General features: G+C 45.4%; 1 protein-coding gene across 1 annotated transcript; it reads left to right on the top strand.

Annotated features, from left to right (window-relative positions):
- Nucleotides 1-28033: 28033 nt before the first annotated feature.
- abhd17c (abhydrolase domain containing 17C, depalmitoylase) lies at nt 28034-71182 on the top strand. Its single transcript, XM_045689457.2, has 3 exons — nt 28034-28908; nt 56686-56865; nt 67178-71182. The coding sequence occupies exons 1-3, from the start codon at nt 28424-28426 to the stop codon at nt 67395-67397; spliced, it is 885 nt and encodes a 294-aa protein (XP_045545413.1). The 5' UTR covers nt 28034-28423; the 3' UTR covers nt 67398-71182.
- The last annotated feature ends 907 nt before the right edge of the window (nt 71183-72089 follow it).

Below are 72089 nucleotides of genomic sequence, written 5' to 3'. Positions count from 1 at the left end.
GTTGCATCTTTCTTGGCCACGTTCCAGGCTGACTACATTGCAGACGCATGCCAGATCTCACAACGACTGGATAGGTATTTAACATATCAGCTAACCACATCATGTGATATAGCAATCTGATTCCCAACTGCGCATTCTGACGTGGCACACAACCATTGTTGATGCAATGCATGTAGTTGGCCTGGAACGTGATCAATACAAACTGAAATCCATGGGCATGACCGTGGTCACATTCCAGGCTGATTATTGTAGTCATGTTGCACGCAGCAACCAATGGTTGTGTGCCACGTCGTCAACTGTGCAGTCAAGCATCAGATTGCTATAGCATACCATGTGTTTAGCTGATACAGTATTGTAACGACCCGGTATTGTGTTCTGTGTTTGTGGGTGTGTTATGGTTCTCATGGCTACTAGCAGGGGTTAAATATGTCAGGACAGAGGGAAAGGTTGGGGGGGTATGATGGGTAATCCCGCGGGATTTGGAAATGCATAAATAGGGATTACTGTCTCATCTTCTTTCTTTCTGTTCGGGGCCTTGATCTGTTCCTATGGGAGTGACCCTTAACTCGACATGGTATAATTGTGTACATTCGGCATTTAGCGGCGTGGGCTGTGGCCTGAACAATAGCCCAGTTTAGGAATAAACCTGTGTTCTGACCTGCACACCTAGAGTCCGTCTCTTTTCCCTTTATGACCCAGCCGGGTCATTACATTGGCGTCAGAAGTGCTTTCGAACTACGGGATCGAGACTGGGCGAGTTAGCTGTTCAGTATAGGCCGGGTTGGCTTTAGCGTGACTCGCATCTACAGTCATGATGCTTGGGGCGAGGCGGAAAATTAAGGAAGAGTCGGACAATGTGTCCGTTGTGGGCTCGGGGGTACCCGGTCGGGAGGGTCGGGCGGCGACTGCCGTAGAAGAGCTGGAGGGCCACATGGCGGGAGTTAAATTGTCAGTCAGCAAGATGGCAGAACTGGCGGGTTTTCCTTCACACCGCTTGAGAGCAGACGTCACGGCGACGGGGACATCGACGTCACCGGGTGCGGAAATGGCGGGGCCTGCTTAAGTAAACAGAGATGGCAGCGGCCTATTGCCATTAGCCACGGTAGCGGCTAAACTACCAAAGTTCAATGGACAAGGTAAATGGGAAGTTTTTTTCACTCAATTCGAGTTGTTGGCTAGAGCCGGGAGGTGGTCTGACGAGACGAAAGCGTTACAGCTTGCCCTGAGCCTGGCAGAGGAGGCGTCGGAATGCCTGCTAACGCTAGCCCCGGACGAGAGGGGCGACTACGGTGCGCTAGTGGAGGCATTGGGGGGCCGTTTCGGCAGCGACGCGCAGCCCAACATGCTGCGGATTGAACTGAGTAACAAAAAGAGACTTCAGGGGGAATCATTAAAGGCGTTGGCAAGTGGTATTCTGAGCCTGACCAGGCGGGCTTATGCAACTATGCCGATTGGGGTGCAAGACGAGCTGGCACGGGACAGTTTTATTAGAGCGCTCTCTTCCACCAAACTGGGTAAGCATGTTCAGATGGCGGACCCACCATCTCTGCAGGCTGCAGTGGAGATAGCCAGGAAGAGGGAGCTGATCTGGGGTGAGGGAGTGAGAGTGGAAGTCGCCAGTCAACCAGAGGTGAGAGCAGCGGTGGCTGGGGTGCCAGGGGTCACGAAACCAGAGTGGGTCGACGAGTTGGGCGGGCTAGTCAAGACTGCTTCGCTTGTCATGGAGAGGGGCTCCAGGCAGCGTCGCAGTGTCAGCTCAACTCCTATTGTCTGCTGGGGTTGTGGCCAGCCTGGCCACATTCAGCGGGAGTGTGGCAGATTCCCCCGTCACCAGGGAAACGACGGCGGGTTCTCGCGCAGGGGGCAGCGCGGACCCACCCCCCCGCCCCCGAACCCACTGTAAGCAAAAGAGGTACCCAGCAGCGCAGACAAGAGGGTGGGGACCTGCTCCCCCAGGGTGTAGCTGCCGCCGTGTTTCCTAGTCCGCTAGTTGTGGTGGGACGTACCACCGTTGGGGACTTCTGCAATGTCATCGTCAAGGTAGAGGGGGTGGAATCTTTGGCCCTGGTCGACAAGGGCTCTACAGTAACCCTGGTGAGACCAGACATACTACCTGTCGGGGTGCGGGTGGAGCCGACCCTTGTCCAGCTACGGACTGTCACGGGGGAGCTAGCCCCCATGTTAGGGAAGTGTCAGCTATCTGTGACTGTGGGGGGGAGAACTGTGGGGTGTCCGGCGTGGGTAGCAGCGGTGCAGGACCCCTGTATACTGGGAATGGACTTTTTGAAAAACTGTGGGGCTCAGTTGGACTTAGCGTCGGGCACTTTGAGGCTGTCGGGGGGGCCCACAGTGGGAATGTCGCCTTCGGGAGGGCCAGCAGGGGGCAGGGCTGTCCCTCCGTCTTCCTCCAAGCTTGCAGAAACTCCACCTGTTATCACGGCTGCTCCCTTGGTCGTTGTGCCATTCCAGCAGCTGTCTCCGGCGGCGACGGCCTTCACTCCCCATCATGGTGCAAGCACAGGCAGCTCAGTAGCCCAAAACACACTGTCTCCTTCACCCCATCAGCCCGACGGGGGGAAGGAGGAAGCTATCGACGCCGTCGAGGCTGTGTGGCTGAAGAACTGTCAGGCTCTGTATGAGAGACAACAGAGACAGTTAAAGCAGCTGCTGTTGGACTTTAAAGATAGCTTCGCTTGGGGGGAAGATGAGGTAGGACAAACGCACCTAGTTCAGCACGAAATAGACACTGGGGACGCCCGACCCATTAAAATTCGGCCCCGTCGTATTCCCCTTGCCAGGAGGGAAGCAGCAGACACAGCTATTGTTGACATGTTGCGGGCTGATTTCATTGAGCCATCAGATAGCCCATGGTCCGCGCCGGTCGTCATGGTGCCTAAGAAAGGGGGTAAACTTAGGTTTTGTGTTGACTACAGGGGCCTAAATTCTGTCACCACTAAAGACTCTTATCCCTTACCGAGGATTGATGAGTCGCTAGACCACGTGAGAGGGTCCTCGTGGTTCTCCTCCCTTGATCTGCGCAGTGGCTACTGGCAGGTGCCCCTCTCGCCAGGGGCACGTGAAAAAACGGCCTTCTCCACAGATAGGGGCCATTGGCAGTTCAAGGTGCTGTGCTTCGGGCTCTGTAATGCTCCTGCCACCTTTGAGAGGCTCATGGACAGAGTGCTGGCGGGGGTTCCGAGAGACGAGTGTGTTGTGTACCTAGACGACATATTGGTGCACGGCACATCGTTTGAGGGGGCACTGGGGGCACTTAGGCGAGTGTTGGAGAGGATCTCGGGGGCGGGGCTGAAATTACATCAGGGAAAGTGCCATTTCATGCAAAGGGAGGTGGCGTTCCTGGGGCATCAGCTGGGTGGTGAGGGCATCAGCACGATGCCAGACAAAGTAGAGGCTGTGAGGGGGTGGCCAGTTCCAGGGGGAAAAAAAAGAGGTTACGAGCTTCCTGGGGCTGGCATCCTACTATCGTAGGTTTGTGAACGGGTTTGCGGGGGTAGCGGCTCCTTTGAACCACCTTCTCAAGGGGGACACTGTTTTTCAGTCGACCGAAGAGCACCAGCGGGCGTTTGAGGCCCTCAAACGTGCCCTGATGGAGGCCCCTGTCCTGGCCTCACCAGACCCGAACCGTCCGTTCATCCTGGACACCGACGCAAGCAATGAGGGTTTGGGGGCTGTGCTGGCTCCTGATGGGGAACACGTAGTAGCTTATTACAGCAGAACTTTTGATAAGGCTGAAAAACGCTACTGCGTGACAAGGAGAGAGCTTTTGGCTGTCGTGGCAACAGTACGCCATTTCAAGTACTACCTGGGGGGCCTGCCGTTTGTGGTCCGGACGGATCACTCCGCCCTGCAGTGGCTTCTCTCCTTCAAGGAGCCAGAGGGTCAGATTGCCCGCTGGCTGGAGGAGCTGCAACCCTACGACTTCCAGGTGGAGCACAGAGCCGGCCTTCGCCACAGCAATGCAGACGCCTTGTCCCACCGCCCGTGTGCTGAGGATGGCTGTGGGTACTGCACCAAATGGGTGGAGCGAGAGAGAGAGAACTGTGCAGGGAGGAGGGAGTCACCGCCACGGTGAGTCAGCTGAGTGTGACAGAGTGCCGGGAGCTTGAGGCTGTGGACGTTGGGGAGTGGAGGCGTCGCCAGGAGGAGGACGCAGAGCTGCGTCCTGTGCTGCGGTGGGTGGAAGAGAGAAGACGACCGCCGTGGGGGGAAGTAGCCCCTCTATCACCAGTCACCAAGGGACTGTGGGCTAAATTCACAGTCCTTAGAGTGGCTGAGGGAGTGCTCCAGAGGGGGTGGAAAAAGCCAGCAACTGGAGAAATTACGTGGCAGGTAGTGGTGCCCAAAAGGCTGCAGGGGAGCGTGTTACAGCAGCTTCATGGGGGAGTTGGCGCAGGGCATTTTGGGGTCTCCAAAACGTTAAAGCGCGTGCGTAAAGGCTTCTATTGGGCCAGGCACAGGAGGGATGTTGAGGACTTTTGTAGGCAGTGCGACGAGTGTGCTGCTAAAAAAGGACCTCCAGGTCAGTCACACGCCCTCCTACAACAATTCCCAGTAGGGGAGCCCATGGAGAGACTGGGGGTAGACATAGTGGGGCCGTTTCCAACCACAGACAGCGGTAACAGGTGGATTCTAACCGCTATGGACTACTTCACCAAGTGGCCGGAGGCTTACGCTCTCCCAGACCAGGAGGCAGAGACAGTAGCTGATGCGTTGGTGGGGGGAATAATCAGTCGGTTTGGGGTGCCACAGTCTATTCACAGCGACCAGGGGAGAAACTTCGAGTCACGGGTGTTCTCAGAGTTGTGTAGACGGTTAGGCGCGGAGAAGACGCACACTACTCCGCTTCACCCCCAGAGTGATGGGCTGGTGGAAAGATTTAACAGAACATTAGCACAGCAGCTGGCCATCGTTACCTCAAAACACCAGGAGAGATTGGGACACCCACTTACCGTTTATTCTTATGGCATGTAGGTCGGCTGTTCAAGAATCGACTGCGTGCTCCCCAGCGCTACTAATGTTAGGTTGTGAGTTGCGCATCCCAGCCGAACTGACGTTTGGCCACCCTCCTGATAATGACGATGGGGTTTTGCCGGCCCGAACTATGTGTGTCTTCTGCAGAACCGGTTAGAAGCGGCTCACACCTTCGCAAGAGAGCAACTCGAGAACGCAGGGGTGCGCCAAAAGCGCCACTACGACTCGCGCGCTAGGGGGATGCACTTTGGAGCGGGAGAATGTGTGTGGCTTCACAACCCCACGCGCAAGAAGGGGCGGTGCCCAAAGCTGGACAGTGCATGGGTGGGGCCGTGTCTGGTGATAGAGAGAGTGGGGGAGGTGACGTACCGGGTGGAGGTCCCCCCACGGAGCAGGAGGGAGGAGGTCCCCCCACTCCTGGGTGGAGGTCCCCCCACTCCCTACAGAGGGAGGAAAACGGTAGGAAATGGGAGTGAGGTCTCTGATGTGAGCCCACGGGAACAGTCTAACGAGGAGACTCTAGCGCAACCTGAGCCTGGGATGGGGGCTGCTTCTTCGGAGGGCGCTGGAAATGACATTGGGGCAGATGAGTGTTCTGGGGGTTCACCGGTGAGAGCCACGGGGAGGCCCAAGAGACTGATGCGACCTCCGGGTCGTTTTAAGGATTTTGTTGTGTAACCCTAGGGGCTAGGGTTTAGAAAGGGGGGGGCTATGTAACGACCCGGTATTGTGTTCTGTGTTTGTGGGTGTGTTATGGTTCTCATGGCTACTAGCAGGGGTTAAACATGTCAGGACAGAGGGAAAGGTTGGGGGGGTATGATGGGTAATCCCGCGGGATTTGGAAATGCATAAATAGGGATTACTGTCTCATCTTCTTTCTTTCTGTTCGGGGCCTTGATCTGTTCCTATGGGAGTGACCCTTAACTCGACATGGTATAATTGTGTACGTTCGGCATTTAGCGGCGTGGGCTGTGGCCTGAACAATAGCCCAGTTTAGGAATAAACCTGTGTTCTGACCTGCACACCTAGAGTCCGTCTCTTTTCCCTTTATGACCCAGCTGGGTCATTACAGTATGTTTAACACCTATCAAGGCGTTGTGAGATCTGGCAGCCGACTGCAATGTAGTCACCCTGGAACGTGGTCAATAGAGTAGGCCTATCAAAATGCAAAGATAATTGATGCAGATAAGGGATATACACAAAAAAAAACGCTCAAGTGCTGAGTAATGCTACCTGAGACCTGAAGACGTGTGTTAGCCCGTTGAGCTAACAGAGTCATCGTGGAGCTAACACAGCCATCGGGGAGCTAACACAGCCATCGGGGAGCTAACACAGCCATCGGGGAGCTAACACAGCCATCGGGGAGCTAACACAGTCATCGGGGAGCTAACACAGCCATCGGGGAGCTAACACAGCCATCGGGGAGCTAACACAGCCATCGGGGAGCTAACACATTCTTGTGTCTCTCAGGAGACCCGTGTTTCAACCCTAGTCTTTCACACTTCAATGACAATTTTCCATTGAAAGGGCTTTTTAGTCCAGGACGAAGCTTCATCTGTGTCCGGGAAACCAGACCAAAGTGTATTGTTAATTAGTGTGTGGAATGTGTGACCTCCAAAGCACAGCCGAAGCAACACGATTCCCCAAGTAAACAGGTTGATGGTGTTTTGGGGTTTGTTGCCGTTGTCCGTGCAGAAGAGCGTGATTCAAGCCTGTCAGCACACAGACTGACAGAAGAACAGAAAGACAGACGCAAAGCCCAGCCCTGGCAAACACGGCAGATTTCACGGCGGATTCCAAATCTCATCTCAGTGGTGATTGCAGGGCCTGGAGCAGAGAGCTGTGTGAACGACATGCCTTTCTAAAGCACAGCATTAACAATACTTCAGCTTGTCTCTTTCAAATAAACACCAGGCTACCAGCTATGAGGTTATGACAATCAGGCATGATAGACTATGGTAGACGCCAGACAAACACCAGTGCATGTAGCTACAGAAAGACCACGCCCCTAGTTAGTTATCTCTCTCAGAATTGTTTCAGAGCTTAGCAGATGTCAGATAGGTATTTACAGGCTAATCTTAGTGCGTGTCATGTCAGGTAGGAATGCAGGCCAGGCAGCCATTTATAATTGACTACCTGTACATTCAAGACCTTGTAAATAGATTCTGGAGAGGTGTTACCAAGTGAGCATGCCAGCATGCGTGTGGTGTGTGTGAAACTGAGCTGACAGAGAGAAATCAGAGAAATCAAAAGCATATGGGCGACATCATCTCACACATGCACTGTGAACAAACATTGCCTCTTAAAGGTAACTGTTGATTTACTATACATGATGAGGGAGATATCATACTGTATGTAGTTATTTCTTCCTCGTAAGCAGTTTTTTCTGGTCAGGACACATGGTCATAACTAGTTCCTGAACTGTTTTCTGGTCAGGGTACATGGTCAGGAAAACCTGACGCTAAAAATAACACACTAGTGACAACATCTCTGTCCTGATGGACGGTAAATCAGATCTCCTTCCGGTGAGAGAAATCTGTTTTGTTCTGCACAGCCCAAACCCTGGCCAATAACACTGAGTTTTGTGCTGAAAGGATACTACTTCATATTCAGAAGGAATGTGTGGGAATTGTATATTGTGCAGGGTACTTTTCTACATTCCTCTCACTGTCAGATTACAACCTTGCTAAAAAAACATTTACTTTTCCAGAGGGGAGTGTTTTCCAATGCTAGTCCTGTGGTGTCGTAGTCGGGAAAAATCACCTTAGAGCAGTGTTTCCCAAACTTCATCCTAAGGACCCCAAGTGCTGCATATTTAGGTTTTTACCTTAGCACTACACAGCTGATTCAAATAATCAAATCTTGATAATTAATTGATTATTTGAATCAGCTGTCTAGTGCTAGGGCAAAACCAAAACACACACCCAGGGGGTGTGGGGGGCCCAGGACCAAGTTTGGGAAACCTTGCCGTAGGGCATCAATTATAACTGGTGTTGCCCACTTCTATTAATCAGCCACATTGTAGTGTTTCGTCGTTGAGTGCTTTTACAGCACAGGTACATGAATATGATGGTTTCCTACCACTGAGGGGCAGGAAGGAAAGGGCGCTCATTGGCTTGGAGCTTTACCCTGAGGCAGAATGTGTGATTTTGTTTCCTTGTCATATCGCTCACAGGAAGAGAGGCTTTAAAGAACAATTCTGTGGGGATGAACGGAATGAATCAGATTCTGCTTTTTTCATATTTTTCTCTCGATCTCACGTCGAGAGCCAGAGGCAGATTCTTTTTTCTTTTATGTCTTCTATGCCTTTTTCTGTGCACTCAACTGTTAAAGGTTCTACAGTGGATTTAATACGATGGCTAAAGCATTTCACTGCTGTCTTATTCAGCTGTTTGTAGCTTCAGGACTTTAAAACTAGTACCATTAGTAACATGCTTGTGTACTTTATCCAATCAATGTAACACCTTACCAGCAGCTAGGCTACTAGCTGAAGGCTGAATACAACAATTTGCTGAAGTCACCAATGTCCATTTGCATAAGTAAATAAATATAATTTGTCATTTTAACGTCAATTGGATGATATACACTAAAGGTTATTGAGTTAAACTCATTCAATTAAAGTCAAACCTCTGTCTTTTAACCCCAGGGGAGTGAGGTTGCTGAAAGCAGGAATCCTCCCCCGGCCTTCTATCCTGATCGGCCCAGGCCCCGGCTGGACTGAACCCAAGGAGGAGGTATGCAGGGCTGGTGTCTGCCAGGGGCCTTCTGGGGGTCAAATCTCCTCCAGCTGGGAGCCTATCAGTGTGGGAAACCGTGGGGGTCAAATATGTGCGTGATTGCATGTCAAATCAAAGTTTATGGGTCACGTACAGAGATTCCCAGATGTTTTCACAGGTGCACTGAAATGCTTGTGTTTCTAGCTCCAACAGTGCAGTTATAATACCTAGCAATACAAAACAATACACACATAATCCATAAAGTAAAAAGAAAGAAATTAAGAAATATCAGAATGAAAAATGTCAGTCTGGAACACACACACACACACACACACACACACACACACACACACACACACACCCCCCCCCCCCTACATGACCAAAAGTATGGGGACACTTGCTCGTCGAACACATTCTCATTTCCACCACTCCAACCGACGCTTGGCATTGCACATGGTGATCTTAGGCTGCTCGGCCATGGAAACCCATTTCATGAAGCTCCCGATGAACACTTCTTGTGCTGATGCAGTTTGGAACTCGGTAGTGAATGTTGCAACCGAGGACAGACGATTTTTACGCGCTTCAGCACTCGAAGGTCCCATTCTGTGAGCTTGTGTGGCCTACCACTTCGCGGCTGAGCCATTGTTGTTCCTAAACGTTTCTACTTCACAATAACAGCACTTACAGATGACCGGGGAAGCAATAGCAGAGCAGAAATGTGACGAACTGACTAGTTGGAAAGGTGGCATCCTATGATGATGCCACGTTGAAAGTCAACTGAGCTCTTCAGTACGGGCTATTCTACTGCCAATGTTTGTCTATGGAGATTGCCTGGCTGTGTGCTCGATTTTAGCCATGCTGGTTAAGTGTGCCTTGAATTCTAAATAAATCACAGATAGTGTCACCAGCAAAGCACCCCCACATCATTACACCTCCTCCTCCATGCTTCACGGTGGGAACCACACATGTTGTGATCATCCGTTCACCTACCCTCTCCACTGGGATTCTCTGCCTCTAACCCTATTACAGGGGCTGAGTCACTGGCTTACTGGTGCTCTTCCATGGAGGGGTGCATCACTTGAGTAGGTTGAGTCACTGACGTGGTCTTCCTGTCTGGGTTGGCGCCCCCCTTGGGTTGTGCCGTGGCGGAGATCTTTGTAGGCTATACTCGGCCTTGTCTCAGGATGGTAAGTTGGTGGTTGAAGATATCCCTCTAGTGGTGTGGGGGCTGTGCTTTGGCAAAGTGGGTGGGGTTATATCCTGCCTGTTTGGCCCTGTCCGGGGGTATCATCGGATGGGGCCACAGTGTCTCCTGACCCCTCCTGTCTCAGCCTCCAGTATTTATGCTGCAGTAGTTTATGTGTCGGGGGGTTTGGGTCAGTCTGTTATATCTGGAGTATTTCTCCTGACTTATACGGTGTCCTGTGTGAATTTAAGTATGCTCTCTCTAATTCTCTCTTTCTCTCTTTCATTATTTCTCTCTCGGAGGACCTGAGCCCTAGGACCATGCCTCAGGACTACCTGGCATGATGACTCCTTGCTGTCCCCAGTCCACCTGGCCATGCTGCTGCTCCAGTTTCAACTGTTCTGCCTGCGGCTATGGAATCCTGACCTGTTCACCGGATGTGCTACCTGACCCAGACCTGCTGTTTTCAACTCTCTAGAGACAGCAGGAGCGGTAGAGATACTCTCAATGATCGGCTATGAAAAGCCAACTGACATTTACTCCTGAGGTGCTGACCTGTTGCACCCTCAACTACTACTGTGATTATTATTATTTGACCGTGCTGGTCATTTATGAACATTTAAACATCTTGGCCATGTTCTGTTATAATCTCCACCCGGCACAGCCAGAAGAGGACTGGCCACCCCTCATAGCCTGGTTCCTCTCTAGGTTTCTTCCTAGGTTTTGTCCTTTCTAGGGAGTTTTTCCTAGCCACCACGCTTCTACACCTGCATTGCTTGCTGTTTGGGGTTTTAGGCTGGGTTTCTATACAGCACTTTGAGATATCAGCTGATGTAAGAAGGGCTATATACATTTATTTTATATTATTTTATTTGATACTCTGCGTCTCACAAAGACACGGCGGTTGGAACCAAAAATATGGACTCAGACCAAAGGACCGATTTCCACCGGTCTAATGTCCATTGCTTGTGTTTCTTGGCCCAAGCAAGTCTCTTCTTGTTATTGGTGTCCTTAAGTAGTGGTTTCTTTGCAGCAATTCAACCATGAAGGCCTGATTCAGGTAGTCTCCTCTGAACAGTTGATGTTGAGATGTGTCTGTTACTTGAACTCTGTGAAGCATTTATTTGGGCTGCAATCTGAGGCTAGTAACTCTAATGAACTTATCCTCTGCAGCAGAGGTAACTCTGGGTCTTCCTATCCTATGGCAGTCCTCATGAGAGCCAGTTTCCTCATAGCGCTTGTTGGTTTTTCTACTGCACTTGAAGAACCTTTCAAAGTTCTTGAAATTTCCCGGATTGACTGACCTTCATGTCTTCAAGTAGTGATGGACTCTTTGTTTCTCTTTGCTTATTTGAGCTGTTCTTGCCATATTATGGACTTGGTCTTTGAAAATGGTTGAGAAAATGCCAAGATTGTGCAAAGCTGTCATCAAGGCAAAGGGTGGCTACTTTGAAGAATCTCAAATATAAAATATATTTTGATTTGTTTAACACTTTTTTGGTTACTACATGATTCCTTATGTGTTATTTCATAGTTTTGATGTCTTCACTATTATTCTACAATGTAGAAAATAGTCAAAGTGAAGAAAAACCCTTGAATGAGTAGGTGTGTCCAAACTTTTGACTGGTACTGTATATAATGTGTGTACATGAATAGAAAAGGTGTGTACAGCACTAGTTATATAGGATGAGCCATGACTAGATTACAGTATATACATATAAAGTGGGTTAAAGTATGTAAACATCATTAATGTGACCAGTGTTCAATGACTATGTAGGTAGGGCAGTAGTCTCTAAGGTGCAGGGTAGAGTACCGGGTGGTAGCTGGTTAGTAACAGTCTCTAAGGTGCAGGGTAGAGTACCGGGTGGTAGCTGGTTAGTAACAGTCTCTAAGGTGCAGGGTAGAGTACCGGGTGGTAGCTGGTTAGTAACAGTCTCTACGGTGCAGGGTAGAGTACCGGGTGGTAGCTGGTTAGTATCAGTGTCTACGGTGCAGGGTAGAGTACCGGGTGGTAGCTGGTTAGTAACAGTGTCTAAGGTGCAGGGTAGAGTACCGGGTGGTAGCTGGTTAGTGACAGTCTCTTAGGTGCAGGGTAGCGTACCGGGTGGTAGCTGGTTAGTAAGAGTGACTAAGGAGCAGGGTAGAGTACCGGGTGGTAGCTGGTTAGTAACAGTCTCTACGGTGCAGGGTAGAGTACCGGGTGGTAGCTGGTTAGTAACAGTCTCTACGGTGCAGGGTAGAGATACCGGGTGGTAGCTGGTTAGTAACAGTGACTAAGGTGCAGGGTAGAATACCGGGTGGTAGCTGGTTAGTGACAGTCTCTTAGGTGCAGGGTAGAGAACCTGGTGGTAGCTGGTTAGTAACAGTCTCTAAGGATGCAGGGTAGAGTACCGGGTGGTAGCTGGTTAGTAACAGTCTCTACGGTGCAGGGTAGAGTACCGGGTGGTAGCTGGTTAGTATCAGTGTCTAAGGTGCAGGGTAGAGTACCGGGTGGTAGCTGGTTAGTAACAGTCTCTAAGGTGCAGGGTAGAGTACCGGGTGGTAGCTGGTTAGTAACAGTCTCTAAGGTGCAGGGTAGAGTACCGGGTGGTAGCTGGTTAGTAACAGTCTCTAAGGTGCAGGGTAGAGTATCGGGTGGTAGCTGGTTAGTATCAGTGACTAAGGTGCAGGGTAGAGTATTGGGTGGTAGCTGATTAGTAACAGTCTCTAAGGTGCAGGGTAGAGTACCGGGTGGTAGCTGGTTAGTAACAGTCTCTAAGGTGCAGGGTAGAGTACCGGGTGGTAGCTGATTAGTAACAGTCTCTACGGTGCAGGGTAGAGAACCGGGTGGTAGCTGGTTAGTATCAGTGACTAAGGTGCAGGGTAGAGTATCGGGTGGTAGCTGATTAGTAACAGTCTCTAAGGTGCAGGGTAGAGTACCGGGTGGTAGCTGGTTAGTAACAGTCTCTAAGGTGCAGGGTAGCGTACCGGGTGGTAGCTGATTAGTAACAGTCTCTACGGTGCAGGGTAGAGAACCGGGTGGTAGCTGGTTAGTAACAGTCTCTACGGTGCAGGGTAGAGTACCGGGTGGTAGCTGGTTAGTAACAGTCTCTACGGTGCAGGGTAGAGAACCGGGTGGTAGCTGGTTAGTAACAGTGACTAAGGTGCAGGGTAGAGTACCGGGTGGTAGCTGGTTAGTGATCGTCTCTTAGGTGCAGGGTAGAGAACCTGGTGGTAGCTGGTTAGTAAGAGTGACTAAGGTGCAGGGTAGAGTACCGGGTGGTAGCTGGTTAGTAACAGTCTCTACGGTGCAGGGTAGAGTACCGGGTGGTAGCTGGTTAGTAACAGTCTCTACGGTGCAGGGTAGAGAACCGGGTGGTAGCTGGTTAGTAACAGTGACTAAGGTGCAGGGTAGAGTACCGGGTGGTAGCTTGTTAGTGATCGTCTCTTAGGTGCAGGGTAGAGAACCTGGTGGTAGCTGGTTAGTAAGAGTGACTAAGGTGCAGGGTAGAGTACCGGGTGGTAGCTGGTTAGTAACAGTCTCTACGGTGCAGGGTAGAGTACCAGGTGGTAGCTGGTTAGTAACAGTCTCTACGGTGCAGGGTAGAGTACCGGGTGGTAGCTGGTTAGTAACAGTGACTAAGGTGCAGGGTAGAGTACCGGGTGGTAGCTGGTTAGTAACAGTCTCTAAGGTGCAGGGTAGAGTACCGGGTGGTAGCTGGTTAGTAACAGTCTCTACGGTGCAGGGTAGAGTACCAGGTGGTAGCTGGTTAGTAACAGTCTCTAAGGTGCAGGGTAGAGTACCAGGTTGTAGCTGGTTAGTAACAGTCTCTACGGTGCAGGGTAGAGTACCGGGTGGTAGCTGGTTAGTATCAGTGACTAAGGTGCAGGGTAGCGTACCGGGTGGTAGCTGGTTAGTAACAGTCTCTACGGTGCAGGGTAGAGTACCGGGTGGTAGCTGGTTAGTATCAGTGACTAAGGTGCAGGGTAGCGTACCGGGTGGTAGCTGGTTAGTAACAGTCTCTAAGGTGCAGGGTAGAGTACCGGGTGGTAGCTGGTTAGTAACAGTCTCTAAGGTGCAGGGTAGAATACCGGGTGGTAGCTGGTTAGTAACAGTGACTAAGGTGCAGGGTAGAGTACCGGGTGGTAGCTGGTTAGTATCAGTGACTAAGGTGCAGGGTAGAGTACCGGGTGGTAGCTGGTTAGTAACAGTGACTAAGGTGCAGGGTAGAGTACCGGGTGGTAGCTGGTTAGTAACAGTGACTAAGGTGCAGGGTAGAGTACCGGGTGGTAGCTGGTTAGTATCAGTGACTAAGGTCCAGGGTAGAGTACCGAGTGGTAGCTGGTTAGTAACAGTGACTAAGGTGCAGGGCAGAGTACCAGGTGGTAGCTGGTTAGTAAAAGTCTCTAAGGTGCAGGGTAGAGTACCGGGTGGTAGCTGGTTAGTAACAATCTCTAAGGAGCAGGGTAGAGTACCGGGTGGTAGCTGGTTAGTAACAGTCTCTAAGGTGCAGGGTAGAGTACCGGGTGGTAGCTGGTTAGTAAAAGTCTCTAAGGTGCAGGGTAGAGTACCGGGTGGTAGCTGGTTAGTATCAGTCTCTAAGGTGCAGGGTTGGGTACCGGGTGGTAGCTGGTTAGTAACAGTCTCTACGGTGCAGAGTAGCGTACCGGGTGGTTGCTGGTTAGTAACAGTCTCTAAGGTGCAGGGTAGAGTTCCGGGTGGCAGCTGGTTACTAACAGTCTCTACGGTGCAGGGTAGAGTACCGGGTTGTAGCTGGTTAGTAACAGTCTCTAAGGTGCAGGGTAGAGTACCGGGTGGTAGCTGGTTAGTAACAGTCTCTTAGGTGCAGGGTAGAGTACCGGGTGGTAGCTGGTTAGTAACAGTCTCTAAGGTGCAGGGTAGAGTACCGGGTGGTAGCTGGTTAGTAACAGTCTCTACGGTGCAGGGTAGAGTACCGGATGGTAGCAGGTTAGTATCACTGACTAAGGTGCAGGGCAGGGTGCTGGGGGAGGCCGGCTAGTGGTGACTGTTTAACAGTCTGATGGCCTGGAGATAGAAGCTGTTTATTAGTCTCTCTGTCTCAGCTTTGATGCACCTGTACTGTCTCCTCCTAGATGGTGGCTCAGGTGGCTTAAGACCCTCACAAACTTCTACAGATGCACCATTGAGAGCATCCTGTCCTTGATGATCTTCTTGGCCTTCCTGTGACACTGGGTGCTGTAGATGTCCTGGAGAGCAGGCAGTGTGCCCCTGATGTTGTGTTGGGCTGACTACACCCACATCTGGATAGCCCTGCGGTTGCGAACGGTGCAATTGCCATATCAGGCGGTGATACAGCCCGACAGGATGCTCTCAATGGTGCATCTGTAGAAGTTTGTGAGGGTCTTAAGGGCCTAGATGAATTTCTTCAGCCTCCTGCTGCGCCTTCTTCACCGCACTGTGTGTGTGAAGGGACTATTTCATCTCTTTAGTGATGTGCACACTGAGGAACTTTAAGCTTTTGACCCTCTCTACTGCGACCCTGTCGATGTGGATGAGGGGTCGTGCTTTCTCTGCTGTCTCCTGTAGTCCACAATCAGAACCTTCGTTTTGTTGACACTGAGGGAGAAGTTATTTTCCTGGCACCACTCCACCAGGACGTGCGTGTGTGTGTGTGTGTGTGTGTGTGTGTGTGTGTGTGTGTGTGTGTGTGTGTGTGTGTGTGTGTGTGTGTGTGTTTGCTTAATGGAGCATGTGTAGACTCTTCAGACAATAAGCGTGCAGCTTGCCTGAGAATGGACTCCCATAGGCCCATTAAGGCATCATTCCTACAGAAAATGAATCCGCCTTGATCTAAGTACAGATGCTGGCGCCCAAATCCACCCCCCTGCAAGACATCTCAGATCAAAAAACAATGGCGTTTGGCTGCTTGTCTAGGTGTCATTGAGTGTGTTTTTGCTTTTCTGTGGGAGTGAGGGCTTTGATAATGGAAGTCTATTATCAGGGCAAGCTCAGAACATCAGATTCAGTACTGTTGTTGCGCTAGCGTAGCTGTAGACTGCAGTCTGATGACCTCAGATTGTTGTTGTTCCAGGGGGTGATCATAGCCGTAAAACATCTCTTCTCCATCTCCCCAGTGGGTAAAGTATCATTTGTCTTGGTCCCTTTGATCTTTAAGTACCGCAGAATTGATGTTTCCTCTCTCTAGCTGAAATCAACACTGTTATTTAACTCTGGATTTTAGATGAAGTCCCTCAGTGGTTGGTAGTGATGTGATTGTGGAGCGTGTGTGTGTGCGTCTGAACGTTTGTATACTCTGTATGTGTGTGTGCCTGAGAATGCTTCTCTTCCCAGAAGGAGTGAGTCAGGTACTGTTGAGTCATCAGCTGAATTGGCTCCCTTCATTGTTGATGTGAATACTGTGTGGCTATGGTGAAGGAACCAGGTTATATTAGTGTCCTTGACGTTGCCTGAACAAAAGCCTTGGGAGGGTCCTGGTCAATTGCAAACGTATGCTACCCGGTGACTTCTCCCTCAAAGCCCTTTTTATTGCACCATCTGGGCGCGTCGGCTACTGTCTTGTTATGCTAATACAAGAGGGTTACGTCCCAAATGGCACCCTATTCCCTATATAGTGCACTATGTTATGAAACACAGCTGACCAGCCCTTGTCAAAAGTAGTGCACTATATAGGGAATAGGGTGCCATGTGGGATGCTATCTAGGATATGGCAATGAAAGGATTTACGGTCCCCAGCATTGAGTGAACCGGAAATTGGAGTTTAGTTTTTGGGCAGAGATTTCCCCCTGGCAGACGATAGGCATGGCAGGGAGAGGGAGGGAGGGGAGCAAACACATACAGGAAGAAGATGTTGATAGAGTTGGCAGAGAGAAGAGGTACGGGAGTGCTGATGCACAAAGCGGGAAGCTGGCTAGAATGTGACTCTAAAGGCGTCATATCCTCATTGTGCCCTCTGAAAGAACAAGCTATGGTTATGACACACAGCTGGTTATGACATGTTATGAAACACAGCTGCTTATGACACACAGCTGCTTATGACATGTTATGAAACATAGCTGGTTATGACATGTTATCAAACACAGCTGGTTATGACATGTTATGAAACATCTGGTTATGACATGTTATGAAACACAGCTGGTTATGACATGTTATGACACAGCTGGTTATGACACACAGCTGGTTATGACATGTTATGAAACACAGCTGCTTATGACACACAGCTGCTTATGACATGTTATGAAACATAGCTGGTTATGACATGTTATGAAACACAGCTGGTTATGACATGTTATGAAACAGCTGGTTATGACATGTTATGAAACACAGCTGGTTATGACATGTTATGACACAGCTGGTTATGACACACAGCTGGTTATGACATGTTATGAAACACAGCTGCTTATGACACACAGCTGCTTATGACATGTTATGAAACACAGCTGCTTATGACACACAGCTGCTTATGACATGTTATGAAACATAGCTGGTTATGACATGTTATGAAACACAGCTGGTTATGACATGTTATGAAACAGCTGGTTATGACATGTTATGAAACACAGCTGGTTATGACATGTTATGACACAGCTGGTTATGACACACAGCTGGTTATGACATGTTATGAAACACAGCTGGTTATGACATGTTATGAAACAGCTGGTTATGACATGTTATGAAACACAGCTGGTTATGACATGTTATGAAACACAGCTGGTTATGACATGTTATGACACAGCTGGTTATGACATGTTATGAAACACAGCTGGTTATGACACACAGCTGGTTATGACATGTTATGACACGTTATGACATATAGCTGATTATGATTCACAGCTGGTTATGACATGTTATGACACAGCTGGTTATGACCAGTGGTGCAGTGGAAGGTAAACGCACTTAAACGATCCTACCTTTTTATTTTGTGCATATGGTTAACCCACCTTTTTATTTTGTGCATATGGTTAACCCACCTTTTGCAGAAAAGTGCATTGAAAGTATAGGGAGCTTTACTTTACTCACCCTGACCAGCGTTTTTCTACCTTTTTATTAGCACTATATCACTAGTTATGATAGTCTCCTTATCACACTCTTCACAGTATGCCTCTTCCTTTGTCGCTCTCTCCCTATTTTTTATATCTTTCTCTCTCATGTCTCTGGCCTCTGTTCTGTCACTCACTCCCCACCCATCTCTTTTCTCTGGGCACTTGCTCCCTCACCTCCATTAAACCTGTAATGGATTTAACGAGGTGGCGTTACAAAATGATGAACTAGTCAACCTCACATAAAACCTCACATAAAAACCTACTTTAAAGTTGTTTGACATAAGAACAAAGTCTTGTTGTTGCAGTCTAGTATTTGTCTAGTCGATTTAATAGATATGGCGCTGTGCACATTTTTGTGGTAGCCATTGAAGGTCTAGCATGAAAATAATGTTTGTTTAAAGTTGAGAACTCTTCCAGATATTGCGGTCATAAGGATGATGCTCTTAATGGATTTGTTTAAGACTGAAAGTCAGACAGCCATTTTAGCACCACGTGCTGATATGCATTTGCAGTGATTGTGTGTCTGAGTGATTGTTACCAAATCCTTTGGGCTGGGGTGTGAGTGATGAATTGGTCGAAGTACAGGCCTTAGCACCACCCAGAGTAGCCGCTAGACTTCCAAAATAAAGGGTCTTATGAAAGAATGTGTTCCTTTAAAAATACATTCTGCTTCGTTTGATTACACTTACTGTTTCAAATGTAGAGTTCTCTTGTTATCACGTCTACCACAGGCACAGCTGAGTATATGGACATGAGATACCATCAGAATACAAATACTGCAATGTGTCAAAACATGGGATGGATTATTGTGCAGACAACTTGGCAGTAAGAGGTCTGTTATAGCAGAAATTCAAGATGGTGATTGTTGTCCCTGCTTGTGACCGGACTTTAAACAAACATTCACTCCAGGTTAAAAAGTTGTCCTTTGGCACTGATCTAGGATCAGCTTACCCCTCTCGACATCCAACCCTTAACCACTAAGGGGACACTCAAAACAGGCCGAAGATCAGTCTCATACTACTCCGCAAACAAATCATATGGAGGGGAAGCCATGACCTTGCCAGTTGGGTAGAGGCAGTGATCAGCAGGCTGTCTATCTTATTTGTCTTGGGATAGACAAACCCTTGTTCTGTCCTAAGGGCAGAATTTCACAACTAGAGGGCAGCTTGTGCAACTGAACCAACTTGCCGCCCACCAGTACACATTTTCATTGTAGCCCCGGACAAACACTCCTCTACTCCATTCAACTCACTGATGGCTTAATGATTAGTTGACAGGTTGAATCGGATGTGCTTGTCCAGGGCTACAGTACAAATGTGTACTGTTGGGGGAACTCGAGGACTGGAGTTCAGAAACACTGTTCTAATGCATTTCATCAGCTGATTTTCATAAGAAAATGTACTAAGAAAAGGATCTATCTTTTTACACAGAGCAGAAAATTGCAGATTTCACTTATTTAGACACTGGTAAAGTGATGGAGATAAAAAGGGGAAATCTACAGTTGCTTCATCCATTTTTGGACTTCTGAAGCAATGCAATGTACCCAATGATTCTTGAAGAATATAACTTATGCCTCATGAACTTAGTTCAGCTGTCATACCCCATCAGAACCCAGAATATAAGCTTGTTTCACTCCAATGTTTGAAAAACAAAGTAAATGTAAAAACACCATATAGCCTATCATTTTGATATTATGGATCGTCAGTCCTTGCATCCATAGCTCCGTCTATGAATCAGAGAGTGGTTACATTTCTGATTGTTGCTTTAAACCGGGCATTACTAGCACGTACTGAACTAAATGTTTACTCTCTCTAATGGCTTTGCTAATGAGGCTTTTGTAAACTTGAAATGTGTGAACTTGTTCAAATGTCTTACTAGTGCTTTTGCTCAAGTGCAGTGAGTGACATGTACTTTGCTCAGGGCCCAGATCGTGTTACATGATATGAAACAAGGGATATGGTGGCCAAACTGGCCATTGCTAATTTCTCCCACAGTTTGTGTTTAGCCTATCATAGCACACTGAAACTAAGAAATACACGACATCTGATAACTACTAGGACTCAGAGCAACATGCCTGCAAGATCATCAGGGTTTAATCTAACATTCATTTCTCTGGTTCATCTTTCATCCCAGGATAATGATGTGTATTGCCACTGTATGAGATTAAAGATCTGCTTTGATTGGACAACTAGACATTTGATGCAGTTAAAATGCTTGATCCATGTCAGTCTCCTTTCATTAATTTGAGAATGCGCGTCAACGTATACAAACAAGAGGAACATAGGGCAGAGGATGAAAGAGAGATGTGTGTGTTGTGCATAGCTACCTAGGGATGATGAAGGGCAGATGATGACGAGGCGAGTAGGTACATGACATTCTAGGATGCTTCTCCTTTAAAATGTTTGTGTCTGTGAGTGACTGGTAGATGCCTAGATTACAGAACACACTAACATGTGAGTGACTGGTAGATGCCTAGACTACAGAACACACTGTAACATGTGAGTGACTGGTAGATGCCTAGACTACAGAACACACTGTAACATGTGAGTGACTGGTAGATGCCTAGACTACAGAACACACTGTAACATGTGAGTGACTGGTAGATGCCTAGACTACAGAACACATTGTAACATGTGAGTGACTGGTAGATGCCTAGACTACAGAACACACTGTAACATGTGAGTGACTGGTAGATGCCTAGACTACAGAACACACTAACATGTTATTTATTAGGTGCATATGGGCATCAGTGGAGGCTGCTGAGGGGAGGACAGCTCATAATGGCATCGTTTGATACCAGCCATTACCACCAGCCCATCCTCCCCAATTAAGGTGCCACCAACCCCCTGTGATGGGCACATGCCTCCACTTTACAGCTGCATGGGGCTCTACATGGGAATTGAAGTTATGCTAAGAAAAGTTATGCTTATCTCCTCCGAATATTAAACTGATGGGTTGGAGCAATCGGCACTTTATACTCCACTTAATTTCCCAGGCAGCCGAGTGGTTTTCAGACAAGTCCCAGGCCACGTCTCTCTGCACCCTGTCAGCTTTAAGCACATTAGTCTATCTGGTCATGTGCTTCATCCTTCTAGCTATGATAAATCCAGCCCCATCTCGACTCCATATGGTTATTACTGATTGTGGCAGTGTATCCGAGTGCGTGTTTGAGATTGCAATGTGTGTTTGAGAGAGTACAACTGTGTGTTTGTGTTACGTTGGTGGATCCACACCAGTGGGATTCTATGATACTGCAGAAACACCACTCCCAACTACAACACACACCAGAAAAGGATGCAAGTTGCAACCTCTATGGCAGGGGTGTCAAACTCATTCCATGCAGGGCCTGGTGTCTGCAGGATTTTGGTTTTTCCCTTTCAATGAAGCCTTAGACAACCAGGTGTGGGGAGTTCCTTACTAATCAGTGACCTTAATTCATCAATCAAGTACAAGGGAGGAGCAAAAACCCACAGCCACTCAGCCCTCTGTGGAATGAGTTTGACACCTGTGCTCTATGGTATTCAAATATGCTTTCAGCTAATTCACATTTCCACTTACCAGGAATACTTTGGTGTTAAGAATTAACTACAATTCAGGTGAGAGGACTAGACTTGAATGCAACACTTTAACTAGTTGCCTTATACACAGATCCCTAATAACTCAACAAGCACCAGATGCTACTAATTGCTAATCAGCCTCCACACCTGTTTGCAACATTTTAAGTAGTTGTCTTGAACACAGCTCCTCAACAAGCATCAGCTGCAGATAATTGCTAATCAGCCTCCACACCTGTCCGCACTCAGCTTAATCACCACTGCCTCCCTACCTAAACCTGACCAAACTAACATTCCTCCTCTTTGCTCTGCAGTGCATGTCAAGTCACTAGCCTTATCAAGTTGTGCATCCCATCTCCACCTTCTAGCTAGTATCTCTTAGGTTCTTCCACAGATCTCTGGATTGCCATCACCACAGCAACCTAACGACAATGTCTACCTTAGACTCCAAGCCACACTCTAGAGTCCACCAAACAATCATGAGCTGCTCAATTCTGTACCACCATGAACATAAAATAAAAAACCAAATAAATCCTTAACTTCTACCACCCCCTCCCCAACCCCATTAATCTTTATCTATATCATGCTGAAACACTCCACCCTTAGAATTGTTCAGCATGTCAACAACCGTTTGAACAGTAACATGTTACCCCCCCATATCTATTTTCCCGTCTCCACAATAACCTTCAACCTGGCATTTTTGCTTTCCACAACCCGAGTCGTATATGAGTTGATAACCTTACCAATAAAAGCTATGAAGTCAACTTTATTCATTATCAAAGTGTCCTTTGACACCGCACATTCATGAGCACAAGATTTCTGAACAGGCCTTGAAACCACGCCAGGACCACTAGATGCACCAGCCCCATCAATCGGTCCACTTACTACAAGTACATCCATGTAAACTCCATCAGTCTGACAGTAGGTCCACCTACTACAAGTACATCCATGTAAACTCCATCAGTCTGACAGTAGGTCCACCTACTACAAGTACATCCATGTAAACTCCATCAGTCTGACAGTAGGTCCACCTACTACAAGTACATCCATGTAAACTCCATCAGTCTGACAGTAGGTCCACCTACTACAAGTACATCCATGTAAACTCCATCAGTCTGACAGTAGGTCCAACTACTTCAAGTACATCCATGTAAACTCCATCAGTCTGACAGTAGGTCCACCTACTACAGGTACATCCATGTAAACTCCATCAGTCTGACAGTAGGTCCACCTACTACAGGTACATCCATGTAAACTCCATCAGTCTGACAGTAGGTCCACCTACTACAGGTACATCCATGTAAGCTCAATCAGTCCGCACTGTAGTTCTACCAATCTGTTTTACGACCTCTGCATACAATACATCATGAATGATCCTATATCTGAGCCGCTCTCTATACCTGGCATCCACCAAAAGCTGCACAGTGTTCTCCCCCACAATTACAGCACTTAACCTTCACATTGCTTCCACATTCACTGTAATCATGTTCCTCTCCACACTTGGCACATCTTTTCTTTACACTGAGCAGCTACATGTCCCATTCTTTGGCATTTAAAACACCACAGTGCATATGGGACAAATTCCCTAACATTGAAACTAAGGAATCCTATCTGTACTTTTCCAGGCAAGACTTTCTCAAACCTCAGCATCACTAATAAGCTTCACTTATTTGACCCTCTTTCCTACTGATCAACATTTTGGCCTCAATCACTCTGTCCCCCTTCACATTTTATTTCATATCTGTAGCAAGATTTTGTAATTTAACCAGGTAGGCCAGTTGAGAACAAGTTCTCATTTACAACTGCAACCTGGCCAAGATAAAGTAAAGCAGTGCGACACAAACAGCAGAGTTACACATGGGATAAACAAACCTACAGTCAAATACACAATAGAAAAATCTATATACAGTGTGTGCAAATGTAGAAAGGCAATAAATAGGCCATAGTGGCAAAATAATTACAATTTAGCATTAACACTGGAGTGATAGATGTGCATATGATGATGTGCAAGTAGAGATACTGGGGTGTAAAAGAGCAAAAAGATAGTGGGGATGAGGTAGTTGGGTGGGCTATTTACAGATGGGCTGTGTACAGGTGCAGTGATCAGTAAGCTGCTCTGACAGCTGATGCTTATAGTTAGTGAGGGAGATGTAAGTCTCCAGCTTCAGTGACTTTTGCAATTCATTCCAGTCATTGGCAGCAGAGAACTGGAAGGAAAGGCAGCCAAAGTAGGTGTTGGCTTTGGGGATGACCAGAGAAATATACCTGCTGGAGCGTGTGCTATGGGTGGGTTTTTCTATGGTGACCAGTGAGCTGAGATAAGGCAGGGCTTTACCTAGCAAAGACTTAGATGACCTGGAGCCAGTGGGTTTGGCAATGGATATGTAGCGAGGGCCAGCCAACGAGAGCATACAGGTCGCAGTGGTGGGTAGTATATGGGGCTTTAGTGACAAAACAGATGGCACTGTGATAGACTACAACCAATTTGCTGAGTAGCGTGTTGAAGGCTATTTTATAAATGACATCGCCGAAGTCGAGGATCGGTAGGATGGTCAGTTTTACAAGGGTATGTTTGGCAGCATGAGTGAAGGAGGCTTTGTTGCGAAATAGGAAGCTGAATCTAGATTTAATTTTGGATTGGAGATGCTTAATGTGAGTCTGGAAGGAGAATTTACAGTCTAACCAGACACCTAGGTATTTGTAGTTGTCCACATATTAAGTTAGAACCGTCCAGAGTAGTGATGCTAGTCTGGCGGGCAGGTGTGGGCAGTGATCGGTTGAAGAGCATGCATTTAGTTGTACTTGCATTTAAGAGCAGTTGGAGGCCACGGAAGGAGAGTTGTATGGCATTGAAGCTTGTCTGGAGGTTAGTTAACACAGTGTCCAAAAAAGGGCCAGAAGTATACAGAATGGTGTCGTCTGCGTAGAGGTGGATCAGAGAATCACCAGCAGCAAGTTGCTGTAGGGGTTGCAGAGCTGTTGGCCGGGGTAGGGGTAGCCAGGTGAAAAGCACGGCCAGCCGTAGAAAAATGCTCATTGAAATTCTCAATTATCGTGGATTTATCGGTAGTGACAGTGTTTCCTAGCCTCAGTGCAGTGGGCAGCTGGGAGGAGGTGCCATTATTCTCCATGGACTTTACAGTGTCCCAAAACGTTGAGTTTGTGCTACAGGATGCAAATTTCTGTTTGAAAAAGCTAGCCTTTGCTTTCCTGACTGCCTGTGTATATTGGTTCCTCACTTCCCTGAAAAGCTGCATATCGCCGGGGCTATTCGATGCTAATGCAGTACACCACAGGATGTTTTTGTGCTGGTCTAGGGCAGTCAAGTCAGGAGTGAACCAGGGGCTATATCTGTTATTAGTTCTACATTTTTTGAATGGAGCATTCTTATTTAAGATGGTGTGGCAACACTAAGAACAACCAGGCATTCTCTACTGACAGGATGAGGTCAATATCCTTCCAGGAAACCCGGGCCAGGTCGATTAGAAAGCCCTGCTCGCTGAAGTATTTTAGGGAGCGTTTGATAGTGATGAGGGGTGGTCGTTTGACCGCGGATCCATTACGGACGCAGGCAATGAGGCAGTGATCGCGGCGATCCTGGTTGAAGACAGCAGAGGTGTATTTGGAGGGCAAGTTGGTCATGATGATCTCTACGAGGGTGCCCATGTTTACGTATTTAGGGTTGTACCTGAGATTCCCTCAATCTCACACAAATTATCAAGGAACCTATCTTAGATTGTAGGACGGCCGGTGTGTTAAGCATATCCCAGTTTAGGTCACCTAAGAGTACAAACTGAAGATGGATGGGGAAATCAATTCACATATGTTGTCCAGGGCACAGCTGTGGGGCTGAAGGGGGTCTATAACAAGCGGCAACAGTGAGACATTTCTGGAAAGATGGATTTTCAAAAGTAGAAGCTCGAACTGTTTGGGCACAGACCTGGACAGTCTGACAGAACTCTTCAGGCTCTCTTTGCAGTAGATTGCAACTCTGCCCCCTTTGGCAGTTCTATCTTGACAGAAAAGGTAGTTGGGGATCGACATTTCTGAATTTTTGGTGGCCTTCCTAAGCCAGGATTCAGATACGGTTAGGACATCAGGGTTGGCTAAAGCAGTGATGAAAGCAAACTTAGGGAAAAGACTTCTGATGTTAACATGCATGAAACCAAGGCTTTTACGGTTACAGAAGTCAACAAATGAGTGACCTCGTGATTACATTTACATTTTGCAGACGCTCTTATCCAGAGCGACTCACAGTAGTGAATGCATACATTTCATTAAAAAAAAAAATTCTGTACTGGTCCCCTGTGGGAATCGAACCCACAACCCTGGCGTTGCAAACACCCTGCTCTACCAACTGAGCCACACAGGTGGGTGTAGTACTGGAGGCTACAGGGCCTGGGTTAATCTCAACATCACCAGAGGAACAGAGGAGTAGGTTAAGGCTACGGTTAAAGGCTATAAGAACTGGTCTAGTGCATTGGGAACAGAGAATAAATTGAGTTCTCTGGGCGTGGTGGAATAGATTCAGGGCATAGTGTACAGACAAGGGTATGGTAGGATGTGAGTACAATGGAGATAAACCTAGGTATTGAGTGACAAGAGGTTGCGTCTCTGGGGACACCAGTTAAGCAAGGTGAGGTCTCCGCATGCGTGGGACAAAAGAGCCATCTAAGACATGTTGAGCAGGACTAGGGGCTCTACAGTGAAAAAAATTAACCGAAACAGCAGACAAGGCATAAAGCAATCACAGGTATTGAACCGCGTCGGACAATTACGTCGGCAGACCAGTCGTGATGGATCGGCGACACGCCGTGTCAACAATAAGGGGTCCAGGCCAATTGGCAAGATATTGGGACCCCGGTGATGACTCCCTTCAACCTAGCATAAGCACCAGGGACATGTCTTTTAATCTTCCCATTTTCAGAATATTCTCTTGCTGAGCCTGGCTACCACACAATATAAACAATCTACCATTTCCAATGAGCCAAGATAATTTCACTTCACCCATCTCTATGGCATTAGTTGGATAGGGTGCAAGTAAGGCCCTGTGGTCTTATCAAACACCATCACCACTCTTGTTTTCTACTTTGGCCCTTTTTATGCTTTCTTTACTAGACACTTGAATGCTTTCTGTATCACAATCTCACTTCTTCCTATGTTATGTACACCTCTTGGAGGAGGAAACAACACCCTGCTACAACTCAACTCCCCATGGAGTGAAAGAGGTATGTGATTGTAGGTGCGGGTAAGGATGACAGAGGCAGAGAATATTACCATTTACAGGGAATTTATTTCCTTAACAGGGTAATGTGGGGGTAAAGGGGCTAGACAGAACCAAAGCAAAGAAAGTAAAAAAGTTAGAGCCCCTCCTACCTTACCTACCCACTACTTAACTAACCTTTTAGCACCTCCTGGCACACTAACCAAAATACAGGGGGTGGTCTGCCCAGGTCTTACCTAGTGTGCATAGACAGTAAATACTACGGGTTATGTATGCCCGCAGGTCTCTTGCCTAAGCACTCCCAAGGTACCTTCTCCTTCCCCCCTGGAAACAAAGACAGAATAATTACTAACATAAAGTGAACAATTTCAATAATCAAAAACACTGAGTCATATAGGCATTAAAAAACATTAAGTCCTACCTAAGAAGTAGCCGCCACAAAATACCTTCAACAAAACTGTCACTGGACAGCACCAACCAACACAGAATATCAAAGAAGCTCCCTTCTTTTGATAAAGGAACAATGGCTTTTATCCAGCTGGAGAAGGAGTTGGTAATTGAAAACAGCTGTTTCCCCTGACGAGAGGGAGGGTTCAGAGCTCCAATCATCGATGGGGCTGACCAATCAGCTGCTTAGAATCCAGGAAGGCATCCTGAAATACACACATACAAACACATACAAACCCAAAACACAGAAACTGGGGAACATAACATATTTCTTTCCACTACCGACCATTCTGGTCATTGACCCTTATCCTCCCGCTCCATAACATCAGAACTGACACCCATATTGTTGCTTCACCAACTTTTTCTCCATTCCGTCCGCACGACTCACTCCCCGTTGCGACCTCGAATCTGTATGTCAGACATTTACTAGGCTTTAGTGCTGAGCATTAAGCAACATTTGGGGGGGTGATCACAACCAACTGACAGGTGCATATACCACCACCTATCATTCTCACATGCATTCCATTTTCTCAATGAATATTCTAAACCCATTTAAATTTCTGGTCCTTAAACTGTCAATTTTCTTTTCACAGCAATTTGCACGTTTTTTTTCCAACCCAATGGATCTACAACTAATGTACATTTATTCAGATGCAATTACAGGAAAAGCAACACTCTTTCCATTCAAACTGTGATTTCAGGCAAACTATTGATGTAGCTAGCATGAACAAAGCTGTTGCATGATTGCATGTGCATTAGAGAAAACACTCATATTTCAATAATAGCCTACTATCAAGTAAGTGACTGCATAATATGCATATTATTGCTACAACGGTTCTGTCATCAATATGATTTTGACGAAACAGTGCGAAAGGATATCCGGTTCGACCGGAAATCTTATATTTGGCGTTACTGCTGAAAGATATGGCTGCATACATTGTATTAGCCTGCTAACTCGACGTTTACGTTTGACATAAGCTTAATTATTCGACCAACGTTTTGAAATTGTATGATAACAAAGAAGTTATATCGCTTCTGTAGACACAAACAAATCGTTAACCATGTTAACGACTTTCTGAGTTTTGTAAATCACGTTAGCTACCAAGCTATACAAAGGAGAAACCAGTTAGCCAGCTACTAGCCTAGCTAGTGCTAGGTGGCTAGCTAGTTTAGCTCCTTACGAAGTGTTTTATTGTTATTTTGTTACCAGCTAGATTAAAAAAAAAAACATAGCTGGATACATTTGCTGGTGTTACAAAGAAAAAGCGTCTATCGAGCCTCAATGCCCGAACAAGGCCCAAGGATGAATGGTTTTTCCCTCGGCGAACTATGCTGGCTATTCTGTTGCCCGCCCTGTCCCAGTCGCATCGCATCCAAACTAGCCTTTCTCCCTCCCGAACCCACGTACTCCGTACACACCGATGCTAACGGGACGAGTAGCCTGCATCTAACCGAGCGAGCAGACTGGCAGTACTCCCAACGCGAACTGGACGCTGTCGAGGTGTTCAATACCAGAACCAGTCGGGGAAACCGACTGGGTTGCATGTTTGTACGATGCGCACCCAACAGCCGGTACACGTTACTCTTTTCCCACGGTAACGCAGTGGACTTAGGCCAAATGTGCAGTTTCTACATCGGCCTCGGTTCGAGGATAAACTGCAACGTCTTCTCGTATGATTATTCGGGCTACGGTGTCAGCAGCGGGAAACCGTCAGAAAAGAACCTGTATGCGGACATCGAGGCTGCCTGGCAGGTGCTAAGGAACAAGTGAGTATAGCACTAGCCTATACAGCCAGTGTCAACAAGCTAACATGCAAGCTACATAGCTAGTTGGGTTTATTGTATTGGGCTTTGTTAGTTAGCTAACGTTTGCTTGCTACTGTACTCCCATTTCTATGGCTGCCCCCCTCCCCCTCCATATTTGATTGCTATGACAACCACTATAACATGCCTGTACAGCTTTTTTATTGATTTGCCTACACAGCTGAGAGCAGAGCATTAGCTATTAATTTATATGGCTGAGAGGACTGGTAACATTTGATGCTGTGCACACGTTTAGGTGGTAGCTAGCTGCATAGTGATTTGATACTTCGCACATATTCAATTGATTTTGTGGCATGCTACTCTGAACATGTCCAGAAGCTTCCATGTTTAAACTTTGATGATCTGTGCAGGCCAGACAACTCCTCTTGAAGCCCACACTGGAACGTTAAACATTAATTTACAATAGCTTGCGTCTTATACTTAATCAGGTAAAACCTTCTGAATGTATCCAAAAACGGTGATCTTCCAGAAATCATAATAACAGGTTTGACCTGTCTCCTCTTTATGCCGAGGACAGAGAGCTTTAGTTATAAACCAGCCATAGCAGGTGACACTAGCTTACTAGCCCAGCTATGAGATGCTTATGGCAGGGCAGACTGCCTGGCATGCTGTGTCATTTTAGTTGCTAGATTACTGAGAGACAACCGCCAACTCCCAGCTTCCTTTCCTTGTTTACTTGCTCTTTATCCTGACAGGCTGTTAGTTCCTTCAGTTTCAGATAATGTGACTGTCTGTCACATAACTCTTCAATGTATGCCTAGCACAGGAGGCTGGTGGCACCTTAATTGGGGAGAACAGGCTTGTGGAGTGGAAGCAGTGGAATGGTATCAAACACATGGTTTCCAATATTATAAGCCATCCTCCCCTCAGCAGCCTCCACTGATGTCTAGGTGCTGCCCATGTGACTTAACTCCCAAATTAAGTAGGAAGTAAAGGAGGCCTGGTACAACTCTGCTGCCGGCGCCTTTTCAGTTCCACATTCAATATTCAAGACAACGACAGTGGTTGGATAAAGCAGAAACTTATAGGCAGCCATGTTGCTAGTCTTAATGAATATCTACCAGAAAAGAGACCCAAAACGGTTATTTTGTTCCTCTGCCTATTCCCCAAAAGTGTGCATGGATGAAAAGTAATGGAAAGTAATGTACTGGTTTAAGGGCTATGATGGAAACTCCTTCCAGCCCAATGCTTTGTCATTTACCACGTTTCTGGCCACAGTTTTTCTGCAAGTAAAGTCCTACTGTATAAAACAAAATCAGGACAGCTGTTATGGAAACAGGAAGTTTTGGTACAATTTTGATAAATGCCAAATTTGTTCGTTCGACATGGTTTGATCTTTTTGTCCGTAAAATGAATTATGTGAGAAATGGCAGTAGAAATGCTGATATATTGTTATAATAACCATGTTGAAGTGATGTGATTATATGGTGTGTGTGGTCCTCCCGCTACAACACGGGGAAACCATGCAGTGTGTTAGGCTGCAGATGAACTTCACAGGCTGGTGAAAGTGCCAGTGATCAGGTTGATGCTGCTTTCCAATGAATATCAAGAGTCTTCTAGGAACATGGTCGACGCTTAACTGCCGTTTGACAAAAAAAATTCTCGCTCTTAGTCTTGTCCATAATCTCATCATGTACACTAGCCTATCCGCACAGCCTATCCGCACAGCCTATCCGCACAGCCTATCCGCACAGCCTACCCGCACTGTATCTGTGAGCGGTTGGCTAGAGTGCATGTGCCAAGACCAGAGTAGGCACATTTGCTATTTAACTCAACAGTTTGTGACAACTATTATTTGGTACATGAAAACTAAAGCAAAAAAAAAGTACATTTTGTGTCCACTGTCATCAGCAAAAAGTCAGTTTGGTGGCTCACCACTGGTAGGGAAGATGTGCATATTTCTTTTCATGTGGCGTTTTGAATATTCGCATGAAAACCTTCCAATTGGATGGAAACCTAGCTAGAGGGGGATAGAACGAGGCCACACTTCAGGTAGGAGCAAGTGAGAAAATAAATAGTCTAATGAATAGTATGTTGGAAACTGGGAACCTCTCCCACCATAACTGGACCACTCACACCAGGGGTTGTGTTTATGAAGGAAACAACAACATCAGGAGACGGTGTGAAAGGTTGAGCAGTGAAGCAGTGTCTTAAACGTTTCTCAGCTCTTAAGGTTTCATTACTGGCTCCTTTCACATTGGGATAGGGTCAAGGCCAGGGATCAGTTTGGCTGGCTCCTTTCACATTGGGATAGGGTCAAGGCCAGGGATCAGTTTGGCTGGCTCCTTTCACATTGGGATAGGGTCAAGGCCAGGGATCAGTTTGGCTGGCTCCTTTCACATTGGGATAGGGTCAAGGCCAGGGATCAGTTTGGCTGGCTCCTTTCACATTGGGATAGGGTCAAGGCCAGGGATCAGTTTGGCTGGCTCCTTTCACATTGGGATAGGGTCAAGGCCAGGGATCAGTTTGGCTGGCTCCTTTCACATTGGGATAGGGTCAAGGCCAGGGATCAGTTTGGCTGGCTCCTTTCACATTGGGATAGGGTCAAGGCCAGGGATCAGTTTGGCTGGCTCCTTTCACATTGGGATAGGGTCAAGGCCAGGGATCAGTTTGGCTGGCTCCTTTCACATTGGGATAGGGTCAAGGCCAGGGATCAGTTTGGCTGGCTCCTTTCACATTGGGATAGGGTTTTAAGGCCAGGGATCAGTTTGGCTGGCTCCTTTCACATTAGGCTATTGTGTCAAATAGCCCCCTTGATATGCAACTTTTCAGGGAAGTTAGGAACCAATATACACAGGCAGTTAGGAAAGCAAACAGAAATTTGCATCCTGTAGCACAAACTCCAAAAAGTTCTGGCACACTGTAAAGTCCATGGAGAATAAGAGCACCTCTTCCCAGCTGCCCACTGCACTGAGGCTAGGAAACACTGTCACCACCGATAAATCCACGATAATTGAGAATTTCAATAAGCATTTTTCTACGGCTGGCCACGCGTTCCACCTGGCGAACCCCTACCCCGGTCAACAGCCCTGCACCCCCACAGCAACTCGCCCTAACCTCCTCCATTTCTCCTTCACCCAAATCCAGATAGCTGATGTTCTGAAAGAGCTGCAAAATCAGGACCCCTACAAATCAGCCGGGCTAGACAATCTCTTTCTAAAATTATCTGCTGAAATTGTTGCAACCCCTATTGATCAACTCCCTTAACCCCAATTGCTCCTGTAAGTCTGCTAAATGACTCAAATGTAACGAACTAGCTTGCAATTTGTGATGAGTGAGTGTGTTGCATTAATAAATAGGCCTATGCTAAAACAATAAGTAGCTACAGAAGCAGTTTGTACAGTATGTTATACATTTCTAGATATGAATTCTGAAAGTATATATTTTTTATATGGTGCCTTTTATTTTTAGCACCTGTCCCCTGAAAGGTCTGCACACCACCAGTGTTCAACAAAGGAATAGGGGCCTCGGACTAGCTCCTTCTGTTATTTCCAACAGTTTTCAAGCTACCTTTTCTTATTGGGCTATTGTCGCTTGGCAGCAGTTCTCAAGCAAAGTGGTGTCAAACCATTTTCCCTGGACTTGTTAGACACAATCAGCCTTTTCAGGAGCATGTCAGCTGTAATTGAGTGAGCAAATGAATGGCTCTATAAAGTGGGCTGCTGCTGCCCTGGCGTGCTTCAGGAGAAGCCAGTGTGACACGTTGAGAGCCTGCCTTCAGTGCCTGGTGATAAAGCCCCCTTCAGTCACAATGGCCTGGTGATAATGTCCCCTAGTGTGGGAATGCACGTGTGTTTGCAATTGTGTAAGCCTTTCATCATTCCTCTCTTAAACAGCAGTTTGAGTGATACATGTTTGCCTGCCTGTAGGCAGGATTATATCATTATCAACTTCCCACCACTATTTCAACTAGTTTAATTTGCATTCTATTCCGCTGCCTTCCGATGGGTAATGGCAGGAGCTTCTCCATCATAAACCTCACAGCCATCCTGTCATGGGGATCTGCCACCATATTTGTTATATTGTGTTTATTGTACTTATCAGTTCAGTGCAACCGTGGCATCTTTACCAGTGTTGCAGCCAACTTCACGTCATTCAATGCTCTGTGAGCTTTTTTTGGCCTTATTTTTTAATACAGCTATGATTACAGAAGAACAAATTACTTACACACTGTAATTCATTTTGTTTGCTCGCTGTCACACACTGATCAATAATCCTCGCGCTTAACCTCTTCCCTCAAATGAACATGAATTAAAAATAGGATCACAGAAGAATAACACGTACTCCAGCCAGGCCATCTCATCTCCCATTCCAAACATGTCTCTAATTAAAACTGGATTTGACAGATTGTCTGAATGCCATTGAAGGGAGAGCCTTTAATAACTCCTCCTTTTGTGCGTTAAACATTAAAACATTTCATTATGCCCTGACCCTCCTGAGCTGCCTGCCCATGCATGAAAACACTGTTAATCATTTCTCTGCTCTTTGGGGTGGCCGCCGTACCTGTGGAAAATATTTATGTGTATTCAATATCTTTTTAATCACATTTGGTGGGGAAACCATTAAGATTGTGCCTGGAAACAAACACGTGCGCACGCACACAACCAATTTGATTTCTTAGAAATGAAAAAGGCGTACCTCGGGCAACTCTCTTGAATTGGACAAAGTTGACTAGTGTTCAGTTATTGAGATAGCTACATCAATACTGCTCATTAACGGCTCACTTGATGCCTCAGCTGAGGAGAGCCCATATCTCCCAACCACCCTGCCTGTAACACACTGACTTCACATCTCGGATGCCGTTGATTTAAAGGGATAGTTAACCAAGAATATCAGTGTCTGCAGGTTTTAGACTTAAAGGGGTCTGTTGTGTTGATCCCACTATATGCGTTCAGAGAAATCCACAGGCCTCAGTCCCAGATGAATTGGAAAGATTGTCAGTGGCAACATATTATTCCATTTCAAGTCAAATGTATTTGTCACATACACATGGTTAGCAGATGTTAATGCGAGTGTAGCGAAATGCTTGTGCTTCTAGTTCCGAACATGCAGTAATATCTAACAAGTAATCTAACCTAACAATTTAACAACAATTTTTTATTATTAAAGTGGCTAGAGATGAGTCAGTATGTTGGCAGCAGCCACTCAATGTTAGTGATGGCTGTTTAACAGTCTGATGGCCTTGAGCGTTGTGGAGATGTTGTTACCTACCCTCACCACCTGGGGGCAACCAGCTGGTCTGCGCATACTCTGAGGACGCGGCTGGGGATGGATAGCCCGCAGGTTTTGGTAGTGGGCCGTGTCAGTGGCACTGTGTTGTCCTCAAAGCGAGCAAAGAAGTTGTTTAGTTTGTCTGGGAGCAAGACATCGTGGTTCGCGACGGGGCTGGTTTTCCTTTTGTAGTCCGTGATTGACTGTAGACCCTGCCACATACCTCTCATGTCTGAGCCGTTGAATTGCGACTCTACTTTGTCTCTATACTGACGCTTAGCTTATTTGATTGCCTTGCGGAGGGAATAGCTACACTGTTTGTATTCGGTCATGTTTCCGGTCACCTTGCCCTGATTAACCTCTTACATCTAGACGTTCCGCTAGCGGAACACCTGCTCCAATATCCAATGATCGGCGTGGCGCGAAATACAAACTCCTCTAAAATCCGAAAACTTCAATTTTTCAAACATATGACTATTTTACAGCATTTTAAAGACAAGACTCTCGTTAATCTAACCACACTGTCCGATTTCAAAAAGGCTTTACAGCGAAAGCAAAACATTAGATTATGTTAGCAGAGTACCCAGCCAGAAATAATCAGACACCCATTTTTCAAGCTGGCATATAATGTCACAAAAAAACAAAACCACAGCTAATGCAGCACTAACCTTTGATCTTCATCAGATGACAACCCTAGGACATTATGTTATACAATGCATGCATGTTTTGTTCAATCAAGTTCATATTTATATCAAAAACCAGCTTTTTTACATTAGCATGTGACGTTCAGAACTAGCATACCCCCCGCAAACATCCGGTGAATTTACTAAATTACTCACGATAAATGTTCACAAAAAACATAATTATTTTAAGAATTATAGATACAGAACTCCTCTATGCACTCGATATGTCCGATTTTAAAATAGCTTTTCGGTGAAAGCACATTTTGCAATATTCTCAGTAGATAGCCCAGCCATCACGGCTAGCCATTTAGACACCGACCAAGTTTAGCCCTGACCAAACTCCGATTTACTATTACAAAAGTTTGATTACCTTTGTTGTCTTCGTCAGAATGCACTCCCAGGACTGCTACTTCAATAACAAATGTTGGTTTGGTCCAAAATAATCCATCGTTATATCCAAATAGCGGCGTTTTGTTCGTGCGTTCAAGACAATCCGAAGTGTAAATAAGGGTCACGAGCATGGCGCAATTCGTGACAAAAGATTTCTAAATATTCCATTACCGTACTTCGAAGCATGTCAACCGCTGTTTAAAATCAATTTTTATGCAATTTTTCTCGTAAAAAAGCGATAATATTCCGACCGGGAATCTGCGTTTAGGTAAACAGACGAAAGAAAACAAAGCATGGGGTCGACGCGGGCACGCGCCTGAGTCTCACAGTACTGTAACCAGCCACTACCCAAACGCGCTACTTTTTTTCAACCAGAGCCTGCAAAGCCACGATTCAGCTTTTTGCCGCCTTCTGAGAGCCCATGGGAGCCGTAGGAAGTGTCACGTAACAGCAGAGATCCTCTGTAATGGATAGAGATAATCAAGAAGGGCAAGAAATTGTCAGACAGGGCACTCCCTGCATGGAATCTTCTCAGGTTTTGGCCTGCCAAATGAGTTCTGTTATACTCACAGACACCATTCAAACAGTTTTAGAAACTTTGGAGTGTTTTCTATCCAAAGCTAATAATTATATGCATATTCTAGTTTCTGGGCAGGAGTAATAATCAGATTAAATCGGGTATGTTTTTTATCCGGCTGTGAAAATACTGCCCCCTAGCCATAACAGGTTAAAAGCAGTGGTTCGCGCTTTCAGTTTTCTGTGAATGCTGCCATCAATCCACGGTTTCTGGTTGGGGAATGTTTTAATAGACACTGTGGGTACATCACAGATGCACTTGCTAATAAACTCGCTCACCGAATCAGCGTATTCATCAATGTTATTATCCGACGCTATGCGGAACATATTCCTGTCCACGTGATCGAAGCAATCTGAATCCGATTGTTCGGAACAGCGTTGAACAGACCTGGGCACTGGCTCTTCCTGTTTTAGTTTCTGTCTATAGGCTGGGTGCAACAAAATGGAGTCGTGGTCAGATTTTCCAAAAGGAGGGCGGGGGAGGGCTTTATATGCGTCGCGGAAGTTAGAATAACAATGATCCATATGCTGATAAAATCTAGGGAGCCTTGTTTTCAGATTAGCCTTGTTAAAATCCCCAGCTACAATAAATGCAGCCTCATGATATGTGGTTTTCCAATTTACATAGAGTAAAATTAAGTTTTTTCAGGGCCATCGATGTGTCTGATTGGGGCGGGATATACACGACTGTGATTATGATCAGAGAATTCTCTTGGTAGATAATGCGATCGGCATTTGATTGTAAGGAATTCTAGGTCAGGTGAACAAAAGGACTTGAGTTCCTGTATGTTGTTATGATCACACCACGTCTCGTTAATCATAAGGCATACACCCCCGCCCTTCTTCTTACCAGAGAGATGTTTGTTTCTGTCGGCGCAATGCGTGAAGAAGCCGGGTGGCTGTACCGACTCTGATGACGTATCCCGAGTGAGCGATGTTTCCGTGAAACATAGAACGTTACAATCTCTGATGTCTCTCTAGAAGGCAACCCTTGCTCGGATTTCGTATACCTTGTTGTCAAGAGACTGGACATTGGTGAGTAGTATGCTCGGGAGCGGTGCGCGATGTGCCCATCTACGGAGCCTGACCAGAAGACTGCTCCGTCTGCCCCTTCTGCTGTGCCGTTGTTTTGGATTGCCGGCTGGGATCCGATCCATTGTCCTGGGTGGTGGACCAAACAGAGGATCCGCTTCGGGAAAGTCGTATTCCTGGTCGTAATGTTGGTGAGTTGACGTTGCTCTTATATCCAATAGTTCCTCCCGACTGTATGTAATAAAACCTAATATTTCCTGGGGTAACAATGTAAGAAATGACACATAAAAAAACAAAATACTGCATAGTTTCCAAGGAACGCGAAGCGAGGCGGTCATCTCTGTCGGCGACAGAAGTCGGCGCATTTCATTAAATGGTGCCCATCTTTTCCACTGTTTGACTTGAGACTGTTTTTTTTAGGTATACGTGAAGGCATCTGTTATTCTTTTATACAGGGGTGGGTGTTGAAGTAGGCCTATCCCTTGAAGCAGGGTGCACGTTTTGGTTTTTGCCCCTGCACTACACAGATGATTCAAATAACCAACTCATCAAGCTTTGATTATTTGAATCAGCTATGTAGTGTTAGGGCAAAACCGAAAGGTGTAGTTCGGGAAACCCTGCCTTGAAGTATGGCATGCAGTTAGTAGGCACTATTGTATAGGCTAGACCTAGGTTAGCCTACATAATGAGACCAATATACTAGGGCTGGACGGTATACCGGTATTGTTGCATGGACCGGTTTGGGTATTTACTTTACTTTCTATAGCTGTATTTCAATGTTTGGTTTGTTAAATGTGATACGCCACTTCGTTTTTATAGTTTACTCCACTACTTGAGTCGTCTCTCTCTCTCCCTCTCTCACCAACCCCGCCCCCTGTCACTCAAGGAGTGCAGTTGTTGATCGACCATAAGGTCATTTGCTGACTGTTCACTCTTCAGTCTGCATGATCAATGCGCAGATGCAACAATATGTTGATGACAACGATGCTGCTTTCCACTTCGCTTCTTAATATAAATCCACGAATGCATTTTATAATGACACCTAGTTTGTGTATCTTACTGTCTGCAAACAGTTTGTCTTTGCTTAGCAAGTTGTGGCTACAAGAAATCGTTAGCTGCTAATTGCTAGTTAGATGAAATGTACTGAGTCAGTGAAAATGTAGCTAGCTAATACAGCCTGATACCTGTGCTTCAACATGTTTGTGCAACAACATCTTCTAAATCAGAGAGGAATAGGCAAAGCATGAATATGTTAACTACATGAAGTAAGATAACATTTTAATGTAACCAAAGATTATAGGGTCCCTGGGAAACACTGACCAACACTTTGGTTCTTACTCTGTCACAATAACGCCTCCATTGAGAATCTATTAGTATTGTAATTCCTAATTCTATGAACGCCTCCATGGCTTTTTCATTTCTTGTCATGTCAAACAACACTATTATTCAGTGCCATATTACATTTTAACTATAGAATTTGAATAATCATTCTATTTCCATGATTCCAACAGTTCACCCAAGAAAATTGATCTAAATCGCAATTGCAATATTTGGTTAAAAATAAGGCCTTTTTTTGCCCTGCCTTATAAAGTACAGAAAGCATTCATACACCTTTTTCCATGTTTTGTTGTTACAAAGTGGGATTTAAATTGATTTAATTGTAATTGTTTCGTAACAATTTACACAAGTGGAAGAAAAGTTCTCACATTTGTAAAAGACATTTTTACAAATTAAGTTTTCAACCCTCTGAGTCAATACATGTTAGAATTCCCTTTGGCAGCGAGTCTTTCTGGGTAAGTCTGAGCTTTCCACACATGGATGGTGCAACATATGCCTGTTATTATTTTTTAGTTCTTCAAGTTCTGTCCAATTGGTTTGTTGATCATTGCTAGAAAACCATTTTCAGGTCTTGCCATAGATTTTTAAGCAGATTTAAGTCAAAACTGTAACTCAGCCATGCAAGAACATTCACATATTTGGCCTTGTGTTTTAGGTTATTGTCCTACTGAAAGGTGAATTCATCTCCCAGTGTCTGGTGGAAAGCAGACTGAACCAGGTTTTTCTCTAGGATTTTGCTAGTGCTTATATCCATTCCGTTACATTTTTATGCTGTAACTCCCCAGTTGTTAATGATTACAAGCATACCCATAACATGATGCAACCACCACTGTGCTTGAAAGTATGGAGAGTGGTACTCAGTAATTTGTTGTATTGGATTTGCCCCAAACATTTTGTATTCAGGACAAAAGGTTAATTGCTTTGCCACATTTTCTTCAGTATTTCTTTAGTGACTTGCTGCAAACAGTATGCATGTTTTGGAATATTTTTAGTCTGTACAGGCTTCCTTATCACTGTTATTTAGATTAGTATTGAAGAGTAACTACAATGTTGTTGATCCATCCTCAGTTTTCTCCTATCACAGCCATTAAACTTAAACAAACTGTTTTAAAGTCACCATTGGCCTCATACTGAATTCCCTGAGCGGTTTCCTTCCTCTCCAGCAACTGAGTTTTACTCATTTACTGCCTTTTTAAAAAAGCTGATAGCTTTTCATAGCTGATATGGCTGACTTGCTTATTAATGAGCAAGCGACGACGGACGTAGTCAATATAAGTATTTGTTCAGCACTTTTGAAATGTACAGCAACAGAATTCAGAACATGGGCTGTTCTTACAGTGTACTCCCTGTACACCAAGTCAAAACTGTAGCATAAATAAAGGGCACATATAAACAGACCATGAAAGCTCTTACGATGATTACGTTTCTCTAAAACAGGTTATAGGCTATATGTGCACCACCAAATTAGAACAGTAGACGAAATTAAGAGGTGAAAATAGACCAAATTATTAGGGTGAGGCACATTGAACGCCGTTTGGGTCTTTGCGTGTCAAAAAAGATACCTGTCATATAACACTATTTGACGGGTTAAATAAGCTTTTAATTTGACACGTCAAATAACACAATTCTATTATAGGATAATGTGTGTGCTGAATTTGCAAGCACTACCACTACTATCAGTAGCACTGTCAAAGCACTTTCTTAGCTACAGTATACATTTCTCCCTTGCATATTACATTTATGCAGCAGCATACAATACATTTTTGGACTCACCTTGTGAAGGTGGCACAGCGGTCCTTTGTGATGACAAACTTTGACAAAAGTTGCCCAGTCTGGCATTCTCTGGATTTATGGTGCGAACTTGGGGGGGGGGGGGGAGAAACACAGCCACTCCATTGAATATAGCAGGCTAACATTAGTGGTTTCTTTGGAAAGCTTGCAGTTAGCCACTGATTCCTTCCAAACAACTCATTTCCAACTTGTGTAATCTTTATGGCCGATTTGCACTGAAAAGTTTGTATATATTATTTCTCTTCATATGAGGAGGATTAAATAGGATTTGCCAGTAGATTGTCGACTTGATTCATGTTGATGACTGCTAGCTAAGATCAGTCCAATCAAAGCTACTGTAGATAATGTGATTTGACGTCGTTTTATCTGTGGCCAATGACCTTGAGCCTTCTTGGATGGACACTTCTAATCTAAGTCCATGGCAGAACCCAAAGGGCTCACATTTTTTATATCTACCCTTACTGAAGGTGTGTGACGTAGTGTCCCCATGAGTGACAGAACACTGAGCCAATCACGGTGCAATGCTGAGCTAATCACGGTGCAATGTTCCTATTTTCTGCTGGCCTGCCCCTCCACCACAGAAAGCACTGAGCTAGGCTGAAACACCTGCGTTTTGGAGCTGCTTTACTCAAGAAAACAAAAAAGAGACCATGTTTGTATGTGGCTTCATTAACTCAATTATATATAAAAAAATGTACGTTATTTGAAAACTGATATGTGACACGTATTAATGCCAAAATGACAGGCAAGTCCCCAAACCCCCCGCCCAAAGTATTTTCTGCCCCACCTGCCCTGAATGACGGGTCGCCATTGTGAGACGAGCCTGATGCTGCTCACCTTGCATCGCTCACCGGGATATTCTCTCCAAGCTACATTCATATTAATGTCATGTCAGTTGTTTGACTAGGCATGTGCAGGCCTCCGTCCTCGTGCATTATACGGTTATTTTCAACACAGCTAAGGGCAGTCACAAAGTTAAGGGACAGATTCCTTGAATGTCATTGCTTTCAGATGACAATGAAAAGAATCAGAAAAACCTCCTTTATTGGTTTCATTCTTTCATTACTACTTGTCTTTCTCTGCCATCCTTCACTGTTGCCGGGGTAACGCTGGCGGGAGTGGAGGCGTGCCGCGGCATAGATGAAGTGTGGTTTCCCCCATGCTCTGAGACAAGATTACTGCCCCTTTTAGAGGAGATGGCTGAATGCTGGGGAAGGGCCAGGCACAATATCCCCAAGCTTCCAGAAATGATTTGGTCTGTTATAATACCCTACCTGTAGAATTAATTCAAATCCAACCTTATGTAGGCCTTCTGAACATGAATGCATAGGGTTTTGCCAGCTGAACATGCAGGTTACTCAGTGCATTAAAAGTACTGGTAAGAAAGTGAGGATGAAGTTTTCATGATGTCAGATCATATACCAGAAGTCCACAGCATGGCCTTAATATACACTGCTCAAAAAAATAAAGGGAACACTTAAACAACACAATGTAACTCCAAGTCAATCACACTTCTGTGAAATCAAACTGTCCACTTAGGAAGCAACACTGATTGACAATACGTGTCACATGCTGTTGTGCAAATGGAATAGACAACAGGTGGAAATTATAGGCAATTAGCAAGACACCCCCAATAAAGGAGTGGTTCTGCAGGTGGGGACCACAGACCACTTCTCAGTTCCTATGCTTCCTGGCTGATGTTTTGGTCACTTTTGAATGCTGGCGGTGCTTTCACTCTAGTGGTAGCATGAGACGGAGTCTACAACCCACACAAGTGGCTCAGGTAGTGTAGCTCATCCAGGATGGCACATCAATGCGATCAGTGGCAAGAAGGTTTGCTGTGTCTGTCAGCGTAGTGTCCAGAGCATGGAGGCGCTACCAGGAGACAGGTCAGTACATCAGGAGACGTGGAGGAGGCCTGTGGAGGGCAACAACCCAGCAGCAGGACCGCTACCTCCGCCTTTGTGCAAGGAGGAGCAGGAGAAGCACTGCCAGAGCCCTGCAAAATGACCTCCAGCAGGCCACAAATGTGCATGTGTCTGCTCAAACGGTCAGAAACAGACTCCATGAGGGTGGTATGAGGGCCCGACGTCCACAGGTGGGGGTTGTGCTTACAGCCCAACACCGTGCAGGACGTTTGGCATTTGCCAGAGAACACCAAGATTGGCAAATTCGCCACTGGCGCCCTGTGCTCTTCACAGATGAAAGCAGGTTCACACTGAGCACGTGACAGAGTCTGGAGACGCCGTGGAGAACGTTCTGCTGCCTGCAACATCCTCCAGCATGACCGGTTTGGCGGTGGGTCAGTCATGGTGTGGGGTGGCATTTCTTTGGGGGGCCGCACAGCCCTCCATGTGCTCGCCAGAGGTAGCCTGACTGCCATTAGGTACCGAGATGAGATCCTCAGACCCCTTGTGAGACCATATGCTGGTGCGGTTGGCCCTGGGTTCCTCCTAATGCAAGACAATGCTAGACCTCATGTGGCTAGAGTGTGTCAGCAGTTCCTGCAAGACGAAGGCATTGATGCTATGGACTGGACCGCCCGTTCCCCAGACCTGAATCCAATTGAGCACATCTGGGACATCATGTCTCGCTCCATCCACCAACGCCACGTTGCACCACAGACTGTCCAGGAGTTGGCGGATGCTTTAGTCCAGGTCTGGGAGGAGATCCCTCAGGAGACCATCCGCCACCTCATCAGGAGCATGCCCAGGCATTGTAGGGAGGTCATACAGGCACATGGAGGCCACACACACTACTGAGCCTCATTTTGACTTGTTTTAAGGACATTACATCAAAGTTGGATCAGCCTGTAGTGTGGTTTTCCACTTTAATTTTGAGTGTGACTCCAAATCCAGACCTCCATGGGTTGAGAAATTGGATTTCCATTGATTATTTTTGTGTGATTTTGTTGTCAGCACATTCAACTATGTAAAGAAAAAAGTATTTAATAAGATTATTTCTTTCATTCAGATCTAGGATGTGTTGTTTAAGTGTTCCCTTTATTTTTTTGAGCAGTATATTTTCTGTGGCTGCATCGTAATGACACCCTGATCCTATTATAGGCTAGACCAGGGTTTCCCAAACTTGGTCCTGGGGCCCCCCCGGGGTGCATGCTTTGGTTTTTGCCCTAGCACTACACAGCTGATTTCAAATGACCAACTCATCAAGCTTTGATTATTTGATTCAGCTGTGTAGTGGTAGGGCAAAACCCAAAATGTGCCCCCCGGGGGGGCAGGACAGAGTTTGGGAAACCCTGGGCAAGTACACTACATTTGTTTTTGCCTGGGTTGCTTGGTGCTCTGCCCAAAGGAGTGCACTATAGGAAATCAGGTGCCATTTCAGACTTGTACACTAATATAGGCCTTCTGATTTAGACTGGTCTACCTAGCTAGCTGGGCTACCTCAACCTCCCTAGCCTTGGTAATGCTGGCAGGCAGGTGTGATATGTCCGGATTACCACAGGAGCTGCTTTGTAAATGAGGTCACCCTCTGCATTAATCTGCCCTTAGTACTATAAAGTCCTGTGGCTGCCATACCCTGCCTAGTAACACACCGGCTGCATTTCATTCCAGATAGGTTTTTCTCCTTGCTTGCTCAACGTTTCCGAGATGGTCGTGCCATGTTATTGTTGAAATAGTGGTGAAGAGACACTTGACGTACACATGACGCAGAGCTGTAGTCGTGACTCACTGTTGTGCCCTGCCTGACCCCCTGAGGTTACAGGGAGACAGAATTTACAGTGCTCGTTACACACCATGTTGGCCTTCTGCTTTATGAGCTTGAAGTACATGTCTGTCGGTCGTAAATCTCCTGTATCTTCACATCCCGACTTACCCGACCCCTGGGACTGTCTCTTGGATGGGAGAGAAGGGACAGTGTTACACTGGTTCACCTGTAGGTGGTGTTTGATCATCCTAATGTAACCTAGCTGATGTTCTGGTCTTCAGGGAGTATTTTCCAACACTGCAATCATAGAGGCCTATTTACCCAGCTGGTCTAATGTTCCTGGATATTCTCAGATATTTTATAGACCCTATATCTCAAAATATAGCCTAGTTCAGGTAGCCTTTGTCTAGCTGAAATCACAGGTGGGCCAAAAATCACCATGTTTTAGACCTAACTCAGCTGCCAATACACTCAACCTAGGCCTACCTACAGTCTAACCACAAACACATTTGACTCTCTGTAGAGACAAGTTGGGGGTTTATCACTGTATCCTGATATTAGACTGTTGTAGCAGATCAGAGGAGGCTGTAGATCTCCCAGGTTCTTTCAGGGCCATCCCATAATCCACTGCTCAATTCATGGAATTACCAGGAGATGAAAGGTCAGCGTGCTTTAGCCAGGTCTGACATATTTATTGGCCTGTGTGTCATGGTTAGGCCTGGCTACCTGTTAATGACACTGTTGCTTGACAGAGAGACATGCCTCGCTCCAAAAGGTATGGTTATAAACGGCTATTAACCATTAGTAGGCCTAGATATTATTTTAACCATCATTTGGTCAAATTTATTTGACCTACTTTAGTGAATGTACTTAAGTCACTTTATCCTTACCTACAGTATATGTACATAGCTACCTCATACCCCTGCACATTGACTTGGTACTGGTACTCCCTGCATATAGCCATGTTATTACCTCATACCCCTGCACATTGACTTGGTACTGGTACTCCCTACATATAGCCATGTTATTACCTCATACCCCTGCACATTGACTTGGTACTGGTACTCCCTACATATAGCCATGTTATTACCTCATACCCCTGCACATTGACTTGGTACTGGTACTCCCTACATATAGCCATGTTATTACCTCATACCCCTGCACATTGACTTGGTACTGGTACTCCCTACATATAGCCATGTTATTACCTCATACCCCTGCACATTGACTTGGTACTGATACCCCTGCACATTGACTTGGTACTGAGACCCCTGCACATTGACTTGGTACTGAGACCCCTGCACATTGACTTAGTACTGGTACTCCCTGCATATAGCCATGTTATTACCTCATACCCCTGCACATTGACTTGGTACTGGTGCTCCCTGCATATAGCCATGTTATTACCTCATACCCCTGCACATTGACTTGGTACTGGTGCTCCCTGCATATAGCCATGTTATTACCTCATACCCCTGCACATTGACTTGGTACTGGTACTCCCTGCATATAGCCATGTTATTACCTCATACCCCTGCACATTGACTTGGTACTGGTACTCCCTACATATAGCCATGTTATTACCTCATACCCCTGCACATTGACTTGGTACTGGTACTCCCTGCATATAGCCATGTTATTACCTCATACCCCTGCACATTGACTTAGTACTGGTACTCCCTACATATAGCCATGTTATTACCTCATACCCCTGCACATTGACTTGGTACTGGTACTCCCTACATATAGCCATGTTATTACCTCATACCCCTGCACATTGACTTGGTACTGGTACTCCCTGCATATAGCCATGTTATTACCTCATACCCCTGCACATTGACTTGGTACTGATACCCCTGCACATTGACTTGGTACTGATACCCCTGCACATTGACTTGGTACTGATACCCCTGCACATTGACTTGGTACTGGTACTCCCTACATATAGCCATGTTATTACCTCATACCCCTGCACATTGACTTGGTACTGGTGCTCCCTGCATATAGCCATGTTATTACCTCATACCCCTGCACATTGACTTGGTACTGGTACTCCCTGCATATAGCCATGTTATTACCTCATACCCCTGCACATTGACTTGGTACTGGTACTCCCTACATATAGCCATGTTATTACCTCATACCCCTGCACATTGACTTGGTACTGGTACTCCCTACATATAGCCATGTTATTACCTCATACCCCTGCACATTGACTTGGTACTGGTACTCCCTACATATAGCCATGTTATTACCTCATACCCCTGCACATTGACTTGGTACTGGTGCTCCCTGCATATAGCCATGTTATTACCTCATACCCCTGCACATTGACTTGGTACTGGTACTCCCTACATATAGCCATGTTATTACCTCATACCCCTGCACATTGACTTGGTACTGGTACTCCCTACATATAGCCATGTTATTACCTCATACCCCTGCACATTGACTTGGTACTGGTACTCCCTACATATAGCCATGTTATTACCTCATACCCCTGCACATTGACTTGGTACTGGTACTCCCTACATATAGCCATGTTATTACCTCATACCCCTGCACATTGACTTGGTACTGGTACTCCCTACATATAGCCATGTTATTACCTCATACCCCTGCACATTGACTTGGTACTGGTACTCCCTACATATAGCCATGTTATTACCTCATACCCCTGCACATTGACTTGGTACTGGTACTCCCTACATATAGCCATGTTATTACCTCATACCCCTGCACATTGACTTGGTACTGGTACTCCCTACATATAGCCATGTTATTACCTCATACCCCTGCACATTGACTTGGTACTGGTACTCCATTCATATGTGATGTTATTGTTATTCACTGTGCATTTATTCCTTGTGTCACTAAATGTTTAATTTGTTACTTTTTATTTTTAACACTGCATTGAAGGACCCGTAAGAAAGCATTTCACTGTTAGTCTACACCTGTTGTTTACGAAGCATGTGACAAATAAAATTGGATTTGATGTCCTATTGAGAGCCTGACAAATAACCTGCCTTGTTGCTAAGCTACATATTGTAAACTAAGTATAGGTTCAGATATGGAACCATATTTCTTGTTCAGCTTGAATCCCTGTAATAAATCATATACAACAGGCTGCTAATTGTTGCCAATAAATGAAAATGATGAATAAGCAGACCTTCAAATCCCTCCTCACAATTTCACCTGGCCATGCACATCTTCTCTACACCAGCTCTAGTCACAACTTCACCTGGCCATGCACATCTTCTCTACACCAGCTCTAGTCACAACTTCACCTGGCCATGCACATCTTCTCTACACCAGCTCTAGTCACAACTTCACCTGGCCATGCACATCTTCTCTACACCAGCTCTAGTCACAACTTCACCTGGCCATGCACATATTCTCTACACCAGCTCTAGTCACAACTTCACCTGGCCATGCACATCTTCTCTACACCAGCTCTAGTCACAACTCCACCTGGCCATGCACATCTTCTCTACACCAGCTCTAGTCACAACTTCACCTGGCCATGCACATCTTCTCTACACCAGCTCTAGTCACAACTTCACCTGGCCATGCACATCTTCTCTACACCAGCTCTAGTCACAACTCCACCTGGCCATGCACATCTTCTCTACACCAGCTCTAGTCACAACTTCACCTGGCCATGCACATCTTCTCTACACCAGCTCTAGTCACAACTTCACCTGGCCATGCACATCTTCTCTACACCAGCTCTAGAGTCACAACTGGTTTTGTGGAGGAACCCTCCTTTCTTAACATTCACATCAATAAACAAGCTGGTGTATGCTAATGTCGCTCATTACAGTTCTCACACAGCCCCATCATTTAGGCTTAGCCCCATGCTGCACGTGTGTTTACGAGCAGCTAATAACATTGCACTAAATTATTCATTGGTGGGAGGCTTAGCTTTATCAATCCCGCTGAATTAATTTCACCCTTTTCCCCACCCATAAAGCACGTGAACATTGAACCATATCCACGAGGGGATTAAGTCATTACGGCAAAATAATTGAAAACTATTTAGAAAGGGGTCTGGAATGTACGTTGTGCCCAGTTTCTAATCCTCCACAGCTGTCGACATGTTAGGGGGATCAATCAGACACTCACTGTCATGTTGGCAGTGTCTTCTCAGAAGCCCTCAGTGGTGCGTCATGGTCTCTTTGTGCTCCAGGGACTAAGGACTTGACAAAGTGTAGCCCTACACCAGTTGTTTCATCCTCCAGAGGGGAGGTGCTTTTTAATGCTCCTTTTCTACAAGCGTTAAGGCTTTTTAACTCCATGCCCCTTTTGTGTTTTCAGGCAAATAGGGTCAACGGGCTAAATGGTTACAATGTGGGTGAAGTGCACAAGAGTACTCCATAAACGCTTGGCTGACCCCGGCCCTACTGCTCCCTCAGGATGCTCATCCTGTCGCTTCCCTGTTCCCTTCCTACCGTGGCGTGGTCTAGCTAGCCTCATAGCTTGGCTGGTGCTCTGTGGGAGAAGCAGATTCTAGTATGGACAGTAGAGTACAGACCAAGCTAAAGAGAGGCTGGGTTACAGTTGATGGTAATGTGCCCACATCCAGCAGACTGTGCAGGCTGTAGGCTATTAGACCATGTGACCTGACATGGGAAAACTCCAGGGCCTGGCTTAAAGATATCCTTTGAAAAGAAAGGAAAAGACGAAACTCTGAAATCATCTATGCAGCACCCTTCTGCCCCACGGGGGTGGAGTATCAGTTTCAACGCAGCACCCTTCTGCCCCACGGGGGTGGATTATCAGTTTCAACGCAGCACCCTTCTTCCCCGCGGGGGTGGAGTATCCGTTTCAACGCAGCACCCTTCCGCCCCACGGGGGTGGAGTATCCGTTTCAACGCAGCACCCTTCCGCCCCACGGGGGTGGAGTATCCGTTTCAACGCAGCACCCTTCCGCCCCACGGGGGTGGAGTATCCGTTTCAACGCAGCACCCTTCCGCCCCACGGGGGTGGAGTATCAGTTTCAACGCAGCACCCTTCCGCCCCACGGGGGTGGAGTATCAGTTTCAACGCAGCACCCTTCTTCCCCACGGGGGTGGAGTATCCGTTTCAACGCAGCACCCTTCCGCCCCACGGGGGTGGAGTATCAGTTTCAACGCAGCACCCTTCCTCCCCACGGGGGTGGAGTATCCGTTTCAACGCAGCACCCTTCCGCCCCACGGGGGTGGAGTATCAGTTTCAACGCAGCACCCTTCCGCCCCACGGGGGTGGAGTATCCGTTTCAACGCAGCACCCTTCCGCCCCACGGGGGTGGAGTATCAGTTTCAACGCAGCACCCTTCCGCCCCACGGGGGTGGAGTATCAGTTTCAACGCAGCACCCTTCTTCCCCACGGGGGTGGAGTATCAGTTTCAACGCAGCACCCTTCTTCCCCACGGGGGTGGAGTATCCGTTTCAACGCAGCACCCTTCTGCCCCACGCGGGTGGAGTTGACCAGTTGCGTATGGTTTGAGCCTAGATGTTAATGGACCTTTGTGCCTCATTTCTGTTCACTCTCCACAGCCTGTGACCAGTTGTCAGAGCTGTCTAGGTGCTCTCTGCCAGGCTGTTTTCCACTGAATCGTTTCAATCATGACAGGAGTAAAGACCTCTCTCCTCTCCTCTCACCTCTCCTCAGGCTGGCCATCCCAGTGCCTCAGGCATCCATGGACATATGACCTGACCAGTTCTGAACCTCCTCTGTCCTTCTAAGAGAGAACCTACTCATGCTGTTTAACAAGTTGTTAACGAGCATCTTTAACCCAGCATGTATTCCTATGTGATAACATGGTAATATTATTATTTTTCTTAAATAAGACATGGGGACATTGAATGACAATTGGTGCATAAGATGAGTAGCTAGATGGAAACACAGTAGGCTGAAACGTGGCTGAAACCCAGATACAGAAAATAACTAGTGTAAAGAATTAAATAGAAACTCAATTACGACAACACAAAGAAAACAAAAACAGCCAATATACAGGAAAGGACAAAATGGTTGGAAATTAAAAAACTAAAATCTCACATTCATTATTAATGCATTGAGAACGGCGAATGGGCTTGTAGAATGCCAAGGCTAGGTCTCGCTAAATGTCATCAGAAGTTCAAATTAAATTGTCTGTACCGCCGAATACCCGAGGCTCTTGCCCCTTTGTCCTCTCCACGTAGCTTACATCCTTGGAAATGTTCTCTGAACACATTTGCACATACTGTAGGCTGCACCATGGTTTAAAGTGGCTTCCTCTCCTCGTCTTCATCTGACAATTTGAGGGTTGAAAGTATTGCTGGTAGTGTCTACCTGGAATTCGCATGAGTGGAAAACGAGAGGAAACTACTTGAGATGCACACCTGGAGTTTGATAAATTCTTAGGCAGGATGCTCTGAATAACAACCAATAAGATCCTCTCTTCAAACAAAAGTGCTCAACTCCAACTCCTTCTAACAAACTATTCTTCCAATTAAACATCTGATTTATTGTGATAGAAAACACCAAAGAAATTCACTAGAATGGGTGAGCTGGTATTTGCAGTCGTATTTCCACAACAAGTTTGGTTTTGTGATGTTTAATTCACCTCAGAGCTGGGGTAAAGACTGTCAACCGGAGGGAAGTTTCTGCCTGACAACATCGGCTCCCATGAGCCGTTTCGCAAAACTGAGACTACTGTATATAAGGCGCTTTATCTCGCTAACACCCTTCTCTCGCGACACGAAACACTCTTTTAGTTCATGTCCAAGGCACTTAGGGCTTGCTTTCATTATTTCTGCTACCTGTTAACTCGCTCTTCTTCTGGTTCTAGTGAATGCTCGTGAGTTCAACTCGGTGCTGGCTTTTTGACTTGAAGGTTGATTTCAAGTCTGTATATTTGGCATGCTCTGATGATTAGTCTACTGTTATAAGGATTCATCAGCCCACAAGTGTAAGGACTTTTTGAGCGAGCACTTCTTTGCAATTTGTTGACTTGACAAGGTTTCCCTGTACAACTGCTTTCATTCTTGCTGTGCTCCCTCTCAGCCTAACTCTTTCTCTTTCACCAGTTATGGTAAAAAGTATGACATGTACGGGGGAATGCAAACCTAGCCTATATATTGGGCTACATTTTGTTGGTTTGTTACGTAGTGGACTTTCTTGAGGTCGATTCAGTGCTGACCTGGACGTCAAGGTTGCCCTGTCGTGCTAGCCCCATTTTCCCATTGAATCTCACCAATGGATGTTTGTTTATGGAAACATGGCATCCGCACTGGGCTTGACTACTCTTTTGAATATCTCTCTTTTCCTCTCCAGTAGTTCTCTCTCTGTAGCTTTCCTTCCATTCAATGCCTCTGGTGTTTGGACAAGTGTTTTCACTAAACACTTTATTTTCCCTCACTCCACATGTCACTGCTTCTCCAAGCGGTGGGTTATGATCAATTCCCTGATTAGCATGGATTAAGAGAATGTTCTTGTTTTTGTCCAGTTTAAACGCAATTCGATTTCCTGTCCATTTTTCTCTCGAGCGAACAGCCCTTTTTCCAGTCATACTTTGGCAGTGGATGTCTTTTTAAATTTCACATCTGAAATCACCACTTGGTGTGTCTCAGTGACTTTTTGACCTGTTTATCTCAATGCCTGACCTTTACTCAGGTCAAGGGTCATTATTCCTCATATTGGAGACCCACATGGTTTGTTTGCAGGCATTTCTTATTTTCTTCTAACCCAGTTCTAATATACCTCATTCAACTAGGCTTGAATATTCACTACATTGGTGTTAGAATGGCGTCTGATATGGTATGTTAATACTGGGCTGGAACAAATATCCTGTACACCTTGTTGCTTTCTCCAGAACTGGGAGAACACTGCCTTAGGGACTTCAATAACAGCCGTGTCTGCAAACAAAGATGTCCAGCTTGTGATACCTTAGCAGGGGAAACTAAAAGGGAAGTGGACTTGTCTCATCCTTTAAACATCCCTGGTTAATAAATACCTGCATCAAACTTAAAGCGTCAATCAGCAGTTGAAACGATAACAAAGCGTTTGCTAAAAAGCTGAGGGATAGGGCTATAGAAATGGAACCACTCTCAAATTCATACACAGCGCTATGGATGCAAGGACTGACCATCCATGATATTAAAATAGTTTTAACCATGTTTTGAGGTTATACAGTGTTTTTTACATTTACTTTGTTTACAAACATTGGAGTAAAGCTTATTTTGGGTTCTGATTTGGTTACGACAGTTGATCCTGAGGCATTTCTACGTTATATTCTTTAAGAATCACTGGGTCCATATTATTCATTTATAAGTCAGTTTTTTTGTAGCTACTGCAGCTTGCCTCTAAGGCCAAAACCTTGAACTTTTCCTCCTGGATGGAACAGTTAGATTTGGGTTGGGATCTTGTTATTAAAGCGCTCTTGGCTGACTGGATGAAAAGTGAGGGGCACGTCGTCCACTCACTCCTCTGTTTCTGTGTTTATTTCTTGGTTACACTATTTTCCTCACTCACCTTCTTGCTCTCTCTAGATGCCCCTCTCAAACGCACAAACGTTGTAATTTGAACTATCGTGGGGCCGTGACTGGTGTCCTGTAATATAGGTATCTTATTGATACCGGCTCAGTTTCCTACTGTAGGCAGTTAGCTGCCTAGTGATTGCAACATTGGAACTATCCGATGTGAATAGATGACAACGATGTTTAGTTTCCAAGTGCTACGGAATAAGCTCAACTGAAATGCACCAATTACACATGATCCACAATGCACCAATTACACATGATCCACAATGCACCAATTACACATGATCCACAATGCACCAATTACACATGATCCACAATGCACCAATTACACATGATCCCTTTACTATATAAATCCATTCCAAATCTTTATACTGTACATGACATGGCCGGCATATGTTGATCTGGCCTAGGGCGGCAGCAGAACTGCTAGGACCAGGCCTGACTAACACAATTTGCCTCTAATTTACTTGAGTTTGCAGCGGACCTTTGCCTGCTCAAAGTGAGCCGCTGCTGTTGGGATGTCCAAACTGTCCTACTCCTTGGAGTAGCTTAATGTGCATCAGCCTCGTTACTGTGTCTTCGAGAAGGAGCGATCTGGAAGCCATCGGCCTCGTTACTGTGTCTTCGAGAGAGCGCGCTCTGGAAGCCATCTTTACTCTGTTTTGGAGAAAGAATCCCCTCTCGGGCTCAGTGAAACGGGCATAATCAACACAATCTGGGGAAATGTTGCCCAGTCGGTGTGTACTTAGCTGGTCCCTTATGGGAACCTCACATCTTTTGCGTGAGTGAAAATAGAAACACACATGAATTACCCAGCAGCCTGAGGATTTATTAACCCATGCAGTATATTTGCCTTTGAAGTTAGAGCACGTCGACTGGCATTTCCATCAATTAATAAAAAGCATTATTTTGAGAGAAAGAAATTGAGCCGGCAACATTTTGGCTGACTTTATCGGCTTTTCATTTATTTTTGGGGGCCAAAAGCCAGCATTTACTGGGTAACAGAAACCCTGGTGCACACCCTCAAACACACACACCCAATCACACACCTCCTTCAACCCTCCGCCTCCTTAGCTGGGCCTAATTGTACAGCGTAATTTCATGGGTAAATTTACATGCACCTACTCACCTTCCACATATTTAGCCATGCCTAACTGTAAGGCGTGTTGCGTGTTACATCTTAGCTTGTGTAAGCCTTTGATTCACCCCCATGCATTCCACACTTTCTTGGAGTTCTCAGAGTTCATTCTAAAAGGCCCAACAAAGCAGAACGTGACGTTGAGGGCAGTCTCAGGGAACACCGTGTACAGTACTCCCTTCCTCTCTGCCTTGCCTGCCTTTGTACGCACGCACGCACACACACGGGGTTCGCAGCTGTTTTGTCTCCCCGGGAACTTTCGCCTTCAAAGGGGACTAGCCTTTCGAAACCTTTGTAAGGCCTGGCCTTTAGGTCAAGTATCAAATGTTTCCATTTTGTTGGCAGACTTCACCGCATACCTGACACACAGCTCCCCGAAGATCGGGTTCCCTGAGGTTTGCTCTCGCCACGAGCCTAGAGACTAAGCTACATAGCAACGTAGCTGAGCTACATACAGTGTGTATATATAAGTATAGCTCTGTACACAAGTCTGGATTTAACTACACAGCTCTCCTTTCACTGTGTAAACTCAACTCAACTCTAACTGATGTGCTGATAAGAGTAGATGTTTCATGTCAGTTGGATTTGATAAGGGTTAAGTATATCATGATGTCATCAATGTTATTTCATGACATCCTCTGTAGCTCAATTGGCAGAGCATGGTGCTTGCTACGGCAAGATAGTGGGTTCAATTCCTGGGTCCACCCATACATAAAATGTATGCCAGCATGATTAGGTCGCGTCGGGCTAAAAGCCTCTGCTAAATGGCATGTATTATTATATTGCATTGTTTACTTATTACATTGTAAACTTCCTGTTATGGCGTGTTGTTGTACAGGGATGTCATGTTGAGTTAGCTGGGGAGATATCGTCTCCTTGTTGTACAGTGATGTCATGTTGGGTTAGATAGGAGGTATCGTCTCCTTGTTGTACAGTGATGTTAGATAGGAGGAGGTATCGTCTCCTTGTTGTACAGGGATGTTAGATAGGAGGAGGTATCGTCTCCTTGTTGTACAGGGATGTTAGATAGGAGATATCGTCTCCTTGTTGTACAGGGATGTTAGATAGGAGATATCGTCTCCTTGTTGTACAGGGATGTTAGATAGGAGATATCGTCTCCTTGTTGTACAGGGATGTTAGATAGGAGATATCGTCTCCTTGTTGTACAGGGATGTTAGATAGGAGGAGGTATCGTCTCCTTGTTGTACAGGGATGTTAGATAGGAGGAGGTATCGTCTCCTTGTTGTACAGGGATGTTAGATAGGAGGAGGTATCGTCTCCTTGTTGTACAGTGATGTTAGATAGGAGGAGGTATCGTCTCCTTGTTGTACAGGGATGTTAGATAGGAGGTGGTATCGTCTCCTTGTTGTACAGGGATGTTAGATAGGAGGAGGTATCGTCTCCTTGTTGTACAGGGATGTTAGATAGGAGGAGGTATCGTCTCCTTGTTGTACAGGGATGTTAGATAGGAGGAGGTATCGTCTCCTTGTTGTACAGGGATGTTAGATAGGAGGAGGTATCGTCTCCTTGTTGTACAGGGATGTTAGATAGGAGGAGGTATCGTCTCCTTGTTGTACAGGGATGTTAGATAGGAGGAGGTATCGTCTCCTTGTTGTACAGGGATGTTAGATAGGAGGAGGTATCGTCTCCTTGTTGTACAGGGATGTTAGATAGGAGGAGGTATCGTCTCCTTGTTGTACAGGGATGTTAGATAGGAGGAGGTATCGTCTCCTTGTTGTACAGGGATGTTAGATAGGAGGAGGTATCGTCTCCTTGTTGTACAGGGATGTTAGATAGGAGGAGGTATCGTCTCCTTGTTGTACAGGGATGTTAGATAGGAGGAGGTATCGTCTCCTTGTTGTACAGGGATGTTAGATAGGAGGAGGTATCGTCTCCTTGTTGTACAGGGATGTTAGATAGGAGGAGGTATCGTCTCCTTGTTGTACAGGGATGTTAGATAGGAGGAGGTATCGTCTCCTTGTTGTACAGGGATGTTAGATAGGAGGAGGTATCGTCTCCTTGTTGTACAGGGATGTTAGATAGGAGGAGGTATCGTCTCCTTGTTGTACAGGGATGTTAGATAGGAGGAGGTATCGTCTCCTTGTTGTACAGGGATGTTAGATAGGAGGAGGTATCGTCTCCTTGTTGTACAGGGATGTTAGATAGGAGGAGGTATCGTCTCCTTGTTGTACAGGGATGTTAGATAGGAGGAGGTATCGTCTCCTTGTTGTACAGGGATGTTAGATAGGAGGAGGTATCGTCTCCTTGTTGTACAGGGATGTTAGATAGGAGGAGGTATCGTCTCCTTGTTGTACAGGGATGTTAGATAGGAGGAGGTATCGTCTCCTTGTTGTACAGGGATGTTAGATAGGAGGAGGTATCGTCTCCTTGTTGTACAGGGATGTTAGATAGGAGGAGGTATCGTCTCCTTGTTGTACAGGGATGTTAGATAGGAGGAGGTATCGTCTCCTTGTTGTACAGGGATGTTAGATAGGAGGAGGTATCGTCTCCTTGTTGTACAGGGATGTTAGATAGGAGGAGGTATCGTCTCCTTGTTGTACAGGGATGTTAGATAGGAGGAGGTATCGTCTCCTTGTTGTACAGGGATGTTAGATAGGAGGAGGTATCGTCTCCTTGTTGTACAGGGATGTTAGATAGGAGGAGGTATCGTCTCCTTGTTGTACAGGGATGTTAGATAGGAGGAGGTATCGTCTCCTTGTTGTACAGGGATGTTAGATAGGAGGAGGTATCGTCTCCTTGTTGTACAGGGATGTTAGATAGGAGGAGGTATCGTCTCCTTGTTGTACAGGGATGTTAGATAGGAGGAGGTATCGTCTCCTTGTTGTACAGGGATGTTAGATAGGAGGAGGTATCGTCTCCTTGTTGTACAGGGATGTTAGATAGGAGATATCGTCTCCTTGTTGTACAGTGATGTCATGTTGAGTTAGATATCTCCTAGGAGGAGGATGACGGTTGTAGTCTGGGTCGGATATCTCCTAGGAGGAGGATGACGGTAGTAGTCTGGGTCAGATATCTCCTAGGAGGAGGAGGATGATGATGATGGTAGTAGTCTGGGTCATATCTCCTAGGAGGAGGAGGATGATGATGATGGTAGTAGTCTGGGTCATATCTCCTAGGAGGAGGATGACGGTAGTCGTCTGGGTCAGATATTTCCTAGTAGGAGGATGATGGTACTAGTCTGGGTCTGATCTATTAACCTTAATTTGTTTCTTTCCTTTTTTTATCACCCCCTTTCCTTCATATCCTTGTCTACAACTATCGGACTGTCTATCCCCCATCTTCTCTCGCCTAACCCCTCTCTCTCTCGCCTAACCCCTCTCTCTCTCTCGCCTAACCCCTCTCTCTCTCACCTAACCTCCTTCCTCTCGAGGTATGGAGTGACCCCAGAGAACATCATCCTGTACGGCCAGAGCATCGGCACGGTACCCACGGTGGATCTGGCGGCGCGCTACGAGTGTGCTGCCGTCATCCTGCACTCACCTCTTATGTCCGGCCTGCGAGTGGCCTTCCCTGACACACGCAAGACCTACTGCTTCGACGCCTTCCCCAGGTGGGTTATTATGGGGTGAGATGATGAGATAGTGGGTCGGCGGAAGTAGATGGAGTCTAGGGACAGAGGGAAGGGATGTTGGATGTGTTGGCTTTCTTGGCCTGTTGTCTTTGACTGACTGACAGTTGAAATACAGCCATGTGCCACAGCCCTGATTTGGATTTTGGGTAGGTAGTGTTTAGAGGTCGACCGATTTATGGTTTTTCAACGCCGATACCGATTATTGGAGAACCAAAAAAATGCCGATGCCGATTAATCGTCCGATTTAAAAAGAAGAGGGAAAAAAAGAAATTATTTATTTGTAATAATGGCAATTACAACAATACTGAATGAACACTTATTTTAACTTGATATAATACATCAATAAAATCAATTTAGCCTCAAATAAACAATGAAACATGTTCAATTTGGTTTAAATAATGCAAAACAAAGTGTTGGAGAAGAAAGTAAAAGTGCAATATGTGCCATGGAAGAAAGCTAACGTTTAAGTGCCTTGCTCAGAACATGGGGACATATGAAAGCTGGGGGTTCCTTTTAACATGAGTCTTCAATATTCCCAGGTAAGAAGTTTTAGGTTGTAGTTATTATAGGACTATTTCTCTCTATACGATTTGTATTTCATATAGCTTTGACTATTGGATGTTCTTATAGGCACTTTAGTATTGCCAGTATAACAGTATAGCTTCCGTCCCTCTCCTTGCTCCTACCTGGGCTTGAACCAGGAACACATCAACAACAGCCACCCTCGAAGCAGCGTTACCCATGCAGAGCAAGGGGAACAACTACTCCAAGTCTCAGAGCGAATGATGTTTGAAATGCTATTAACGCGCATCCGGCTATCTAGCTAGCCATTTCACATCGGTTACACCAGCCTAATCTTGGGAGTTGATAGGCTTGAAGGGGTGGGTATAATTTGTGGAACGTAACAACAGGAATCTGTTCCAACAAACGTAAAGTAAGAGGTTGCCAACCAACAACGCATACAAAGTAGCAACGCATACAAACCTAGCTAACTAGCTGCCGAATAGGCATCAACTCACCACGTAGCTTATTCTTAATGTTTGTCCATAGGCAACCAGAGTGAGGACAGACATTTTTCGGAAATAAATGTGACGAGTGAGAAACAATGAAATAAACCACTCCCTACCCGGTATCTTATTCTGCCACTATACAACTTTGTATGCATTGTTTTTTGTCAACCTTGTTATTTACCAAGTTTTTGGAGTAGATTCCTTTTGGAACGTTCCACAAATTATACCCACCCGGCTTGAAGTCATAAACAGCGCAATGCTTGAAGCACAGTGAAGAGCTGCTGGCAAAACGCACGAAAGTGCTGTTTGAATGAATGCTTACGAGCTTGCTGCTGCCTGCCATCGCTCAGTCAGGCTGCTCTATCAAATATCAAATCATAGACTTAATTATAATATAATAAACACAGAAATACGAGCCTTAGGTCATTAATATGGTTGAATCCGGAAACTATCATCTCGAAAACAAAACGTTTTTTACTTTCAGTGAAATACGGAACTGTTCCGTATTTTATCTAACAGGGGGCATCCCTAAGTCTAAATATTCCTGTTACATTGCACAACCTTCAATGGCATGTCATAATTACGTAAAATTCTGGCAAATTAGTTCGCAACGAGCCAGGCAGCCCAAACTATTGCATATACCCTGACTCTGCGTTCAATGAACGCTAGAGATGTGACACAATTTCATGTTAGCAGGCAATATTAACTAAATATGCAGGTTTAAAAATATATACTTGTGTATTGATTTTAAAGAAAGGCATTGATGTTTATGGTTAGGTACATTGGTGCAACGACAGTGCTTTTTTCGCAAATGCGCTTGTTAAATCAACACCCGTTTGTCGAAGTAGGCTGTGATTCAATGCGATATTAACAGGCACTGCATCGATTATATGCAACGCAGGACAAGCTAGGTAAACTAGTAATATCATCAACCATGTGTAGTTAACTAGTGATTATGTTAAGATTTATAGTTTTTTATAAGATAAGTTTAATGCTAGCTAGCAACTTACCTTGGCTTCTTGCTGCCCTCGCGTAACAGGTAGTCAACCTGCCATGCAGGCTCCTCATGGAGTGCAATGTAAGGCAGGTGGTTAGAGCGTTGGACTAGTAACCGAAGGTTGCAAAAACTAATCCCCGCTGAACAAGGCAGTTAACCCCAGTTCCTAGGCCGTCATTGAAAATAAGAATGTGTTCTTAATCTGACTTGCCTTGTTAAATAAAGGTGTTAAATTATTATATATCTATTTTTTTAAATCGGCTAAAATCGGTGGCCAAAAATACCGATTGTTATGAAAACTTGAAATCGGCCCTAATTAATCGGCCATTTCGATTAATCGGTCGACCTCTAGTAGTGTTATCTCTCTCCTGCAGGGTGCTGAGGGAATGTTAAGGTGCAGCGGTAGGTACGTAGGTTGGTAGTAACTCGCCATGCTAGCTAGCTATGAAAGGATGGCGGCTGGGCTCACAGACTTAGTGTGGCTGGCATCTATCAGATGCCTGTAATATCCATAGGGTTTGTATTGTGTGTCCCGTAGTCATATTCCATGAGCAGCTACTTCCTGTACTGTGCTGCTTTATTGTAAAGGGTCGGCAAACTAGAAAATAAGTCTTGGTTATCAGATGGAGAACAAGCTATTAGGATGAGAAGTACTGTACATTTGGTGCAGGTGGGAGGAACAGATAGCATCAAACATATCAGCCTCAGCCCTGACACCTGTGGAACAATGGCATCAAACTGTTATCAGCCATGAGATCTGTGGGGCAGTGGGTAGAAGAGGAGGGGGGGTGGATAGCGGGCTGAAGTTGAATCTGCAAGTGGCTCTCCTAAGCTGGTACTGCTATAGAGGACTGCTATAGAGGTCTACAGGTAACTGCCAAAATAATGGAATCACTTGAGTAAATGAGGGTTCTGTGGTCTCTGTTATGGTGTGGAGTGCATTGTCCTGGCATGGTTTAGGACCTCTCATCCCCTTTGAGGGTCTCTGTTACAGTGCCTTGCAAAAGTATTCATCCCGCTTGGCATTTTTCCTATTTTGTTGCATTACAACCTGTAATTTAAATCTATTTGGATTTCATGTAATGAACATAAACAAAATTGTCCAAATTTGTGTAGTGAAATGAAAAAAATAACATGTTTCAAAAAATTATAAATTAAAAATAGAAAAGTGGTGTGTGCATATGTATTCACCCCCTTTGCTATGAAGCTCCCTGGTGCAACCAATTACCTTCATAAGTGGCATAATGAATTAAAGTCCACCGGTGTGCAATCTAAGTGTCACATGTTCTGAAAGGCCCCTAAGTCTGCAACACCACTAAGCAATGGGCACCACCAAGCAAGCGGCACCATGAAGACCAAGGAGCTCTCCAAACAGGTCAGGGACAAAGTTGTGGAGAAGTACAGATCAGGGTTGGGTTATAAAAAATATCAGAAACTTTGAACATCCCACGGGGCACCATTTAATCCATTATTAAAAAATGGAAAGAATATGGCACCACAACAAACCTGCCAAGAGAGGGCCACCCACCAAAACTCACAGACCAGGCAAGGAGGGCATTAATCAGAGAGCCAACAAAGAGACCAAAGATAACCCTGAAGGATCTGCAAAGCTCCACAGCGGAGACTGGAGTATCTGTCCATAGGACCACTTTAAGCCGTACACTCCACAGAGCTGGGCTTTACGGAATAGTGGCCAGAAAAAAGCCATTGCTTCAAGAAAGAAAATAAGCAAACACTTTTGGTGTTCGCAAAAAGGCATGTGGGAGACTCCCCAAACATATGGAAGAAGGCAATCTGGTCAGATGAGACAAAGATTTAGCTTTTTGGCCATCAAGGAAAAAGCTATGTCTGGTGCAAACCCAACACCTCTCATCACCCCGAGAACAGCATCCCCACAGTGAAGCATGGTGGTGGCAGCATCATGCTGTGGGGATATTTTTCATTGGAAGGGACTGAGAAATTGGTCAGAATTGAAGGAATGATGGATGGTGCTAAATACAGGGAAATTCTTGGGGGAAACCGGTTTCAGTCTTCCAGAGATTTGAGACTGGGATGAAGGTTCACCTTCCAGCAGGACAATGGCCCTAAGCATACTGCTAAAGCAACACTCAAGTAGTTTAAGCGGAAACATTTACATGTCTTGGAATGGCCTAGTCAAAGCCCAGACCTCAATCCAATTGAGAATCTGTGGTATGACTTAAAGATTGCTGTACACCAGCGGAACCCATCCAACTTGAAGGAGCTGGAGCAGTTTTGCCTTGAAGAATGGGTGAAAATCCCAGTGGCTAGATGTGCCAAGCTTATAGAGACATACCCCAAGAGACTTGCAGCTGTAATTGCTGCAAAAGGTGGCTCTACAAAGTATTGACTTTGGGGGGTGAATAGTTATGCATGCTCAAGTTTTCCGTTTTTTTGTCTTCATGTTTCACAATATAAAATATTTAGCATCTTCAAAATGTTAGGCATGTTGTGTAAATCAAATGATACAAACCTCAAAAAAATCTATTTTAATTCCAGGTTGTAAAGCAACAAAATAGGAAAAATGCCAAAGGGGGGTGAAAACTTTCACAAGCCACTGTATGGTGTGGGGTGCATTATCCTGGCATGGTTTAGGTCCTCTGCCCCCTTAGAGGGCCAGGTAAATGCCAATATATGCATGACTGTGTGTGCCTTTGTTGTTAGTCTCTGAACCCTTTGAGATTATAGTCTTATTCCACCTGGAATGTGATGATCCTGCTTTAAAGCTACAATGCAGACATCACATCATTTCTGGGTAACAATTAAGTAAGTACCTTGCTGTGATTGTTTTCAATTCAAATGGTCAATAATAGCATAGCAAAGAACAATTTCTGAAGCAAGAATTCTGATAGCACAGTCACAGTGTGTTTAAGGGAGGGGACAACTGAAAACTACCTGGAATTGGTATTTAAATACATTTACCGCCTGGTGATGTCACCAGTCCGGTTAGAACTCCAGCTCTTACATTAAAAGGGCATTGTCCGCAATGTTACTGTATTATTCCAACCTCACAGTGTGTGTGTGTGTGTGTGTGTGTGTGTGTGTGTGTGTGTGTGTGTGTGTGTGTGTGTGTGTGTGTGTGTGTGTGTGTGTGTGTGTGTGTGTGTGTGTGTGTGTGTGTGTGTGTGTGTGTGTGTGTGTGTGTGTGTGTGACATACACTAATACCAAAAAGTATGTGGACACCTGTTCGTCAAACATCTCATTCCAAAATCATGGGCATTAACTTCTTACGGCTGAAATCCCGTTAATGGGATCGATATGACAACAGCCAGTGAAAGTGCAGAGCGCCAAATTCAAAACAACAGAAATCTCATAATTAAAATTTGTGAACCATACAAGTTTTTTACACCATTTTAAAGATAAACTTCTCATTAACCCAACCACAATGTCCGATTTCAAAAAGGCTTTACAGCGAAAGCACACCAAACGATTATGTTAGGTCAGCAACTAGTCACAAAAAGCAGAAATAGAGATAAAATGAATCACTAACCTTTGATGATCTTCATCAGATGACACTCATAGGACTTCATGTTACACAATACATGTATGTTTTGTTCGATAAAGTTCATATTTATATCCAAAAATCTCAGTTTACATTGGCTCGTTATGTTCAGTAATGTTTTGCCTCCAAAACCTCCGGTGATTTTGCAGAGAGCTAAATCAATTTACAGAAATACTCATCATAAATGTTGATGAAAATACAAGTGTTATGCATGGAACTTTAGATAAACTTCTCCTTAATGCAACCGCTGTGTCAGATTTCAAAAAAGCTTTATGGCGAAAGCAAACTTTGCAATAATCTGAGTACAGCGCCCAGACATCAAAACAAGCCATACAGATACCTGCCATTTTGGAGTCAACAGAAGTCACAAATAGCATTATAAATATTCACTTACCTTTGATGATCTTCATCGGAATGCACTCCCAGGAATCCAAGTTCCACAAAGATGTTTGTTTTGTTTCGATAAAGTCCATATTTATGTCCAAATACCTCCTTTTTGTTTGCGCGTTCAGTCGAGTAATCCAAATGCACTGTGCTCGTGCAGTAAGTTCAGACGAAAAGTCAGTTCTATTACAGTTCGTAGAAACATGTCAAACGATGTATAGAATCAATCTTTAGGATGTTTTTATCATAAATTTTCCATAATATTCCAACCGGATGATTCCTTTATGTTCAGAAATGAAAAGGAACACACCTAACTCTCACGGGAGGGTGCGTGATTGAGCTCATGTCATTTTCTCAGTCAGCTGATTCCATATGCCCTTATTCTCTCCCCATTCACAGTAGAAGCATGAAACAATGTTCTAAAGACTGTTGACATCTAGTGGAAGCCTTAGGAAGTGCAAAATGCCCCCCCTCAACACTTCCTGGTTGGATTTTTTTCCTCAGGTTTTTGCCTGCCGTATGAGTTGTTATACTCACAGACATCATTCAAACAGTTTTAGAAACTTGAGTGTTTTCTATCCAAATCTACTAATAATATGCATATCTTAGCTTCTGGGCCTGAGTAGCAGGCAGTTTACTCTGGGCACCTTCTTACTCCAAGCTACTCAATACTGCCACCCATCCATAAGAAGTTAATATGGAGTTGGTCCCCCCTTTGCTGCTATAACACCACTCTTCTGGGAAGGCTTTTAACTAGATATTGGAACATTGCTGCGGGGACTTGCTTCCATTCAGACACGAGCATTAGTGAGGTCAGTTGCTGATGTTGGGCGATTAGGCTTGGCTCGCAGTCATGCTGAAACAGGAAAGGGCCTTCCCAAACTTTTGCCACAAATTTGGAAGCACAGAATTGTCTAGAATATCATTGTATGCTGTAGTGTTATGATTTCCCTTCACTGGAACTAAGGGGCCTATCCCGAACCACGAAAACAGCCCCAGACCAATATTTCTCCTCCACCAAACTTTACAGTTTGCACTATGCATTCGGGCTTGTAATGTTCTCCTGGCATCCGCCAAACCCAGATTTGTCCATCAGACAGCCAGATGGTGAAGTGTGATTCACTGGCAGCTTCATTAAATAGTACCCGCAAACACCAGTCTCAACGTCAACAGTGAAGAGACGACTCTGGAATGCTGGCCTTCTAGGCAGAGTTGCAAAGAAAAAGCCATATCTCAGACTGGCCAATAAAAAGAAAAGATTAAGATGGGCAAACGAACACAAACACTGGACAGAGTTATGGCTTTTTCTTTGCAACTCTGCCTAGAAGGCCAGCATCCCGGATTCGCCTCTACTGTTGAAGTTGAGTCTGGTGTTTTGCAGGTGCTATTTAATGAAGCTACCAGTTGAGGACTTGTGAGGCGTCTGTTTCTCAAACTAGACACTCTAATGTACTTGTCCTCTTGCTCAGTTGTGCACTGGGGCCTCCCACTCCTCTTTCTATTCTGGTTAGAGACAGTTGGTGCTGTTCTGTGAAGGGAGTAGTACACAGCGTTGTACGAGTTCCCTGTGGCTCAGTTGGTAGAGCATGGTGTTTGCAACGCCAGCATGGTGTGTGCAACGCCAGGGTTGTGGGTTCGATTCCCACGGGGGGCCAGTACTATTATTTTATTTTTTTTATGTATGAAATGAAATGTATGCATTCACTACTGTAAGTCGCTCTGGATAAGAGCATCTGCTAAATGACTAAAATGTATTGTAAAATGAGATCTTCAGTTTCTTGGCAATTTCTCACATGGAATAGCCTTCATTTCTCAGAACACGAATAGACTGACGAGTTTCAGAAGAAAGTGCTTTGTTTCTGGCCATTTTGAGCCTGTAATCGAACCCACAAATGCTGATGCTCCAGATACTCAACTAGTCTAAAGAAGTCCAGTTGTATTGCTTCTTTAATCAGAACAACAGTTTTCAGCTGTGTTAACATAATTGCAAAAGGGTTTTCTAATGATCAATTAGCCTTTTAAAATGATAAACTTGGATTAGCTAACACAACGTGCCATTGGAACACAGGAGTGATGGTTGCTGATAATGGGCCTATGTAGATATTCCATAATAATTCTGCAGTTTCCAGCTACAATAGTCATTTACAACATTAGTAAATGTCAACACTGTATTTCTGATCAATTTGATGTTATTTTAATATATACACTGCTCAAAAAAATAAAGGGAACACTAAAATAACACATCCTATATCTGAATGAAATAATCTTATTAAATACTTTTTTCTTTACATAGTTGAATGTGCTGACAACAAAATCACACAAAAATAATCAATGGAAATCCAATTTATCAACCCATGGAGGTCTGGATTTGTAGTCACACTCAAAATTAAAGTGGAAAACAACACTACAGGCTGATCCAACTTTGATGTAATGTCCTTAAAACAAGTCAAAATGAGGCTCAGTAGTGTGTGTGGCCTCCATGTGCCTGTATGACCTCCCTACAACGCCTGGGCATGCTCCTGATGAGGTGGCGGATGGTCTCCTGAGGGATCTCCTCCCAGACCTGGACTAAAGCAACCGCCAACTCCTGGACAGTCTGTGGTGCAACGTGGCGTTGGTGGATGGAGCGAGACAGGATGTCCCAGATGTGCTCAATTGGATTCAGGTCTGGGGAACGGACGGGCCAGTTCATAGCATCAATGCCTTCCTCTTGCAGGAACTGCTGACACACTCCAGCCACATGAGGTCTAGCATTGTCTTGCATTAGGAGGAACCCAGAGCCAACCGCACCAGCATATGGTCTCACAAGGGGTCTGAGGATCTCATCTCGGTACCTAATGGCAGTCAGGCTACCTCTGGCGAGCACATGGAGGGCTGTGCGGCCCCTCAAAGAAATGCCACCCCACACCATGACTGACCCACCGCCAAACCGGTCATGCTGGAGGATGTTGCAGGCAACAGAACGTTCAGAACGTCTGTTTCTGACCGTTTGAGCAGACACATGCACATTTGTGGCCTGCTGGAGGTCATTTTGCTGGGCTCTGGCAGTGCTCCTCCTTGCACAAAGGCGGAGGTAGCGGTCCTGCTGCTGGGTTGTTGCCCTCCTACGGCCTCCTCCACGTCTCCTGATGTACTGGCCTGTCTCCTGGTAGCGCCTCCATGCTCTGGACACTACGCTGACAGACACAGCAAACCTTCTTGCCACAGCTCGCATTGATGTGCCATCCTGGATGAGCTGCACTACCTGAGCCACTTGTGTGGGTTGTAGACTCCGTCTCATGCTACCACTAGAGTGAAAGCACCGCCAGCATTCAAAAGTGACCAAAACATCAGCCAGGAAGCATAGGAACTGAGAAGTGGTCTGTGGTCCCCACCTGCAGAACCACTCCTTTATTGGGGGTGTCTTGCTAATTGCCTATAATTTACACCTGTTGTCTATTCCATTTGCACAACAGCATGTGAAATTTATTGTCAATCAGTGTTGCTTCCTAAGTGGACAGTTTGATTTCACAGAAGTGTGATTGACTTGGAGTTACATTGTGTTGTTTAAGTGTTCCCTTTATTTTTTTGAGCAGTGTGTATATGTATGTATGTATGTATGTATGTATGTATGTATGTATGTATGTATGTATGTATGTAGTGCACATAAGGTGCACACACCCACTCTGTATGATGTGTAGTTAATGGTTTGGCAGCGTGCTGTGTGGAGTCGGTCTCTACACCCCTGCTGTTACTGCGCCGCTACAAGACAGATGGATACACTACTAATGCCCCCAAGGAGGTCCATTTGTCTTAATGTGTTTGTCTTCCCCACTCTCTCCCTTTTCTCTCTTTCTCTCCCTTTTCTCTCTTTCTCTCCCTTTTCTCTCTTTCTCTACATTTTCTCTTTTTCTCTCCCTTTTCTCTTTTTCTCTCCCTTTTCTCTCTTTCTCTCCCTTTTCTCTCTTTCTCTCCCTTTTTTCTCTTTCTCTACATTTTCTCTCTTTCTCTCCCTTTTCTCTCTTTCTCTCCCTTTTCTCTCTTTTTCTCTCTCTCCCCTTTTCTCTCTTTCTCTCCCTTTTCTCTCTTTCTCTCCCTTTTCTCTCTTTCTCTCCCTTTTCTCTCTTTCTCTACATTTTCTCTTTCTCTCCCTTTTCTCTCTTTCTCTCCCTTTTCTCTCTTTCTCTACATTTTCTCTCTCTCTCCCTTTTCTCTCTTTCTCTCCCTTTTCTCTCTTTCTCTCCCTTTTCTCTCCCTTTTCTCTCTTTCTCTCCCTTTTCTCTCTTTCTCTCCCTTTTCTCTCTCTTTCTCTCCCTTTTCTCTCTTTCTCTCTCTCTCTGCCGCGCGGGTTCTCGCTTTGTTAAAGCATTGATAAAATGTAACCCCTTCTCTCTCCCCAGCATCGACAAGGTGTCCAAGGTGGCGTCGCCGGTGCTGGTGATCCACGGCACGGAGGATGAGGTGATCGACTTCTCGCACGGCCTGGCTATGTACGAGCGCTGCCCGCGTGCTGTGGAGCCCCTGTGGGTGGAGGGCGCCGGGCACAACGACATCGAGCTCTACGCCCAGTACTTGGAGCGACTCAAGCAGTTCATCTCCATCGAGCTGCCCACATCCTGATCTCCCTTGGCCTCCTCCACTAAAACCTAGAGGGGGGCTGCGTATCAAGTCTAAAATGGCTTCCTTTTTTCTTTCCTTGATCTGTGCAGAGAGAAGTGGATTGGTGGAAATTTGATACCTGAAATCCACCATGTTGGTTTGTATTGTTTATCGGTACAGATGTTGGAGAGGAGGGGAGGAAGTGTTGAAATGCTTCCCCCAGGGCTTAACCAGGTCAGGCTGAGCTGAGCCAGGCCAAGGCATCCCCGGCGCTCATATGTGGACAGGTCTCTTTGCCAAGGAGCTAGGGCCCCCTCAGTATATGCACTTGCTCTTCAATCTGGATCTCGATTTGATTCTCCTCTCTCTCTCTGTCTCTCTCTCTGTCTCTCTGTCTGTCTCTCTGTCTGTCTCTCTGTCTGTCTCTCTGTCTGTCTCTGTCTGTCTCTCTGTCTGTCTCTCTGTCTGTCTCTCTGTCTGTCTCTCTGTCTGTCTCTCTGTGATAAATTCCATCTGCGATCTTGTTCTCTCTATTTCATCTGTTTCTCTGTCTTTTATGCTCATGATTGATTGACTTTGTATTTTATACCTGATGAAGAACAATCTGTTTTGCACCACAGATACATGATTGATGTTCTTGCTTGTTTGTTTTTGTTTAAAATCGTTTTGTCTTTTTCTTTCATTCAGGGTGAATTCAAACGAATGCACTTTTATTGTGCAGATATTTTCAGGTAATCAAACTATGTTTTTTGTTATCTTATTGACATTCCATGTGTTTCACAACACAGAGAAACTCATTCCCATCTTGTTTTCAAGGCCAGTGTGTGTGACCGTGTGATAGATGGGTGTGGTTGAAAAACGTCATTACCCAGCTCACCCCTGGGTGTCTCACCTCTGTAACAGTGCTCTTGTTAACTGGAGGTCATGTGGAAAGGAGGGCCAGGTGTTTTTCCTCAACTGGGGTTTTCAGTGAGGGACACCACCTGACCCTAATGATGACACTAGGCCATGTATCAAATAAAAACACACCTACAATGTACTGTAATTGAACCTGTGTCCCAGGACAGAATCAGCCCCTGACCTCGCGGCCTGGATTTGAACACCCCTATGCAGAATCCCAAATCAACCCCAAGCCAGAACTGTCTCTAGATGACACCTGATCAACCTCTAGCCAGTACTGTCTCTAGATGACACCTGATCAACCCCTAGCCAGTACTGTCTCTAGATGACACCTGATCAACCTCTAGCCAGTACTGTCTCTAGATGACACCTGATCAACCTCTAGCCAGTACTGTCTCTAGATGACACCTGATCAACCCCTAGCCAGTACTGTCTCTAGATGACACCTGATCAACCTCTAGCCAGTACTGTCTCTAGATGACACCTGATCAACCCCTAGCCAGTACTGTCTCTAGATGACACCTGATCAACCCCTAGCCAGTACTGTCTCTAGATGACACCTGATCAACCCCTAGCCAGTACTGTCTCTAGATGACACCTGATCAACCCCTAGCCAGTACTGTCTCTAGATGACACCTGATCAACCCCTAGCCAGTACTGTCTCTAGATGACACCTGATCAACCTCTAGCCAGTACTGTCTCTAGATGACACCTGATCAACCCCTAGCCAGTACTGTCTCTAGATGACACCTGATCAACTCCTAGCCAGTACTGTCTCTAGATGACACACCTGATCAACTCCTAGCCAGTACTGTCTCTAGATGACACACCTGATCAACCCCTAGCCAGTACTGTCTCTAGATGACACACCTGATCAACCCCTAGCCAGTACTGTCTCTTGATGACACCTGATCAACCCTTAGCCAGTACTGTCTCTAGATGACACCTGATCAACTCCTAGCCAGTACTGTCTCTAGATGACACCTGATCAACCCCTAGCCAGTACTGTCTCTAGACACACCTGATCAACTCCTAGCCAGTACTGTCTCTAGATGACACACCTGATCAACTCCTAGCCAGTACTGTCTCTAGATGACACACCTGATCAACTCCTAGCCAGTACTGTCTCTAGACACACCTGATCAACCCCTAGCCAGTACTGTCTCTAGATGACACACCTGATCAACCCCTAGCCAGTACTGTCTCTAGATGACACACCTGATCAACTCCTAGCCAGTACTGTCTCTAGACACACCTGATCAACTCCTAGCCAGTACTGTCTCTAGATGACACACCTGATCAACTCCTAGCCAGTACTGTCTCTAGATGACACACCTGATCAACTCCTAGCCAGTACTGTCTCTAGATGACACACCTGATCAACTCCTAGCCAGTACTGTCTCTAGATGACACACCTGATCAACTCCTAGCCAGTACTGTCTCTAGATGACACACCTGATCAACTCCTAGCCAGTACTGTCTCTAGATGACACCTGTAGATCTGAAAGGAGCAGATTTAAGCAGTATTCATGTTTTTCTGCCTTGCTTTTCAGAGGATTTTTTACCATATTTCTAAGACCTATCCATTCATTTCAGATCTAGAGGTATGCCTTGGGCGTAGGAGTTGATTTGGAATTCGGCACCAGTGTAGATGTTTTTCTTCAGAAGTTTTCCATGAAGCCATTTTGTTTGTCTGTTTAAAATTAAGATTGTGTTTAACGTAAATGCTTTGGGTTGCTTTTTAGCAGTATGTATCTGTTCCTTTCATTTCAACACTACAAATAAAGCCTTAAGTCTGTGGACATTTCACCCTAACATTCCTGTCGACTTGAGTTGGGGAGTCTCATGGTCTGCAGGGGGACTGACTGCTGCTATCGGTTCGGTTGGAGGGATCTTCTCAATCACTGTGAAAAGATGTTTTGGGGTAATACTGATCAAAAAGGTACTTCACCTAATGCAATCTCAATGAGTCTTCACATGTAGATGAGAGATTTTTGAGCCATTTCACCACCTTTTGCAGATTCTGGCTGTATCCCTTTTTCCTGGGGGTAAGGGGGGATTCCCCCCCCAACAGACCCCTTCCCTGCTCCCCATCTCGTTTCACTCCAAAGAACTCTGCAAGTGTCACCAAGACTACGTTTTGGAAGAAACACTGCATGCAAACAACTTTTCATAAAGGACATTTTGAGTGTAGAGAGTGTAGAAGCCAAAGGAATCACTGGGTTGAAGTATTCTGCAGATGTTCTCAGCTGGAAAAAGAGAAACACTACACTGCTCACAGTGTCCTTTTCGAAGGAGGAGGTACAATTGAAGGATATGTACGTAGCAACTTGTGATTAACGTTTTGACTGACCAGTGTATTGCTGTGTGGTGATGGCTGTATTTTGCGGTCGTGGTTGGGTTTTCGTGTGATGAGTAAAAGATTCTAGTGTTTTCTCGTCATAACTTACTAAGGGGCCTATGTTTTGACAGCAAGCCCTTTAACTTAACATCTAGTTTTTTCTGCTTGTCTTTTTAAAAAAAATTAAACTGCTTTAGTCCCATTTTATTGTTTTGATACTGACATTTTTACAATGTTATTTTCCAGTAAATGTTGATAGATTTACACTAATGCTGGTTTGTCAGAACCATATGTAATGTATCTATATATCCTCTATACATAATATAAAACATTGATTTAAGGGCTATTCTAGCCTACTTGAGTTTAACACTGGAGTCACAGTATGCAAATCTAATGCATAAAAAAAACTAGTGGGTACAGAGGTTTATTAGTGTTAAACTGACAAAGAAAAAGCCTTAAATGTGCCGTGCTACAGATTGTCATTCATGTTGGCTGTGTTGCTTTCTGGCAACACGGTGGATGTTTTAATGCTTAATGGAATAAAGAATGCATGGAATTACATAAACTAGTCTGTTCTATTGTTTTTAAACGTATTATCTCGGTCTTCTACTGTGCTGATGTTCCTGTCAATGTTCTAGCATCCATGAAGGACCATTTTTACTTTATTTTACACCTGAGTAAATGAGGGATACAAGGTATTTTGAAAGCAGTTGCTTCCACACAGGTGTGGTTCCTGAGTTAATTAAGCAATTAACATCCCATCGTGCATAGGGTCATGGATAATAATGCCCAGTTGATTATTATTTTGGCTACCATGGCTAGAAGTGATCTGTGACTTTGAAAGAGAGGTCTCAAAGGAGCATAGGGGCTTTAAAGGTTGTGTGTGTCTGTCACCAGATCTCAACCCAATTGAACACTTATGGGTGCAACTCTATATTAGGAAGGTGTTTTTAGAGGCTAGTCATGCGTTGCTCAGTTTACTAAACTCTCGTTGAATTATCACCTCCATAGTAGCCTGGGATAGTAAGCTTTATAGCTAGTTACTAGCTTTATTATAGTTACAGTATATTGGGTGGCAGGTAACCTAGTGGTTAGGGGTGTTGGGCCAGCAACTGAAAGGTCGCTGGTTCGAATCCCAGAGCCGACTAGGTGAAAACTCGGTCTGTGTCCATGAGCAAGGCTCTTAACCCTAATTGCTCCTGTAAGTCTCTGGTTAAGTGACTTGCTAATCTGCTAAAATGACATAAAATACAGGGTACTGTAGGTTATAGGCAATACTCTTTCAGTGTTAAGAAATCTCTGTAGTCCAGGGATGGCGAGGGGAAACTTGAAGCCTCTTGTGAGAGTGTACACTGGCCAGCTGCCAGGCTTAGAAATCTCTAGTCCAGGGATGGCGAGGGGAAACTTGAAGCCTCTTGTGAGAGTGTACACTGGCCAGCAGCCAGGCTTAGGGGTTCCAGGCGAGGAAGGGG

This window comes from Salmo salar, chromosome 11 (assembly GCF_965601325.2).
Source record: "Salmo salar chromosome 11, fSalSal1, whole genome shotgun sequence".
Taxonomy (NCBI): Eukaryota; Metazoa; Chordata; class Actinopteri; order Salmoniformes; family Salmonidae; genus Salmo; species Salmo salar.
Note: the sequence above shows the minus strand (reverse complement) of the source record. Positions and strands in the feature narration are given on the sequence as shown.

What these genes read in the sequence shown, in the direction of transcription:
- abhd17c (XM_045689457.2), top strand. Translation starts at nt 28,424, where the DNA reads ATGCCCGAACAAGGCCCAAGGATGAATGGTTTTTCCCTCGGCGAACTA. An exon ending in TGGCAGGTGCTAAGGAACAA is followed by an intron (nt 28,909 to 56,685) that starts GTGAGTATAGCA and finishes CTTCCTCTCGAG; the next exon opens with GTATGGAGTGACCCCAGAGA. An exon ending in TGCTTCGACGCCTTCCCCAG is followed by an intron (nt 56,866 to 67,177) that starts GTGGGTTATTAT and finishes CTCTCTCCCCAG; the next exon opens with CATCGACAAGGTGTCCAAGG.